Source organism: Mus musculus, chromosome 18 (assembly GCF_000001635.26).
Source record: "Mus musculus strain C57BL/6J chromosome 18, GRCm38.p6 C57BL/6J".
NCBI lineage: Eukaryota > Metazoa > Chordata > Mammalia > Rodentia > Muridae > Mus > Mus musculus.
The window spans coordinates 43,755,145-43,827,233 of NC_000084.6; the positions used below are offsets into that span (position 1 = coordinate 43,755,145).

Here is a 72,089-nt window from a genome sequence, read left to right on the forward strand (position 1 = left end):
ACTTATATACTGCTCTATTCTTTAAAAATATTCCCCACAATTAATTACAATATCTTGAAGTCTTGGCACTACAATTTACAAATGAAAGAATCCAAAGAGAGGCTGAGTATTTTACCAGCCCATGCTCACCAGAATGTCTGCTTATTTATCAAGGTCCTGGAATGAAACAATGATCCTGCTGGTACCCTCACTGTTAACTACTTGAGTACACTGTGAACATCATAAGGGCTAGAAGTGTCTGTCTTTCCTCGTCCAACAGTCTATTTGATCACCCTCCTCTCTGCACCCTTACCCCTCACTCCCACATATTAATAAATTCAATAAGAAAGCATCCAAGCTTTCTGGCAGATAGTGTCTCGTTTTGTGGGTTTATCATTGCAAAAATAGAGCAAAAACTAAAAAACCAAACCAAACACATCACAAAGAATGCAACAATCTTCCATCTCAAAATGTTCCTTTTTGGCTTTAAAATTTATAATCAATTATTTTCTCTAAATTGTAAGATAGCAACTTCATATATATAATTGATTATTTTATTTATTTACATTTCAAATGTTATTCTCCCTTCCCATCCTTCCCAGTTTCCCTCAGGAAACTGCCTATCCCATCACCCTTAACCACCAACCCCACCGACCTACTCTATTCTAGCATTCCCCTATGCTGGAGCATTGAGCCTTCACAGGACCAAGGGACTCCCCTCCTATTTATGCCAGATAGGGCAGCCCTCTGCTTCATATGCAGTTGGAGTCATAGGTCCCTCCATGTGTATTCTTTGGTTGGTTGTTTAGTCTCTCGGAGCTCTGGATGCTCTGGTTAGTTGATATTGTTCTTCCTGTGGGGTTGCAAACCCCTTAAGCTCCTTCAGTTCTTCTCCTAACTCCTCCACTGAGGTCCCTGTGCTCAGTCTGAAGGTTGCGTGTGAACATCTGTATCTGTATTGGTTAGGCTCTGGCAGAGCCTCTCAGGGGACAACCATAGCATGCTCCTGCCAGCAAGTACTTCTTGGCATCAATAATACTGTCTGGGTTTGGTGTCTGTAGATGGGATTGATCCCTAGGTGGGGTCGTCTCTGGATGGCCTTTTCTTCAGTCTCTGCTTCACTCTTTGTTCCTGTATTTTCTTTAGATGGGAACAATTCTTTGTTGATATTTTTGTGATGCATGGGTGGCCCGATCCCTCAATTGGAGGCTGTGCTTAAACTGTGGTTATGGTCTCTACAGGTTCTCTCTCCCCTTTGTTGGGTACTTCAGCTAATGTCATTTCTGTTGAGGAGTAGAGGGCAGGAAATAATCAAACCCAGGGCTGAAATCAACCAAGTAGAAGCCAAAAGAACTATACAAAGAAGCTACCATTACACCGACACATCTACCACACAAAGACCCAACAAAGAAAGAGTATTCAGATCAATTTCCCTTATGAATATTGATGCAAAAATACTCAATAAAATTCTCACAAACTGAATCCAAGAACATATCAAAATGATCATTCACCATGATCTAGTAGGCTAAATCCTAGGGATGCAGGGATGGTTCAATATATGGAAATCCATAAACACAATCCACTATATAAACAAACTCAAAGGAAAAAAAAAACACATGATCACCTCGTTAGATGCTGAAATAGAATTTGACAAAATACAACACCCCTTCATTTTAAAAGTCTTGGAAAGATCAGGAATTCAAGGCTCATACCTAAACTTAATAAAAGCAACATACAGCAAACTAATAGCCAACATGAAAATAAATAGAGAGAAACTTGAAGCAATCTCACTAAAATCAGGGACCAGACAAGGCTGCCCACTCTCTCCCTATCTTATTCAATAGAGTACTTGAAGTTCCAGCCAGAGCAATTAGACAACAAAAGGAGGTCAAAGGGATACAAATTGCAAAGGAAGTAGTCAAGATATCACTATTTGCAGATGATATGATTATATACTTAAGTCACTCCAAAAATTATAGCAGAGAACTCCTCCAGCTGATAAACAACTTCAGCAAAGTGGCTGGATATAAAATTAATTCAAACAAATCAGTAGCCTTCCTCTACTCAAAGGATAAACAGACTGAGAAAGAAACTAGAGAAATAACACTCTTCCCATTAGTCACAAGTAATATAAAATATCTTGGAGTGACTCTAACCAAGCAAGTGAAAGATGACTCGTTAATACACTTCCCTTTCCCCTCACTGTTGCACATTTTGGCTGTCACACCCGTTGAGTCCTGGGAGCCTCTCCCATCCCAAGTCACTGGTAGTTTCTAGAGGTTTCCCCATCTTCCAACACCGACTCCCTGCATCTTCGTAATCGTCATAGTCATTGTCAGCATCAGCATCAGCATCATCAGCATCAGCATCATCATCATCAGCAGCAGCAGCAGCATCAGCAGCAGCAGCAGCAGCAGCAGCAGCAGCAGCAGCAGCAGAAGAAGAAGAAGAAGAAGAAGAAGAAGAAGAAGAAGAAGAAGAAGAAGAAGAAGAAGAAGAAGAAGAAGAAGAAGAAGAATATTTCCATTCATTCTCTTGGCCCTTTGAGCTTCTCTCCTGTCTTCCCTCATAACTGATCCTGCCACCCTTTTCCACTCAATCTCCCGTCTTTCATCCAGGTTTCTCCCTCCTTCTGCCTCCTGTGATTTTTTTTTTTGTTCCCCCTTCAAAGTGGGATTGATGCGTCCTCTCATTCTTGTATAACTTCTTAGGATCTATGGAGTGTATCATAGGTATTCTGTACTTTTTGGCTAATATCCACTTTTTGGTGAGTATACACCATACATGTCCTTTTGTGTTTGGGTGACCTCACTCAGGATGATATTTTATAGTTCTATCCACTTGCCTGCAAAATTCATGATGTCCTTGTTTTAATAGTTGAATAGTATTCCATTGTGTAAATGAGCCACATTTTCTGTATCCATTCTTTGATAGAGGGAGATCTGTGTTAATTCCAATTTCTGGGTATGATGAATAAAGCTGCTATGAACATAGTAGAGCACGTGTCCTTGTGGTATGGCTGAGCATATTTTCCGTATATGCTCAGGATTGGTATAGCTGTGTTTTCAAGTAGAACTATTTCCAGGTTTGTTTGTTTGTTTGTTTGTTTTTTTTTTGGAACCACTAGATTGATTTCCAGACAGATTATACCAGTTTGTAATCCTACCAGCAATAGAGGAGTATTCCCTTTTCTCTACAAATATAATAGAGGACTGCTTTATTTGGCCTCAGTGGGAGAAGATGCCCCTAATTTTGTAAGAAGTGATGCCCCAGGAAATGTGTGTGTGTGTGTGTGTGTGTGTGTGTGTGTGTGTGTGTGTGTGTGTGTGTGTGTGTGTATGTGTTCACCCTTTCAGAGGTAAAGGGGAGAGTGGATGGGATGACAAACTCTGGAAGAGAGGACCTGCAGGGGTCAACAGTTGGGATGTAAATAAATAAAATAATTAATTAAAAAATATGCTTTGCTCTATAGACAAACTTCAGTGTAATCTCTACCTTGGCCACAAGAGAGCATATGTATACCACAATTTCAAAGTGTTTCTTAATCGGTATCAATTTCTCAAATCCTCATGATTTTTTTTTAATGACTTGTAATTTTACTTTTTTTCTCAATCCCCACTCTAAAACAACAGAACAGAACAGAACAGAACAGAACAGAACAGAACAGAACAGAACAGAACAGAACAGAACAGAACAGAACAGAACAATAAAGGTAAGGTCTCGTGTAGCCCATGTTAGCCGAAAACTCAGTTTGTAGCTGTGAACTCTTGATCTTCTTGCCTCGATCTCCTGTTGCTGAGAATACAGATACGCACTTCCAATCCTGATTTCTGTTGCACTTGGTACCTCTGTTCTTAATAATTAAGAACCAAGAATAAGGCACTTAAGCAGGAAAAGATCTCCCTCAATGTTTGACAGGCCTCAAGGAGCCAGAGAAGTATTCCACAAACATCATGCTTGCCAGGAGCCCCTGCAACTACCCCAGCACTGGACCTTGGTTATTAAAACAACATTGAGTGCAAACATTTAGGAGAAAGGAAATAAGTTCTAGCCAAGACATTAATCCCACTCCTTTACTGTGGGAAAGTGCAGTCTGAACTCTGAGGGTCACTGATTGTGGTCACATTCACTTCGACACCGATTGCGAGGGAATGCAGCTCCCATGTACAGCATAGTCCAAGGCCAAAGCTTGACAGTAAAGGGAGAAGGTGCCACTGTTAGATTTTGCCAGGTTACTATTTAAAATGCAGAAGTATAAGCCAAAGGCCCCAGCTCCCTGGCATTGATCCATGCACCAGAAAGGACCACACAAAAGAAGTTAATGAGTACAGGGTAGGTGTGGGAGCACCCTGTTGCTATGGAGCTAATTGTAGCATGCTGATCACAGGTTTGTGATGACCAATGCTCTGGACACAAGCCCTGCCTTTTTGTTTCTAAATGTGTTTCTTTTCCCATTTAAGACCTCCAGTCACGTCTTCTGAGATCAAATGTCAATCCCATTCAGTTAATCATGGTTTAGAATACAAGTGTCAGACTTCCCTGATAAGCCTTCAGATACACAGTACTTGTTTGATTGAAAGCATGCATGTGTACCATGTGTTTGATTTCTGTGCTGGGCACATGCTGTGAGATAGAATAATACAAAAAATAGAAAGTTATGAGATCTCAACCTACTCAGAGACTAGCTGTTCTCAGTCTAACAAATTACCTCAGATTGCTTTCTAAACGAGGCATCGAAAATTCTGTTTTGTCTCCTGTCTTCTTCCCCAAATCTTTAAAGTCAAGAACCATTTGAAGCTACAGAGCCTTGACTGAAAACATCCAGTCAGCTGTGACACGCTGTCTCTTTTTCTGCTGTTTCCCCAAGTTTGTTTTGGTTTTCTCTCCATTAATCAGTTATTCTCTCTGCTTCTGCCTTCCAGGCTTCCATTCCATTGGGATTTTTCTTTAAAGCGTGAAAAAACCATTGACCCAAGGTAGCATTGCGTTATCCCCCTACACAGGATTAAATCCACATGGCTGCCTTCTTACTGGTTATGCTGAGAGCCTGTGACTGCTCAGTGTGTGTGCATGATGCTGAAGAGCTGGAGGGCTCCTGAAAAGCCACGGGTCACTAGGCGATGTTGGACGGTGAAAGAACCTGGATTTTTGTGTCTGAGAAGGATAGCAATGGTGCCTCATCAGCAGGATGTCAATAATTTATAAACATCCCCGAGTCCCACCTGAGACAAGATGACAAAAATAAAAGACAATTAACCTTGGACCTCTTTGTCTTCTCTACCCCTGGAGAGGGCACTATCTCACATCCTGGGAGAGATGTCTTCCCACTTTAGTTAACACAATCAAGACAGTCCTCTAAGTGTACGCTGAGGCTTGTCTCTCAGTTGATTCCTGATTCAGTCAAACTGACTATGAAGACTAACCATCATAGTGTGTTTCACTAATGCTTAGTGGAAATATATCTGAATTACTTAAGCAATAGCAAAATTCAGGTCAGAATAGAAAGGCCTTACCTCTTGGCTGTTCATTTTAATTTTTATAATTTATTCATTGTCATAGTTTCATTGTATGTAGTATAGAGTTTCATAAAGACGGTTTCTTCCATGTATGTAACACATTTTCACTGTATTCTCTGCCTCACCTACCACTTCCCCTCTCTACCTATCTCACTGTACCTTTAGTTCACTTTTTCTTAATAGCTAAAATGAACTTTTAAAAGGACAATTCTCGACCTTTTATATTCCATCTTTTGCAAACCTAACTATTTCACTAACTCACTTATTGAATGGGTTGTTTAGTTCTGTGGTACTCAGGTTTTTCTGTTTGTTTGTTATAGTTCTTTTAAAAAAATTCTAGAAATTACTTTTCTGTCAGAATAGCTAGCCATACTTTTCTCTCATTCTATGCACTACCTAACTTGGTTTATGTATGCTTCCTGTACTATGCAGAAGGTTTTGAAATACACAGAATAAGTTCAGTTACCATACTTCCTGAAGTACTAGAGAATTCTTAAGAATGTTGTTACCTGAATATAAGGGCCATCTGGCTGCAATGTCTCTCATCCCATGGGTCAGCAGAGTTGGTTTGGATGATTTAGCTGCCTAGGCAGGTGTCCACTTTCTCCCTGACTACTCCAGGGGCATCTTTTCTGAAACTGTGTGTTCCATGGGAGAGGACCTTCCCAGAATAGAGGAGGACCAGTCTTTGGTTGAGGGCATGCAAGTAGCATACCTCTAAAGAGCTCTCAAGAAAGTCCTCACTCAACTATGTCTATCAAGTTTCCCTTTAACAAGTTTATGTTTTCAGGTCTAACATGAAAGTTTTTCATCCAGTTTGAGTTGAGGTTTGAGTAACAAAGAGGAGATAGGGTTCTAGATTCATGGTACATGTGAATGCCAAGTCTTCTCAGCACGATTTTTTGAAGAGTGTTTCTTTTCATGAGTATATGCTTCTTTGTAAAAACAAATCATGTGGGTTATAAGTCTGTATACTTACTCTATTATGTCCCATTGATATATGTTTCACTTTTGTACCAGCATCATATGGTTTTTGTTACTATGGCTCTGTAGTGTGATGTCACATCAGATATTATGTTACTTCTTTCTTTTTTTTTTTTTTTTTACTGAAGATTGCTTCAGTTATTCTGGAGTCTTTATAATTCCATACAACTTTTAGGACTGGTTTTTCCCCTTTTAAGAGTAATGTCATTGAAATTTTAATGAAATTTAATCAGTAGATCACGTTTAGCAACACAGATATTTCACTCTATTAATTCAGCTAATTGTGGGCCTAGAAAGTCAAGTGTTTTCTATTTGTCTTCAGTGATTTTGTTTGTTTGTTTGTTTGTTTGTTTGTTTTGGTTTTGATCATTTTCCTTGGAGATATCATTCACTTCCTTGATTAGCCTCATTCTTAGGTATTTAAAATTGTTTGAAGCCATTGTGAATGTAATTGATTTTGTGATTTCTTTATCTATACATTTGTTATTAGCCTATAGAAAAGCTACTCATCTTTACATGTTTAATTTGCATTTTACTACTTTACTGAAAGTGTTTATTGTTAGAATCTTTATGGGTCTCATATGTAAATTTGCAAACAAGTAGCTAGCCTTCTTCCTTTCCTATTTGTACAGTTTCTATTTCTCTTATTTTATTGATCTAGCTAAGATGTCTAAAACCACGTTAAATAAGAGTAGAGCAAGTGGAAACCCATGTCATTTCATTGATTTTAATGGAAACACAATGAGTTTTTCCTCCATCAGTGTAATGTTGGGTATAGATTTATAGGCTGCAGCTTTATTCTATGCTGGAAAAAATTTCTTCTTTTCCTCGTTATTTCAGAATGTTTAACAAGAAGGAATCCTGAAATGTGTCAAAAGTTTATATGTATGTGTACACACACACACACACACACACACACACACACACACACACATGTATATATATATTATCAAAATAATAAAAATAATTCTATCTTTAAGTGATCTTAACAACTATCCCAATACTTTTAGTTCTCTGTGTTTATTAAAGATAACTTGATAGTCATGAAGACTTATCAACTGAAGGTTTATTATAAAAATAAAATGATCACATATGGACCTGGTACTGAGACTTCTCATAACTATTAATTTTTCTGGACTCTGTATTAGGATCCAAAAGGAGGAAATAACTTCTTAAAGATACTCACAAATAAACCTTAATATGAGCATCTACAACGAGAAGAAGGGCACTAAGGATGTAAGAACAAACACACAGGAAAGAGATTGAGAAGACTCAGAATAGATTAAGTTCTATAATTATTCTTGCCAACAGATAAGGAGATGACTATCAGTGTAATTAAAGTTTGCTATCTGGTATAGGAACATGACATGGCATTGGGCCTAGGAACTCACAGGAGCAGTAAGAGACTGGGGGAGGTGGAGGAGAGAGAGAGAGAGAGAGAGAGAGAGAGAGAGAGAGAGAGAGAGAGATTTTAAAATCAAACAGCCCACAATAACCCTAATAAGAGGTTTACTGTGACAAAAGAAAGGACACAAAGCTTAGGGGAGGTGAATTCAAGGGGTTAACATAGCCACACAATGTACTGATATATGTGTTAAAATGTCTGAGAAACAGAAATAGTACACAGCAGAGAAAGCAGCATTGACTGCACAGCAGTAATCAGTAGTCTTTTCATTCAGTTGATCAGGTAGCTGAAATTAATGACAGTGCAACAGTCAAATGGTTATAGAATTTAGTAACAGATGATTTATGTAATAATTCTAATTTGGCATACATACTCCTTTGCATAATTTATCAGATCTTTAAAGCAATACCATACCTTCAGATGGAGTTAAGACTGAACTCAAATATTAAGGGACTGACAGCACACTGTCTTCTTGGAGTTTTTGCATTTTTTTAAGTGTTGGAAATTGTAAAGTATGATCAATGGGTTGTGAGGTCATTTCAGAAACCACCTGGAGTCTGTTCTCTATTTCTCCCATTGAAGATTTCCTTGTACCCTTCCTTGAATTCAATGCTCAGCTAATGCCCCCAGTGAACTCCAGTAAATGTTGTTTATAAATGTGGTCATTCTGGTGTCCCATGGCTGAGCCCTGGGTTCCAGAAGGGCAGCCTTGGAAATAGATTGGTTCTTAGAATGTTGACTGATAGAGACAATGATATAGATGACACAGACACAGACATAGTGGATAATAGATAAACACATGCTCATTTTCCCCTGGATTACTAGAGGACATTAGGAAAGGTAACAGAAATCTGGTGACCTTGTCTTCATCAATATGTGAATATTGATCCATCGGTAAGTTCTAGAGAAACGTGGCGGTTCCAGTCAGCTAAATCTTAGAAGTTCAACAAGTAATACAATTCTCCAAACGTTAAATAAACACAAAACAAAGTATAGGAAAGCATTCCTCTCAAACCCAACAGAAAGCCTTCACATCTGCTTTAGTGTTCTTCCAGGGGGAAATCCTTTGCCGTCTGTCATCATTTCTATGCTAGGGCTTGGGAAAGAACTACTTGAGACTACTTCTGTGAACAGCTTTGTTTCTCACGAGAATGTGATGAAAAGTGGAAAACCCTTCAGAATGTTTAGTTAGGAAGATTGCCCTGCATGCTCTTCTTTGCTGGGGTAAGTCAACAGGCAGTGGTTGAAATTCAGGTCTTCAGTGCATATATTAGTACCTCTGAGGAAAAGCAGCCATCAGGTGACAGCGAGCAGAACTATTGACACCGTGATTTTGTTGGGCTTTCTGACTGCATTCCAAAGTCCCGGAAAACATCACAGGCACCAGCTATGAAGCTGGTATCTATCTTTCTGCTGGTGACCATTGGTATTTGTGGTTATTCTGGTAAGTCACTATCTGGTGCATTGATAGCTCTCTCCTTTCCTGTTTCTATTGTGACACAACTAATCCTAGCATACCAGCAATAGAGTACTGTAAAAGGAGTGTCAGAGTCACAGAAAATTAGAACTGCTGGAAGAAAGTGGAGCTCCTCCATCAATCAAGCTATAACACTACTCCCAATGCACAGTAAATTAGGTGGGTTGATTGAATCGCCTGAAGTAGGTACATTCATCGGCTATAAAGACTGTTGCAAGTAAGCTTATAGTAGGATGAGCTTTCTATAGAAACTGCTGTACTACAATCTCCAGTGGGGTGCACAGGCAGCATTCAGTGGCTGTACTGGGGCGTGAAGTACTTAATTTTCAAATAAGGCACAGAACCTGGCTCCTTAGAAGGCTGAGAGAGTCCTTTGAGAGGGAGTCTCTGTAACTATCAGGATGAGATGTTTGGATCCTTGAGAAAAATCCTTGATCGTATCCATTGCTCTTCAAGGGTAAAGGGTATGATGAATGTTATCCAGAAAGATAGAGAACTCACAGAAACATTTAAGGTGAACATTATGAAGATTAACCATGAGATTTTAAGTGCTACCTGTACTCAGAATTCTGACTGAAGATGGTTGCTTTTACTAGATTCTCTTTGTTGAGAAATTTGCCAGATTTGAATATTTCATTGTCCCTTAGTGTGTAAGGAAAGTTTTTTTTTTCAGACAAAGATGACAGCAGAAAGGAGCACAGATTAAAATTACTAGCAGTCTGTGAAGAGAAAGTTTGAAGGGAAAATAAGTGACAGAAGATGAAGACAGAGCAAGCCACAGGCTCCAGTTTCATAATTTGAATCAGGAATCAGAAAACAAACAGGTTTTCAGAGAAACAATGAACCTCAGAAAAATCTTAGCTACTAAGAAACAATTTATTAGGTGAATAGTCACATGCACATATATATTTAAATATTTGCACAGGTTTTCATAAAACTATATTACACATATTTTTCTATTCTGCTTATCTTTTATGCTTATCTTTCTCTCCTTTTTAGCAGAATTTTTTAAAAAAACCTTATTTTAAGTTGTAATTATTAACTTGTCAACTGTATAAATTGATAGGCTTTGCTGTGATATATGCTTACATTCATACATGCTGAACTAACCATGTACAGCTTTTCTTCTTTTTACACCTCTCTTTTATAAGTACCTTGTTGAGCCTCTCTACACCTCTTCTGATTTATTCCTTTTTTTTGTCCCTCATCCTCCCTGACCCCTTGTGACCACTTTTCCTTAAGTCAAAGATATAAAGTGAAATTTCCCCCTGCAAAACATTGATAACTCCCTACTATCCTCGGGGAAAAGTTCTGTAATTATGGGTATGGCATTGAAGGCTTTCAAATAACTTATTTGACTGATTTTTTTCTGCATTGCCCAATTATCTAGTTATTAGCCACACCCACTGAAATTCTGCATTCTGGCCCCACTCTCTAGACAAATAGGTAGCCATTCTATATACATTCACGTTCATTTTAACGTCACAAGGATTTTCTGATCTTATATCAAATTGCATTCACTCCTCTTCTTAACCCAGAACTGTTCCTATTCTAACTGGTGACAATTATGGTGTGGCACTGAACTGAATTGATTTCATTCACTCTAATTTAGTTCATTCAGGCTTGGTCTTGACTGGCGAAGCTTTATGGCAAGTCTCCTTAGGCTGAAGGCTATCACTGTGGACAAACTATATACAAAATACTCTCTCATTCAATGCCTCTTTAGTACCTACTGAATGAATTTTCAGTACTTTCCCTTACTATATGACATAATTATTTCTGAACATCAGGCATAGCAGCAAACACAAACTCCTTACTCTTATGGATCTTCTATTCTAGGGAAAGGGTGAAACTGGTAAAAATAACACATATATAATATAGTAGATAACAATATGAAAAAACAATGAGAGAAGAGCAACGCAAGATGCTGTTTAAATGCAGTGGCTGCTACAGCCTTCTGTAAGGGATAATCTTTAAAACAAAACCAGACCACAGGAGGAAAGAAGGGCTATAGCTAACTGGAGAAAGTTCTAGGGAGATGGACTGCCATATGCCATGCCCCCAAACCATAAAATGGATGGGAAATCCAAAGGAGCACATGTAGATTGGAGATGTTGATGAATCGAGAGGGATGGGATGGAGTCTTAGACAGAGATGGGTGTACCATGTTTCACTCTTTGATCCCCTTTGCTCTGCAGCCACTGCCCTTCTCATCAACCGTCTCCCTGTTGTTGACAAATTACCTGTACCTTTGGACGACATTATTCCCTCATTTGATCCCTTGAAGATGCTTCTGAAAACCCTGGGCATTTCTGTAGAACATCTGGTGACAGGACTGAAGAAGTGTGTGGACGAGCTGGGACCAGAGGCTTCCGAGGCCGTGAAGAAGCTTCTGGTAATTATAATTTGTTCTTATTTCCCTGGGAGAAGCCTTTGCTACGTGAACAACCTCCCATCATTTGTAAGTGTATTATTTCTTCCCATGATATGTGCATATCCCAGGGACTCCAAAAAGCAAACATTTGCATTTATAGAAAGAGTGTTTGAACAGTCTAAGCTGTGATTTTATATCATTGCATAGCTTTGGGATCCTAGATAAGACACACCGAGTCTTTCCTTCAACATCAGCAAAATGTCAAGTAGGAGATTAAGAGTAAATAGTTTTGAAACATACTAATGACAGGCAAGAAGGCTTATCATGTTTATCTTTGTTTCTATTTTCTAGGAGGCTCTTTCACACCTGGTATAAAATCTTCATAAAGAGATTTAAGGAAGGAGTATGAAAAGAAGGATTTGCTCACTCTGGCTGGCTGGATCTCTCATTCTATCATTTGTAAACTGAATGTCCCAGAGTTTAAGGAGTCTAGAAAAGTATGAATAAAGCAATGAAAAGATTTGTGACTCAGCCTGTGTTCATTCTAGAATATTGCTGCAGACAGACCTCAGTCGGGTCCTTGATCTGCAGGAAAACTCAGGGTTCCAGTTACAGGTGGGCAGGAGTCGGCAAGAAAAGGATGACAAACCGACATGGACACAAGGGAGTGTGGTATCTGGATGTAATTTTGTCAAAGTTAGCATCAGTTTTATATAATACAGAAAGCAAAGAAGTAGGGTATCACAGCAGGCAAGGTACATTGAAGTTACCTGACACAAAAACCAAGGAATGCCTTCAAGGGATTGGCAGGAACCAGGCAATGTTTACAGTTGAGAATAAGAACAGCCCTACCTAGAGTCTGCTAATGACAGGGGCCAGGAGGGGATTTCACAACCTAGTCACAATTTATGCTATTCCTTTGAACCTTGAGAAAGCTTGCACCAGGGAATTCTGCTCTAGCAGACCTTCTCATGAATAATGCAGCACTGTAGTTCCTCCTTAAACCACAACCCTCCTGTTTCCTAGGCCATGGTAACTTCTTACATATGGGAGTAACTTGGCTGCTCTTTTAAGTATCTGTAGGGAATCTCCATTTGTCAGAAGAACTCACCAACTTTCTTCTAATATACAATGTAGTCTGCCATACCTGACTGTAATGAAGATTCTACATATACATTGCTAAGCTTGCCCTGAGATTTCTAACTCTTTTTCCAGTAAAATGCTGGAAGAAAGCATGCAAGACCCTCCACACTATCACAGGGACAAATCTGGGGCATTCTTGCTATGGGAATGCCAAGGTTCCAGGATACTAAGTTTCCATGAACTTTTGCCTGGGGACTGCTTCCAGATTTTTAGGCCTGTCATGCGGGTCACTACTGGAGTGGATGTAGCAGAATATAACTAGACAGTTTTTCTCCTGTGTCACACTCTGTGGAGACTATTATTGGACATATAGTCTAGCATACGAAGTAGGATGCACTCACTCTGTAAGCCAATTTTGTCCATTACCTATCATACTTCATGTACTTGTGTTTCCAGATTCCTCATCTTATTCTTCCATTAAAAATGAAAAAAATGGAAGTAACCTTCAACAATACAAAGACAATGTTAATATCATTGCAACCCCAAAATAGCAAGATAGTTAAGATAACAAAACACAGGTTGGAATTGGACCCCTGGGGCTCTCAGAGACTCAAACACCAACAAAAAATATATGTGGACTGGTCCAGGATTCCTGCCTGGCCATAGGACGCAGCCTCCCCAGGCTCCATATCCTCAATGCTGTGAGTCACAGCAGGACACCCCATTAATTCTGGGGTGCCACCCTTATCTCAGGTCTCTGTCTCTTCCTGGAGATAACCCCTACCTCCCCCTACCCCTATTGGTTGCATGTTTCCGTTCATTCTCATAGCCAGTCAACCATCCCTTTGCCCCTCCCCACACTGGACTCCCCTACTCCCCCCACTTGAGCACCTCTTCCGACCAGATCCGTCCCTCCATCTGCCTTTCACTACCATTCCATTCCCCCTTCCAAGTGGAGCTCAAGCATCCTTCCCTGTGCTTTCCTTCCTAGCCAGCCTCCTTGGGTGTGTGGAGTATAGCACTCTGTATTTTATGGCTAATATCCACTTAAAACTGAATACATTTCAGGTGTACATGTTCTTTTTGGGGCTGGGTTACCTCACTCAGGATGATATCCTCAAGATCCATCCATTTGCCTGCAAAATTCATGTCTTTGTTTTTCACAGCTGAATACTATTCCATTGTGCAGATGTAACACATTTTGTTTATCCATTCTTCAACTGAGGGACAACTAGATCATTTCCAGCTTCGTTATTATGAATAAAGCTGCTATAAATATAGTTGAGCAAGTGTCCCTGTAATATTCTGTGGCATATTTTGGGTATATGCCTAGGAGTGGTATGGCTGGGTCTTGAGGTAGAACTATCACCAGTTTTCTGAGAAACTGCCAAACTGATTTCCAAAGTGGTTTTATAAGTTTCCACTTCCACCAGCAATGAAGGAGTGTTCCTCATGCTGCACATCCTCGCCACCATGTATATCAATGGAGTTTTTTATCTTAGTTTTTGATTGGTGTAAGGTGGAATCTCAGGGTTGTTTTGTTTTACATTTCCCTGATGACTAGGGATGTTGAACATTCCTTTAAGTGTTTCTCAGCCATTTGAGATTCCTCTGTTGAGAATTCTCTGTTTAGCTCTGTGCTTCCCCCCTTTTTAAAATTGGGTTATTTAAGTTGTTGGTGTTTAACTTTATGAGTTCTTCATAAATATTTGATATTAGCCCTCTGTCAGTTGTAGGGTTGGTGAAAATCCTTTCCTAATCTGTAGGCTACCGTTTTGTCTTATTGACAGTGTCCTTTGCCTTACAGAAGTTTTGCAGTTTCATGAAGTCCCATTTACCAGTTGTTGATCTTAGAGCGTGAATTGGTGTTCTGTCAGGAAGTTGGTTCCTTTACCCATGATTTCAAGGGTATTTCCCACTTTCTCCTCTATGAAATTTATTGTATAAGGCTTTATGTTGAGGCCCTTCATCCACTTGGACATTTTTTTGTGCAGTGTGATAACTATGCATCTATTTTCATTCTTCTACATGCAAACTTTCAATTAGACCAGCATCATTTGTTGAAGACAAATGTTCTGTTGTATGGTTTTGGCTTCTTTATCAAAAATTAAGTGTTCATAGGTGTGTGGATTTATTCCTGGGTCTTTGATTCAATTCCATTGATCAACATGTCTGTTTCTTTACCAATACCAGGCAGTTTTGATCACTACTGCTTTGTAGTACAGCTTGAAGTCAGGGATGGTGATTTCTCTAGAAATTTTTTTATTGTTGAGAATTGTTTTGCTTATTGTGGGTTTATTATTTTACTTATGAAGTTGAGAATTACTGTTTCAAGGGCTATAAAAAATTGTTGGAATTTATATGGGGTTGCACTAAATCTGTAGATTGCTTTTGGTAAGATGGCCATTTTCACTATATTAACCCGACCTATCTGTTAGCATGGTAGCTCTTTTCATCTTTTGAGGTTTTCTTCAATTTTTATCTTCAGGAACTTGTTCTTGTTATACAGATCTTTCACCTGCTTGATTTGAGTTAAACCAAGATATTTTATATTAGTCATGGCTATTGTAAGGGGTATTGTTTCCCTAATTTTTTGTCAGTCCATTTATCATTTATATAAAGGATGGCTACTGATTTATTTGAGTTATGTTTGTATCGTGCCACTATCTTGAAATCGTTTATCATCTATAAGAGTTCTCTGATAAAATTTTTGGGGTTGCTTATATATACTATCATATCTGCAAATGGCAATACTTCTTTTTCAATTTCTATCCCCTTGATCTCCCTTAGTTGTCTTATTGCTCTGTCTAGGACTTCAAGTACTATATTGAATAGATAGAGAGGGGGTGGGCAGCTTTGTCTGGCCCCTGATTTTAGTGTTATTGCTTTATGTTTCTCTCCATTTAGCCTGATGTTGTCTATTAGCTTGTTGTATATTGCTTTGATTATGTTTAGGTATATGCCTTGTGTTCTTGAACTCTCTAATATATTTTAATGTGAAGGGTTGTTGAATATTCCCAAAGGCTTTTTCAGCATCTAATGAGATGATTAGTCAGTCATCAATGGGAGGAGAGGCCCTTGGTCCTGTGAAGGTTCTATGCCTCAATAAAGGGGAATGCCAGGACCAGGAAGCAAAAGTGGGTAGGTTGGGGAGCAGATGGAGGGGAAAGGGGATAGGGAATTTTTGGAAAGGAAACTAGGAAAGGAGATAACATTTGAAATGTATATAAAGAAAATATCTAATAAAAATATTAAAAATTAGATGATTGTGTGATTTTTTTCTTCCAGTTTGTTTATGTGGTGGATTACGTTGATGAATTTTTGTATAGTGAACCATCACTGCATCCCTGGAATGTAACCTACTTGATCATGGTGGATGATGTTTTTGATATGTTCCTTGTTTTAGTTTGCAAGTATTTTATTGAGTATTTTTGTATCAATATTCATAAGTGAAATTGGTCTGAAATTCTTTCTTTGTTACGACTGTTTCTATTTCTTTAGGAGTTATAGGGATCTTTAAATAGTTTACCTCATCTTGATTTAAATTTTGTAAGTGGTACCTGTCTAAAAATTGGTTCATTTCCTTGAGATTTTTCAATTTTTTGGAATATAGGCTTTTGAAGTAAGACCTGATGATTCTTTGAATTTCTTCAGTGTCTGTTGTTATGTCTCCCTTTTCATTTCTGACTTTGTTTATTTGTATACTGTCTCTCTGTCTTCTGCTTAGTTTGGCTAAGGGTTAGTCTATCTTGCTGGTTTTCTCAAAGGACCAGCTCTTGGTTTCATTGATTCTTTATATTGTTTTCTTGTTTCTAATTGATTGATTTCAGCCCTGATGCTGATTATTTTCGGCTTTCTACTCCTCTTTGGTGTGCTTGCTTTTCTTCTTCTTCTAGAGCTTTCAGGTGTACTTTTTAAGTTGCTGCTATAAGCACTTTTTAATTTCTTTATGGAAGGACTTAGAGCTATGAACTTTTTTTAAGCCTGTCAATTACATAGATATAGATATTCCTTAGTTTAAGATACTTATGTCAACGTTCATTCTTTGCAGTGCCCGTACCCAGGAGTGTAACTCAACCAAGTGTAAACTTATCTACTGAGTAGCTAAAAACTATAATTATTGGTTATTTGTTGCTTTATGTATGTATTTTATTCTATAACTGGTCATTAAATATTGATTTCAGTATTTTTAATTGATATTAAACATACAGTGACAAGTGAAACCAACATGGCCCACTCATCTTACAGAGGCCAGATTAGCCAAATAATGCTCTAGAAAGCAGTCAATGGAGTGAATATCCTCATAATGCAGAGAACTTGGCTTCTTCAAAGAAATGAGGTATATTTGTGTGTCTACAGCTGTTTGAGCAGATATAGGGAACACAAACTTGGGCTGTACAGTTAGAAGAGTAGAAGCCAAGTGTTGAGTGTCAGAATCATGGCCACTTCTTACTCTAACAACCCAGGAAATCTTTGAAGAGTTTTGTTTCTGGTGTCCTCTATCTCCCTGAATGACATCACCATACATACTGAGACATTAGTCAGCCGCCTACTATTCTTTATCAATACTTCAATCTCTCTGACAGATACTATCTGACTCATGGCCATATCTGTGTAGAGTCAGCTCCTAGTTTCATTTATTCTTCCACATCACTCCTCTGCAATGACACTAGTTTGCCTTGGTCTGTCTACCTCTTACCTCTAAGTGCTCCTGAACCAGGCTTTCAATTTCATCTGGCCTCTACATCAAGCAAGTGGAGTTTCAAAATGTAAGCCAGTGTTTGCATTGATAATTTTAGTGATCAAACATTTTTATTTAGATTTGGGAAGCATGTTTTTAGGATAACTTGTGATATCCTATAAAATTACTTTTCTCCTTGACTTCCTTGATTTTTGTTCACAACTTGTTACTTTGGCTTTCTTCTGTGGATAAACATAGCACTATTAGAACTATCACTCCCTCAACTTTAAGTGCCCCTTTTTCTGCCTTTCTCTCTCTCTCTTTTTGAGATTTTGTCACATTTAACCATTTTGCCATGTTGTTTCTTTTTCTCTGCACACATAAACACAAGTATTACTTCTTTAAAAACCTCCATGATCACTTGTACTGGCAAGATCCAATTGTAATAGGTTATAAGAGAAGCAATGTTTTTCCTTTCTGAACACTTTTTTTCTAGACAGAATTAGGCATTCATGAATGATTGATTATAATTTGTCTCTCACTTTGGAGAAGCTCAAAGAAAGGAGAGCATAGCATCTGCCAGTGTCCATGAAGCCTGATAAGCCCATGGGATTTCTGAATGCATGAGTAACATGATAAAGCCCTTTGAATGACTCACACTTTAGATAGTCTCCCAAACAATTTATTTGAAGAAATTATAGATGAATTTTTCTCAATTTTGTTTCTAATGATTTATCTTTAGGTTAATACATGTTCTACCCATGTTCCCAAGCAAATTGTATTGACAATAGGAAAAGCCAGATATATGGTTGCCTTCTCACTTTATCTGAATGTGGAGGTGGGTCATCTCGTTGGGATTGCCCAAGTTAGCCCAGGAACCATATAAGCCAACTATCCCAAGATGCTGTCAAGTGTTATGAATGAACACTTAATGCCTGAAATAGAATTGCATATATTTACTTTAAAATCAACCTTTGGACTCTAGAAAGTTCACGTCAATCTATTGTGAAAGCAAATGGGTTACCAATGGCAAGAGAAAATTTTGTGTACAATGAACATGTTCAGTATCTTATTAGATGACAGTTTTGTGGGTACACATTTACCAAAAGTCCTCAAATACATACTTAAACTTCTGTGAGTATAATGCATTAGTTATGATTCAATAAATGTATAAACTTTCTTATACACAATGAAATTCAGATCTACTCTTCCTTTTAACAGTAGTGTCAATTCTAATCAATAATGTAATTGCTTAACCTTTGAAAATGGGTACTTTACCCAGGAAACACCACCAATGTCCCTCACATACATAAGGGCCAGTCAAAGTCACATTGGAAATGGTGCTGTAATAAAATCTGAGACTTTTAAGGTAGTAGATGTAGACCCTTCATTAATACATATGTGTGGCGACTGGAAGATGCTAGTTACAAACAGGCATTCTGATTAAGAGCCGGTCCTCAGTAAGTTGCCCACAGTTACCTTGTTTGGAATTGCCACTCCTATTTTTTCCTTTGCTTTTTGTCAGTTGCTGCCTTTCAGAAGTCCTCCCACATCTCACCACAGAGCACAAGAGATGCTGTTCCATATCTCACATTGACAGGACCATCCTCATGGTTATGCATTTTGTATGTGATGTTACTAATTGATTAGACACTCAGTCATTGAGTGAAGACTCTAAGCCACATGAAAGCAACATTGGGCTTGATGTCATGTTCACTTTGACCTCATAATGCATTCCCCTTAAGTAAACTTCCCATCATTTCCATTTGCTCCTTAATATTTCCTTAAGAAATATTTACTGTTCCTCCATTGGAGGCCCTGTGTTCCATCCAATAGCTTACTGTGAGCATCCACTTCTGTGTTTGCCAGGCACCGGCATAGCTTCACAAGAGACAGCTATATCAGGGTCCTTTCAGCAAAATCTTGCTGGCACATGCAATGGTGTCTGTGTTTGGAGGAGATAGAGAAAGTACCCAAGGAGCTAAAGGGGTCTGCAACCCTATAGGTGAAACAACAATATGAACTAACAAGTACCCCCAGAGCTCGTGTCTCTAGCTGAATATGTAGCAGAAGATGGCCTAGTCGGCCATCATTGGGAGGAGAGGGCCCTTGGTCTTGCAAACTTTATATGCCTCAGTACAGGGGAACGCCAGGGCCAAGAAGTGGGAGTGGGTGGATAGGGGAGTGGAGGGGAGAGGGTATGGGGGACTTTTGGGATAGCATTTGAAATGTAAAATAAGAAAATACCTAATAAAAAGAAATATTTACTGAAGAACTAGAATCTGCATTTGCTGCTCACAACTGGGCAAGGAACTTTTAACAAAAGAGTTATGGTTCCTGTCTCATGGAATTAAATTTCTATTTTAAAAAATATTTTAAATATTTATTCTATTTATTTAAAATAAAATTTGGGTGGTGTTGGTGCACGCCTTTAATCCAAGCACTTGAAAGGCAAAAGCAGGAATGTCTCTTGTGAGTCTGAGGCCAGCCTGATGTACAGAGTGAGTTTAAGGGCAGCCAGGACTACACAGAGAAACCCTAGCTAGGAAGACAAACAACAAAGAGGTAAAAAAATATTTCTTTAATTTTTTCAGGTTATATTAGATTTACACCATTTCCCCTTCCCTTTCCTGTATCAAAACTATCTTATATGCATATTTTGCTTTTTTGTAGATTCATGGCCTCTTTTCTCATTAACTGTTATAGGCATGTATGTATGTGTATATACATGAGTGTTTATAAATGTGTAAATACAACATTCTAACGATTAAATGAAATAAATCAAGTCTAAAGATCATGGTAAGAGATGGACTTGATGGAATGGAATGGAATGAGACATCCCAATTGACATGGGAAATACTGTCCAGCAGATGTGATTTTAAACACTAGAACCTATGATGAGCCTTTTGAGAAGCTAATCTTGGAGAAATACTTTAATGAAATGAAGGCAAAGCTACATGTTGCTACTGTATGGCAATATGTTAAATAAGGGTAAAGGACTTTTAAGGGTGAAAAAGAACATTCTAGAAAGGCTTGAAGGTTCCTTCCATGTGCCTGGAGAGAAGGAGCAAAGGGCTGAGATAATGGAGAAGGGATGACAAATGGGCAGCTCTGGCAGGATTAACCCCTGTGAGACAACTGAAACATAAGCTTTTCCCAGAAAAATAAGGTGGAGATGGTGGAAGGAATTGATACAATTTGAATTCTATTTAAATAGAAGCTTTCCTTCCACCCAGCACGTCCATGAAGGGCATAATGCTGACTCCACAAGCTGTGGAGTTAAGACAGGAACTTGTGAGGTCAGAGTAACAGTGCTGCAAACCATGTCCACAGGATGCCGCGGATGCTATATTTACACTCACATCTGCCTGTATGGTGGTCACCCAGTTTCTCTCCCTGTCTTTTGCTATCCTGTACTTGATCCCTGCTGAACATGGGGAGTCTCACTATCTCTCTTCAATCACACAGTGGTTATGAAGTTTCAGTGAGACCACAAGTTCATAAAAGGAAAAAAAAAAGAGCACTATTCACATGAATAAAAACTTTGTTTTTCAAAATAAATGTATTTGCTGCCTGGATATATGGATCTTGCTGAGAGTTGGGGAAAGATAACAGCAGAGGTTGAGAAGAGAAAATGTTTTGTATAAAGTTGAGAATTACTGGAGTTCTTGAAGCGCAACTATGTAGCATCTCTCCAAATCTATTGTTGACATTGTACCCTGTTCCTATTCCATCCTGAAAGAATCAATTCAAATGGATGGCAGAAGTATGATGTTTACTACATTGACTTGTAGTAAAATCTCTACACATGCACAGATTTGTTAATTAAAGTCGAAAAGAGGCTAAGGATACGCCATAGTGGTTAAGAGTGTTTGGTGTGCAACTTGAGTTAGGACTCAGCACCCAAGTAACAAGCTATATACTATATAAGCATTATGTGCTTGCCCAGACCTGTAATCCCAGCATTATGGAGTGTGGAGACAACAGGCTTCCTTGGACTGCCAACCAGTCAACACCCTCAAATTCCTTATTCAAGAAGAAACTCCATCTCAAAGAATTAAGGCAGAATGATAGAAATAGACAAATCTGATGGATGCTCTCCTCTGGTCTTCACATGATCAGTGGTTCCAGGTGTCACACAGGTTCATGTACAAACACACACACACACCACACAAACACACACATAGACACACACACACACAGAGACAGAGAGAGAGAGAGAGAGAGAGAGAGAGAGAGAGAGAGAGAGAGAATAAAGGTTGCAACTCAGTGGGAAATACTTGCCAACATGTGAAAGTCTTTGGGATGCTTGTACCCCACAGTACTATAAACAAACACCGTCAACCCCCTCAAAAAAAAAAAACTCTGAAAAGAGATTTTAGGATCACATTTGGTAGAGAAGCATTCTAATTGTCAGATGCTGAGTTTAATACGTATTTAGGTAACTTGGTTAAGAAGGATATGATAGTTGAAACTGACATCATTGATCAAAATGCAAAGGAGAGACTATCGCACTTCACCATAAAATGCAACACTCGTCCTCATTTCATCTCATTTCATTTTCTTTTTATTTTAAATATGTTATTTTATCTTTTAGAGTCTGTTAATATGTATGTATTGTATACATGAAGAAGCCTTGACCTAGCCTTTGCACATATGCATATGCCATATATAATCCCATTTTTCCCTCATTAGAAATTGAAATACAGCATGGAAAATTCCTAGGAACAACAAAAATCTCTATGAAGTCAGGTGTGTAATTCTAAAACTCTAAGAGTATACTTATTTTCTGACTTTGCAGAAAGAGGAATGCAAAGTCAAAGAGCTCGAATGAATTCTAGTTGGCTGAAACTGGGACTCAATTCCCAGTGACTTGCTGGGAGCTGCCTTGAGGTCTTTGGATCTGCACAACTTGTGAAACAGAACTGGATGTTCAGGATCTGTCTGTCCTTGCTCTGCATGGTTACCAAACGGGTGTGCCCTTCAAAACACAAATAGAGAGAACAATTTAGCAAATACACCTAAGTCTTTCTACCTTTTCGTTAAAATGTTAATGCGTCTGCACTTTGAAGCATGAGAGAACTTGCAATAAAATCAAACACCATACAGGTTTGAGGAAATAATTAACTAAAATAACAGAAACAAAAAAGTCCCCCCCCCCCCGCCCAAATCAGGATACAAAAGCAAAGACAGCAACAGGGGTGAGACTAGAATGCATGAAGAACCAATCTTAAGAATGGTTAAGAGACACCACTTTCACTATAATTTGGATATTTGGCAGAAGGAAGAGACAAGAGACACAGAAGTCACATCCATCTCATAGTTGGAAGAGAGCAAGCTGACCTGAGGAGATGCAATAACGTGCTCAAATTTAATTCTGATCATCATTTGCACCAGAACATTCTATTTAATTCACTCATTTTTAGGTAGGACAGAGGAAATCTAAGCACAAGATGCTTTCTTAATCCAAGTAATGTGTATAGAAATCAAAATTAATAAGGAGCATTCTAATCTACTACTTCTTCTGAAGGTCTTAATTATCTAATGAGGTTTAAAAGGCTTTTTTGAGAAGTGAAAGTATAAAGACAAATGTGTCAAATGACTTAAGATCAAAAAAAAAGAAAGAAGGAAAGAAAGAAAGAGAAAAGATTGAATCGAGTTGCCTTCAACTAATGGAGGGCAACAACTGTTAAAGTGTTTGGAAACCCTAAGCCTGTTGGAAGTCACATCAGTGTTGGGGAGCTGAGGCTGAGGGGATCTTAGATGTTGAGTTTCTGGAACATCATCATTTTTCTGATCTCCATAGTGCCCTTTCTTCATCTTCTTAGACTGTGTGTTGACTTAGTACAGTTCACCTTCTTTCTAAAGACTTCATCACGCTCATCACCCCTCCTCCAGGGGCTCCTTGTTGCCCTTTTCCACAAGTCCCTACCATTGACCTGCATGTTCTTCAGGTACACTGACCCCAGAGATAGACCAGATGATGAGCTTCCCAATGACAGTAATGGTCAACACATGACTGGCATGGGTCAAATACTCATGAAAAACAGTAATAAATGGTACGAAATGGTGTTAAACACATTGCAAAGAGAAACATAGGATGTCTACTGATCACCTATCTATCAATTATCTTTAATTATGTATATTTTTAAAAGCATCATGTTATTACTTACTTATACACATGTGTAAGTCTCTCTGGGTATGTAAGCATATGTTCAGGGAGGATAGAGTTTTAGTTGCCCTGGAGCTGAAATCAGTCACTTTTGAAAGACCCTACATGGGAGCTGGAAATCAAGCACAGGACCTATGGAGAGCAGTAAGCATTCATAAATTGCTAATCTATCTCTCCAGCCCCATTAGACTATATATCGTAATTTAAGAGATAAGTAGAAATTTGGTCAAATTCCCTGAGCTGGAGAAACATACATTGCTCTGAATCACTTAAGTGTAAAGTGATGACTTACTTTTGATTAAACAAGACAATTACCATAGAACGAAAACATCTCAACTATCCATTAAGTACTACCCATAAGTGATCATGTTGTGGTCATTTTAACTGATATTCCTTATCAAAACTTATTTATTTATTTATTCACAACTCCATATTGAATTATTTCTCTTGGATCATGATAGCATCTAGAGTTCACTCAGAAATCTCTCTATTCACAACTTTTTTTTTCTTTTCAGTGTGTAGTCAAAAAAGAAACCTCACCATTACACTTAGGAACCGAGACTTTTCTCTAGTGTTTCCAATTCAAAAGAGAGAAATGAGGCTTAGCGAGACAGGGCTACCTGTTGATGGAGGTACAGACAGCAGGTGTCCACGGTATAGGTTGAACCTGTACCATCATGATTTTTTTTATTCCTCCTTTTGCTTCATCTACTTTATTCCTCCTACACTGAAGCCCAGATTGGTCCTGCAAGGATTTGGGATATGACCACAAATGACTGCAAGTGTGGAGTTGCTGCCTGAATGAAGACAAGTATTTGGGCACTTGAAACTAGGAGAAAGCTTTTCCCTGAAGAGAAGATGGAAACATGAACACACAAGTCAGTGTTTTTAGAAGCTTATCTGGATTTAAGAGCAAGGCAGGATTATGTGTCTTGGGCATATCTTGATTACAGTGCCCAAGCCTTACATCCATCCTTAAAAGCTCATGAAAGAGTAAGCTATGTTCTGGGGTAATGTAATAGTGGCTTTCTGAGCTGGACACACCCAAATTATGCAATGGAACCAGCAGATATAAGGAACTTTCCCAGCCTAGATGGCAACAGAAGTTGGGAAAGGCCACGATTCTGGAGGTGTACCTAAGAGACATCAACTAATCAAGAGGGAAGTGTTTTAGTTTAGCATGCATCAAAGCTTAATCATTAGTCTCAGCTGCTTCCTCCTAGGTCATTCTCTGCTCTCTAGTAGTGATATATGGTTTAGATATAGGACACAAAATCTTGGCATGAGGTTCAGGTTCTAGTCTTATCCTCCTTCCTTATTAATATGGTCATATCAACAACATTCCCAAGCCTTCATTTCCTCACTTATGAGACTTAAAAATAATAATGCTTGTCTCTCACAGAGACTATAAATTAGTTCTATATCCAGCATTTAAAATGGAGCAGGAACTCATTGCATGTCAGGTACTGGTACTACTTTCTCATTCCTAAAATGTTTGTTTTTATATTCCAATGTAAGTTCTTAGGACATTACTGAGTGAAAAGAATGGGTGTTCTTGGTCTTGAAACCATAAGTTGTGTGACAGAGAAATTGTTAGTATTTTCTCCATGTGTTAAGCTCAGCAAATTCCACTCTTTCTATTATACTCACTAACTGCATGATTGCCTGGTTCTTAAATTTTGTTTTAGGTGTGTGCTGCCCTCTTATCTTATAGGTGAACTTGTACAAAGCAAACTAAAGTTTGGATGTGGAATGCACTCCCAAAGGTCTAGATGTAAAAGACTTGGTTCCTAGCTTAGTGATATTTGAGATGGTTAAAAATTGAAGGGTAGGGACAGATGGAAAGTCTTCCTGCTTAAAGGTATAATTAGAAAGTGCTTATGGGATTCTAGTTTGCTCCTCTTTCTCTTCATAGACATGAGCTTAGGCGTTCATAAGCCCCTGCTGTGATGCACTGAGAGGATCACCAGCCTCTGCTATGGTGTGCTGCCTCACTATTGGTCCAAAACAATGACACCAGTGCATTGGAGATTGAAACCAAGAAAACTGAGATCCAAAATCAATGATTTCGTTTTATAACCTGATTATGTCAGGTATTTGTCAAAGGGACAGAAACCCAACAGTGGGTTCCTAGGAGAATGTAGCACAGACCAGACCTCTTCACTCCTCACACTTGGCTTCCTCCTTTATGAGCCTACTGGGATGTTGGCACAGAGAATGATAACAATGTAGGGATTTCAAACAAACTGCAATTAGAGTAAAGATGGAACTGAAACGTTACCTGTCTGGTATATTTATGCATGAGTTCCCCAAATCAAAGAATATGATTATCCAAACCTTGTTTTCTGTGTCTACGATGCTATTTTACTTGTAAAGTTTAAGTTAAAAATCACCTTAGGAGGTCACTTTTGAAGGTTGCTGTCCAGGATCGCCTTCAAGTTCCATAAAACTTCTTGAAAAAGAGAAGAGAGAAAGCAGGAGTTAGGTAGACTTACGGGAATGTTGGTATGACCTCTCCTACCACACTGTCTCAATTTTCCTTTACTTTCTTCCATTTTTTTAATTAAAATTTTTATTTTTATGGGTTTTTTGTTGTTGTTGTTTTTGAAATGGAGTCTCACTTGTTCCATACGCTGGCTTCATACTTGTGAACCTCCTGCCTCATCCTCTCAAGTAGTCTGGCTTACAGGCCTGGGCTGCTGTGCTCAACACTAAGCCTGCTAACAAGAGCTGAGGCATAATTTTCTTCTCCAGATCTTCCTACATAACAGTGAAGTAAGACCCAAGATTTTAACAATAGTTTATAGTTCTCACTCAAAATGGCTCAAGAATAAACTATATCTTATTCCCTTTAAGATGAGAGCTGCTGTTTTGCATTGACAGCACAAAGTACTATGAATTCCAAGTTGTAAAACAAAACAAAAACAAAGAAATAAACAAACCAACAAAAAACCTGGATTTTATAATTCTAAGAGTCTATAAATTCTTTCTGGAGCTTGATTCTACACTGGGTTTTAGGAAGTGATTAGGTTTGATGAATAATTAAAGAATTACGGATTTCAGACTAAACACTGTTGGCAGAGGAAGAAAAAGCTCACACAAAGGCTTTGAGGTTTCATACAAATATCATGTGTGGTTCCAGCCTAGGTGTCTAGTGGGAGAGAACGGTAGATATAACAGAAAGTACCAGTTCAGCAAGGATGGACCTTCATTATCAGGCCTAAGCATGTGCTCTTCTTGAAGGAAGCTAAGGTTTATGAAAGAATTTCAGGAATGATAATGAGTGAGCAAATTTGTGGGATTTTTTTCTTTATAATAACATGAGCAGATTTGAACACACACACACAAACACACTCATACACACATATATGTGGAATACTTGGAATTCATATATGTGTGTGTGCGTTCATCTGTTTGCATTTGAATGTATGTGGTTTTAGAACAATAGGGAAGTCAGTTCCCATTGCTTCAATAAACCTTAAAAGCAAATGGAGAGAGAAACCACATTTGTTCAGTTTCTTCAGAGGATATCTATATGTAGTACATACTATGTACCTGACACCCTATTTAGGCATCTGATATATTGGGATAAATAAAGCATATTTTCACATTGAGAATTCCCCAACAGTTCTTCTATCCCCTTTGAGTCAAACCTCACTAGGTCCTTCAAGACCTATCATATAGTTCGCATTGGCCACAAACATTTTGCTATAGGTATTAGTCCCATCGCATACTCTGGAAGTTGACTTTAATATTCACATGGAATTTATCTTGCTAGTCATTTGTAGTTGTCCCTGCATGAGCTCATGTTGTCTAACCTTAAAGACTGAAGATTTGTTGAGAAGCCATTTCTGCTCTGTACCTGGGTCTTAACAAATTTCAAGTCAATTTTTCACATAATCGAACCCTAGCAGTGCATTTTGGGAAGCTTCGTCTCGTGAAGCACCTCAGCAGCACCCATGGTCTTCCTTTGTAAATGGACTTTGCAATGTTTCACATCCTGACTCTACCCTCCTCTTGATTTATTCTCATGGACAAGGAACACTTTGCCTTTAAACAAAGACTCTTCACGTTTCCATATCCAATTTGTAATACATGGAGTTCAGGTATGATCTCTAAGATATTTACCGATTGTCTGATATCATAGGAAAGATGTTATGATAGAATATTACACTAGATAGACTTATCTGGTTTCCTTTTTTCATTAAACTACATGATTTAAAACAATTTTATAATGCTGTAAGCAATAGTACATCATCTCAAAGCAAAGTGACAGAGGGCAATGAGTAAGGAAGGAGAGGATGATAGGATAACAAGGTAACAAGAAGATGATAGGATAGTTTTCTAAGAAGGAGCTTGGAGATAAGTTACAGGGCCAAACTGTGGCCATGAGCAGTATGTAGAACATTTCAGGTATAAGGGAGAACTTAAGCAACACTAAGGCCTGACCTCATCCAAAGCTCTAGTAACACAAAGAAGGATCAGCTCTGAATATGATAAGTATATAGACAAGAAGGTAACATTTCTGAGCTTAGACCTTACAGGTTCCAAATAGAACAGATAGCAAACTTACAACAGCATAGTTTACATTTTGCATAGGGAGACTTCCCTAGTGAAAGAGAGCAAAGGAGTAATTATTCTGCCTCCTTGCTTTGGTATGTTTTCTATGTGACATTATTAGTTATTTTTCATTTTGCATTCACTGGATGTTTTCTTTATTAGTTTTCTTATTACTTTCCTTCTTGCTTCTGTTAATAATCATGAGAAGGCAACAGATGCAAATAAAACTTCCCCAAAAGGAAATATAATAATAAAATAAAATTATCTTTGATATTTAACAATGTGTGGAGAAAAATCATATGCAGAACATTATACAATGAAATGCATTGATTTAAGCATATCAAAGATTACTAGATGAACCTTTATACTTTAACTACTCCTTTATAATGGGTCTTCATTTGTTGTAAGTTGAGTATAAGAAGCCAAGGATAGTCCAGGAAAACGTGAGAATCTGTATTTAACTAAAATATGAACACAATTTTCAGGTTTCATAGAACTTTAGAGCCCAGCTACGTAGTTGAGCACCTGGTTAGGTGTGGCTTTCATATCAGAGTTACTCAGAAAGCTTTTTAAAATATCTGCACCCTTAACCTTGGTTTCTCGTACATATGCTATGGAATGTAGGAAGACTAATTCAAACAATTCTCCACTGACTTTAAAAACCAGCACCTTTCAGGGGCACAGAGTTAAAGAAGTATGAAGAATAAGGAGAAGTCATGTGAGATCCAAGCTCTGTCAAATCCAAGGAGTATTAAAAAGCAGGCTGAGAACATTAGGACTCTGGGCTGGATCATCCTTCATAGTGGCCAACACACTGATCCTGAGAGTTCTGCAGCTCAGGTCCAATGAGAGATAATCACTTACTTTATCTATTCTCTATGAGCTACTCAAACTCAAAACCAAACAGCACTCATAACATTCATCATCAGGACCAAAACTCGTCTTCCAAGTTTTGGTTCTGCATCCTTCTGCCTCCTTATTATGGCCCTGAGATTTTAAAGCATTATGGTAAAGATATCAATCAAGCACTCTCATACCAGAAAAGTTGAGGGCAATTCATTCATATATAAATTGTAACCTAAGGTAGGGGAACTTTAAAAAAAATGTAGTGAATGCATTTGCTCCATTTCCCTGGTTTTCAGTAGTGTGATCATTATCTACAATAAAGATGGCAAAACAAGGCTTGTCTCAGTGCTTACGATCCTCTGGACATGGAGCGAAGGATGAAGTCCACTGCATTTTCAATGATCTCTGAACCCAGGATGCTTAAGAATTTGGGGAAACCTGGCTCTGGATTTTTACTAGAGTCATCGGGCTTGCTGTCTGGGTTGTCATTTTCATTTGGGTTGTCATCTGTAAACAAACAAAAAAAAATAAACAGAAAAGAACGTCAGATGTGATTCTTAGCAACAAGAATGGAAAATCTATTTCTCATGTAGGAGCTCTTGAGCTCCTTGCTATCCACCCGGTACTGAGTTATGCCATCAGTTACATCTTCCAGTCTTTACAGCATTATCTCATCAAATTCTAATCTCAAAGCAGTTTCTGTTTACCAGCTAGTTCTTGGACTTGGGTGTGTACTGGCATCCAGTCAGCCTATTAGAGTCAGGTGTTAAAGAAAACTGACTTTTCTCAGAAACATCAAATGCTATGAGTTCCTCAGCCATTGTTGGGTTTAATGTCAGGCTTCACCCTTCTATGTTGAGATTTTGCTTTGCAGGGGTTGTGAAGGTCTTGTGCATGCTGTCACTACTCTTGTGAGTTCGTGTGTATCTTTCCTGGTGTGTATGAACAACAATGTTTTTTGATGTTATCAACCACTTCTAGATTTTACAATCTTTCCAACTCCTCTTCCACAAAAGTCCTTGAACCTTGGAGAACAATCATGTGATATGAATGCCCAGTTTCGGGGTGAACACTCCACTGTCTTGTTCTCTGCATGTTGATAAGTCAGAGGGTGTCTCTGTGTGAATTGCTATCTGCTACAAGTAGAAGCTTCTCTGAAGAGGATGGAGATATGTGCTTATCTGCAGGTACAACAATTAGTCTGTACAGTTAAGGAGATAACTAATGTAGCTAATGCCAGTTCCAGGCTGGAGGTACAGAAAGCATAGATGTTTGATGTAATATTAGGTCACTAGTGTTTCCATGTGGTTTTTGTGCCAGTGGTAATGGAAATAAAGAAAATAAAATCTTGATGAGTAGTTTCCCTGAGCACATATCTCTAACAGAAATTTCACATATATTGGGTTTCTTTAACATCACAATTCTATGAGGTATGAAAATTACTAAGCCAATTTAAAGTTGAAGAAAGGAAGTTAGACAGAGATTTCAAAGCTGCTTCTTTGAGGAAAAAATAGCAGGATATAACAATATAATCAAATGTCATGTTTGTCTAATATCAAAATATAGATTTTATAGTATTCTGCGATAAACTGCTCTTTGTGGGAAAATTATGCAACTTGTACTTTTTATGATAGTGAACAGAAGATAAATAATAAATAGTTTTGTCATTTTTATATCATTTATTTGGTTTACAAACAATGATTTTATAAATGCCATGTAATTTTTCTCCCTGGGTAATGATTTTTTTGTTTGTGTTTTTCAAGACAGGGTTTCTCTGTATAGCCCTGGCTTTCCTCGAACTCACTTTGTATACCAGGCTGGCCTCGAACTCAGAAATCTGCCTGCCTCTGCCTCCTGAGTGCTGGGATTAAAGGCGTGCGCCCCCAAGTCGGGCCCTATGATTTAAGGTATACAATTTTTAGCTCATTGGATGGAGAAACTGAAATGTTTAGTGACTAGAAGGGTGTTCAATATAAAGAGAAAACTGCAACCCAAAGGATGGCTATAGGACTCATTCGTCCAGTCCTTCATCAACCATGATGGAGAATGCACATGTGTCCCTTGGATGTTTATGGTGGTCATTTTCATGGGATGAAAAGGCCTTGAAGAGTGACATAAACTATAGTGCATTGCCTTCTCTCTGAATTCTGATAATAGGATTTGGTAGGACCTTTCTTTTTTCATTTTATTAACATGACTATAGTATGGCCAGACTCTACATAAAATTATTTGATGCCTTGTTCATTTTTAGTTAAATATCAAATTATTTTTAGAATAAGACTGATAAATGTGGAATAGGATGGAATTACATTAACAATAATTCATTGCTTATTTGAAAATACAAATTTATAAGAAAATCCGTGTCAATTTTTTTTTACGGAAGCACCTACAAGTGCTAGAAAAAAAAGAATGTTAGAAAAGTCCATTTAATTAGTGTTTAAAAACTGAAGAATCTATCTTGTTCCTCATTCTCAAAGTTTATAAAATTTAAAATCAATACTAAGCATCGTTTGTATAAAGAACAATTTTTAAGATACACAACAGTGTCCTGTATCTATCCTGCATGCTAACTACAAGTTTTGATTCATAAAGTCTCATCTCATTACCACTTCAGCTGTAACTTCAGTTGAAGGGTGTGTAGTCACCCCTCTGTCCAGGCTGGAAAATGATTTTTAAAAACCCCACAATGTGTAATCTGTGTTATATTCAAAAGTATAAGCTATTAGTAAAAATGTCATTAGATTTTGTAAGCATTTAAAATTTACTATGGCATAACGAAATATTTTGCAGACTGCTTATTCTGAGGATTATAACAGACAATAATCAGCTATGGATTCATCTTGCAGTTGAGTTTATCATTTAGAACACAGTTTGCTTGGGTTTGGTTTCTTTCAGAGTGGAGTACATCCAGAGCCTTTTGACTTAAGACTTAAAATAAAGATGGTGATTCTCACATAGAGGTCTGGGACCAAAGTGCTCAGAATGGGTTTAGTTTCACTGTGAGAGACAGCAGATTCCTTTTGTGGACTTTCTGACATGCAGTGCTGTGCTAGTATATCCTTATAGATTGTATCCCTTTTTTTTTTATAACGTATTTTCCTCAATTACATTTCCAATGCTATCCCAAAAGTCCCCCACACCCTCCCCCCTCACTCCCCTACCCACCCATTCCCATTTTTTGGCCCTGGTGTTCCCCTGTACTGGGGCATATAAAGTTTGCCTGTCCAATGGGCCTCTCTTTCCAGTGATGACCGACTAGGCCATCTTTTGATACATATGCAGCTAGAGTCAAGAGCTCCGGGGTACTTGTTAGTTCATAATGTTGTTGCATCTACAGGGTTGCAGATCTCTTTAGCTCCTTGGATACTTTCTCTAGCTCCTCCATTGGGGGCCCTGTAATCCATCCAATAGTTGACTGTGAGCATCCACTTTTGTGTTTGCTAGGCCCCGGCCTAGTCTCACAAGAGACAGCTATATCACGGACCTTGCAACAAACGCTTGCTAGTGTATGCAATGGTGTCATCGTTTGGAGGCTAATTATGGGATGGATCCCTGGATATGGCAGTCTCTAGATGGTCCATCCTTTTGTCTCAGCTCCAAACTTTGTCTCTGTAACTCCTTCCATGGGTGATTGTTTCCAATTCTAAGAAGGGGCAAAGTGTCCACACTTTGGTCTTCATTCTTCTTCAGTTTCATGTGTTTTGCAAATTGTACCTTATATCTCACTATACTAAGTTTCTGGGCTAATATCCACTTATCAGTGAGTACATATCATTTGAGTTCTTTTGTGTTTGTGTTACCTCACTCAGGATGATGCCCTCCAGGTCCATCCATTTGCCTAGGAATTTCATAAATTCCTAGGCAAATGGTTAGATTGTATCCTTATCCTCCTCCAAGATGGGGCCACAGTTTCCAGAGGAGAATTGAGATTCTCTGTGAAATCAAACAATTTACCTAAAGTCACTCAGGAAAAAGTGACTGAGCTAGTGCATGAATTCCATGTCACTCCAGCACACATGGTCTTCATGTTGTATTACATGACCTCCATAGGATGCTTCTCCGAGGTAACCTGTTACGTGTAAGGCAAAAAGTTCCCTCACAAAATAAGACCCCTCCCTTTCAAGACAATAACAGTTTTAGTAACTATTAATGTCATACTAAATACTAGCTTTTCAACATCCAAGGATCCAGAGCTTAGTGTATGGAAAGCTGAGGGCTAGTCTCAGTCTTTGGGCCACATGCATAGTCATCGGTGTGTGTTGTGCAACATGGTTTAAGGTTCTACAACCTTATTTTTCTTTTGTTTTCAGCAAAATAATAGTCATATACTTTTAGAAAGTATACTTAACCACTGTCTTTTAGTTTCTTTGTTGGAATGTTGTAAGGATGAAAAGTATTATATATATATATATATATATATATATATATATATATATATATATTGCTCATGTATTCATGTGTATATAGATATGTAACCATAGTATATATACCACCTCTCAGAGAATCAGACCCAAAGTAAATTAACAGCAATTTATCTATGTCACTATTAGTGCTATTATTAATTAACTTTATTATTATTAATAATAATTATATTAACTTCATTTTCCTTTAACATTTTAGAATATTATGAAAATGTCAAATGCTATTGGAATGCCCAGAAATCTCAACTCACAATGTCCATATTTAAATATTTTCTCTTTTAAAATATAATAAGGCATAGGCTTTATTTACATTTAGTATTCATTTGACTTTCTTAACTGAATGTGATTATAAAATTCTGAGCAAATACAAGAAATATATAGAATTCTACATTGTACAACGTGATTATAAAAGCATGCTCATTTTATCTGCTAACATCAATACTTATGTTTTTTTAAGATTTATTTATTTATAGGATGTATATAACTGCCCTATCTGCATGTACACCTACATGCTAGAAGAGGGTATCAGATCTAGATCACACTGGGAATTGAACTCAGGACTTCTGGAAGAGCAGACAGTGCTATTAACCACTAAGCCATCTCTCCAGCCCCTAATTGTGTTATTTTATAGGAAAGGAAATTAACATTTAAAACTGTCCTTATTTAACAGGTTTCAGAGGTTATGAGGTAAACTGAGAATTGTCTATACAACATAAATCTCACCCTTCCCATCACTCTGTTGATAACTTCAGAAGCAGAGTTGACACAGACAGTCCTGTGTGCCCCTATGCCATAATTCTTTTACATTGTTCATCTGGGTTTCATATTGGACATCTGGAGCTGTGAGTTCTACTAGCTTACATGTGAAGGTGCCTGGTGCCAAGTGGTTACACATGCTATTTTCTGCAATACCCTGAACACAGGCAAATCAAGAATTCATAGTATTCTGGAGACAAAATGTTGAATTGCTAAGTGAGAATGCTGCATGTGCTCTCAGTCCTCTGTGTGCCTCCTGGGACACAAATGAAAGATGCACTTAGTTGCAATGGAAAGAATCCAGGAACTTAGATTTCACAATTACAGACATTTCCACTTGTGCCTGCACTAAAAACGCTTGCCCTCTGCAAGCTTAGTTTACTTATCTATACCAAGCAAGGACAATGAGAAAATGGGATTCTTATTTAGTAGGATTATTATGAGAGCCTATTAAGATTATACGTGATTTCAGAATGGGAAAGAAAACCAGAAAGATTAAGGAAGTTATGGAGTTCTGGGTAAATTATATAGGGTATGGAAAGGATAAGACTTAAAACACACACACACACACACACACACACACACGCACGCGCATGTGAGTGCCAAATTTCAATATGTTGATATCTAACTTCTATTTAAGTCAATGGGGTTCTCTTATTAATCTGTTTTTTGGTATTAGTTACAATTACTGCTTTAAAATGATCATATATCACTATATCTAAAATATATAATATATTTAAAATATCATGTGTGTTTAATGAAAGTTTATATAAATTTTATGTTTTGAGTTAAGTTTTATTTAAACAGTAAACAGTAGTTAAAAATACCAAGCCAGTGTAACTGAGCTTCTGGGTGTTCAGCCACCTAATGTGAGGCTGATAATAATGTGGACAGAAAAATATAAAGTGACAATACTTTGCTACTTGCCCTGCAACGTCAACTAGTTCCCAGGGAATATCTCTGGACATGTCCTGTAGCTCTGAAGAGTCACTTGTCCTGTTGCTCAGGGAGGCCATGAGGACAAAACTGAATGTGATATAAACACTGTCTAGTCTACAAACAGGAGGATCAACACTTAAGAAAAACCCACCTTAGTGCCTCCAAATAAAGGTCAAGCAAGGCCTTTGATGTTCTATCAGAAGAGGAGATAAATGGTACAAGAAAAGCCAAAGGAGCCAAGACAGAACTTCCTCAGGATCCCAAGAGACCACTGAGGATCAGAACCTCAACTGGCCTTGATAACAAAATGAAAATGATTAATTTGGGGCGCTGGCATGGTCTTAAACACCTGACAGGAAAGTACGGCCAAAGACTAAGATGTATGTTGGTTAATTGTCCAAGGAATCACACTCATTGGTGTTAAGCTCAAGTGTATATAAAATGTTGATTAGACAGCCATTTCTCACTCATGCTTTTCGTCTTAGTAAGAAAATTGCTACACAAGATGAAGGACATCAGGTTATTGGTTCAATTTGGCACTGCACTTTTTACTTGCAGCCCAGAGAGATGGGATCATTTTATGGTCAATTGAAAATCATGTAATAGATAACTTTCTTCTTGGTCTCTCCCCTCTAGATGCCATCTGGGCAGGACCTCACAGTGTGCTTCAAAACACTCTTAACAGCTACTGAAGCACCCAAATAGTGCATCCCATCCTGAGTTCATCACTCTTGAGACCAATCTGTAGGCCAAAAGAAAAACTTAAAAGAAAAACAAGACTAATGTATGCATGCTCTTGTGGGCCCATCAAGATATTCCAGTGGGCTTTGCTGGGTATTTTTAAAGTACCCTCTCTTATGGCTTCTCCTGATTATTTGTCTAGAGCTTGTAATGCTAATATCTTGTCTTTACTTCTCTTTCACATCTATCTCAAAGCAATAGTCAAGGGCTTCCTTTCCTCCATATACCCAGCTTTTATGAAATTATTAATGCCTGTTTGGGTCTTTCTGAAAGACCCACTGAATTGGTACCCCAACTCCCATGCCCAACATAATCTTTCACTATAAGAAGTCAGATTGGTCATCGTCATACTTCCATAAAAGCATTTAACTTACTTCTTATGAAGGGTGAATAATGAGAACAGGAGGTAAAAATTGGCTAAGCAGCTTAGGGTAAAAACAAAAACAAAACAAAACAAAACAAAACCAAAAAACCCTAGGTATGCTCAGCTCTTTCTCCACTAAAAGTAAGAAATGTATTTGGATCACATAGCAACCTTGTATTTATTTGCCAGAAACCAAAGATGCCAGAGGGGTTTTGGGGGAGGGGTGTCTCTGGTACCTGACACAGTCCCTAAATGATTTTAAGGTTAGTGGAGAGTAGCAATAAAGCAATAAAAGCCCATGAATGTAAGACACCTTTTGGTGAAGAGGATATCTGGCTCGGTGAAGTTCTATCATTCCACTTGTGCCAGGTTAGTCACCTGGCTAAAGTACCACCCCTCACAAAGAAGGAAGGCGAGCTTACCTTAAGCCATGCCAAAGAGATAGGTGTAATATTATCACCTTAAAAGATTCTGTACCTTCCCCTCACAGAATTCCCACCCAGAGCACAGTAGCTTACTAGGTTGCAGCCAGGCAGCTTGGTGAGTCTGCTAGGTTGTCTGAACTACTCAGAAAGTTTAAATTTTCATCTTCTATCTCTACATTAGGCATGCACCTTCCCACATCACTTTAGATTTTTCTGATACTGTGGGCCTTCTTAATACCCTGAGTCTCCTCCCTGCCATCGGTCTGTCTGCCACCACATGTCTGATGAGTCAAATAGCATTACTTATTTTTCTGTGGCTAAGAAGCAGCTGAGATGTACAAAATGTCTTTTTTTTTTAAGCTAATAAATCTATCCTCAAACTTAAAAAAATATTGTGCATGATAACAATTGTGTTTAATATTCTTTGGTGATTATTATTAACCAGGCACTATTCTAAACTGTTGTCGCTTTAATTTCATTTTTATAAATTTGTGAAAACCATTCCCTTATTTGTTTGACATCTACAGGTATTAAATATCATGCCTTAATTTACATTTCTCTTTAATGATCTTTATCATAAATTGAACATTATTAGTTATAATCATCAAAACACCCCACAGACATTTCTCAAAGAATATAATATAATGAAATAGTGTCACTTTATCATTTAAGAATATAAGAAAGGACTCTTCAAATATCATACATTTACTGAGAATGGAGGATACAACAAAAACTAAGCTTAATAAAACTGTTTTGTGTATTAGATGTGTTTCAAACGGCCCAGCCCAGTGTTCTTTATGTGGCGCCAAAATGCCCCTCCCCTTTAGTGTTCTGGATCAGTGCCAGCTTCCACCCATCACAACTAACTATGGCCAAGTTTCTGGGCTGTGATGAGAAACGCTTACCTGCCCGGCATGTCAGGATTAGGGCACTCAGTCCCAGGACAACCATCAGGCGAAGAACTGAGACAGCCATTCCTGTTGTCTTGGGTATTGGTGCAGATAAGTTGCCAAGGTGCACCTGAAGATTTGCTCAATTTATAGGACAGTTGTGATGACATCACCTGCTGTGAAATGTAGGCAGTTGCACAAGACATCTACATGGCTTGCTCTGACATCTCTACCAATGAGCTCTGCCCTGTCTTTCAAAATCAAAGCAATTGAGTTTAATTTTTTGTTTTGGTTTGTTTTTCTCCCTCTTCTCCATTTTCTCTTGTTCTGCTTCTGATAGGCTCCTATCAATTTTCTTATCACATGTGACCTTTTTCGTTTCCTTCCACTTTCTCATTACGTTTCTTGTTCCCTCTTAGGGCTGCCTATCAAGTTTCATAGTTGATAGCACTCTCATAACTCCTCATTTACATTCATGTAAACATTAAAAGTTAAGATTTGCATATGTGAAAGAACATGCGATTTTGTCCTTCTAGACTAGAGCACCTTATTTTTTAAAAATTTTTATTGGATATTTTCTTTATTTACATTTCAAATATTATCCCCTCTCCTAGTTTCCCCTCTGAAAATCCCCTATCTCGTCCTCCCTCCCCCTGCTCCCCATTCCACCCACTCCCATTCCTGGTCCTGGCATTCCCCTATACTGGGGCATAGAACTTTCACAGGACCTAGGCCTCTCCTCCCATTGATGACCAACTAGGCCATCGTCTGCTACATATGCAGCTAGAGCCAGAGTCCCACCATGTGTATTCTTTGATTGGTTGTTTAGTCCCAAGGAGCTCTGGGGGTACTGGTTAGTTCATATTAATGTTCCTCCTATGGGGCTGCAAACCTCTTCAGCTCCTTGGATACTTTCTCTAGCTCCTTCATTGGGGACCCTGTGTAAAGCACCTTATTAATACAATATTCTCCAGCTTTTCCACACTCAAGACACCTTATAATTTCTTTTCCTTGGAGGTTAATAATATATTTTCATCTCCTAGATATCACATACAATCTTTTGAGTATATCCCAAGAAGAGTACAGCTAAGCTGTATGATAGCTCTACTTCTCATTTTGTTGAGGAACCTCCCTACTGGTTGCATTAGTTTGCACTCCCACCAACAATGGATAAGGATTCCTCTTTCTCCATAACCTTATCAGTCACTGTTGTCACTTGTTGTCCTGGTCATAGCCAAACTAATTGTGATGAGATAGAATATCAACGTGGTTTACATTTGTATTTGCCTTACGGTTGAGGATGTTGAATATTTAAAATACATGTTCATTGGTATTTGTGTTTCATCTACTCAGATCTATCAATTCATCAGCCCATGTTTTAAATGACATTTTTTGTGGTTTAGGTGTTTAATTTTTGCGATTCTTTATATATTCTAGATATCAGTTTCATGTCTGAGTTGTAGCTGGTAAATGTATCTAGCATTGTGTAGGCTGGCTGTTTGTGTTGATAGTAGTTTCTTTACTGTGCAGAAACATTTTAAACTCATGTAGTCCCATATGCTGATACTTCGAGATATTTCCTATACTATTTAAGTCTGGTTCAGAAAGTCCTTGCCTCTACTTACAACCTCAAGTGCAATTCCTACATTTTCTGCTGAAAGAATAAGCATTTTTGGTTTTCGGCTAATGCACTTGATTCATTTTCATTGCTTTTTTAATTCTGCACAGAGTGAGAGATGTGGATCTAAGTTTGTAGATACATGTTCTTATCAGCACCATTTGTTAAACAGACTTTAAAGATACAATGCAATTTTCTTCAAAATGTTTATGATCTTACTCACATAACTAGAAAAAAATGCAAGAATTAGCTGGGGAACAGAAAAGACTATGCAAAGACTCCAGATCCTCCCCCAAATCTTTGCCCATTTAACTACACATTCTTTCTCTTTCTTGAATAAATACAAATTAGCCAGCAAACAAAACAAGCATGAAGTCCAATTTTGGTTGGCTGACTGCTCCTTGGCAAGGAGGCTTGTCTAGAAGTGCAGTTGATATACCTACTGCGACTCCACTGAAGAAAACTGATTTTCCATTTCCCACTATCTATCAGTTACAAATAAGCTGAATGGATATTGCAAGAAGTATCATAATATCTGACTTGAAAACATCCTTTGGAGCTGATAAATTCAGCCTCTTCCTGGCACAAAAATAGATATATAGACCAAAGGTAGAAGACCCAGAGATAAACACAAACTTGTTTGGCTACTGAACTTGGTATTTTTTTGTTTTTTTGTTTTTTTAAAACAAAGTCACCAAGAATATACACTGTATAAAATAAAGGTTTTTCAGATAGGGAAAAAATTTCTAATGCATACTTATCTACAACTCTGAAGTACATCTTTGAGGTAAAGTTTCAATGTAAGTGTCAATCAACAGTTATTATGTACATTAGTAAGCATCAGGTAAAACACCATGCTAACAATGTGTTCTACGCACCCATTTGTGTACTAGATTCTCTCTCCATGCTTGGAGCTGACCATTCATAGGTGGGCATGCTCTCTCAGATCACGTTTCTTTGTCTCTGTTCATATTCTATCTTATTGCTGGAATAACATCCCCATCTCCTCTCCCTGGAGCATTACAATTTCTTCCTTAGGCTTGCATCCAATGCCCACATTCTGTGTAATTATTATGAAATCCACTGTACCTTACTCTAGGTGGACCTTCTTTATTCTTTAACTGCCCTTAGAACCTTTAATTTCATTGCCCAAGAGTTAATGACTTTAATTGTTCTCGCTTTATACATCCTGTGACTCTATCTATCTATCTATCTATCTATCTATCTATCTATCTATCTATCTATCTATCTATCTCTATCAACATATCTTCTGTCAAATTATCTAAAGTTATCTAAAAATTGTCAAAAAGTAAATTAACGCATACTTACAAGGTCTTTCCATCTATTCCTTTCAAAGACCAGACACTCACCCTCCTTAAAGTTGGCTCTGCAGACAGACTCTACCGTCAGGAAGCCTTCCTTAAGGTAGCCTCATGGACTTGAGATTGAAGGAAGGACCATCCAGAGACTGTCCGAACCAGGGATCCATCCCATAAACAACCACCAAATGCAGACACTATTCCATATGCCAACAAGATTTTGCTGACAGAACTTTGATATAGCTGTCTCCTGTGAGGCTATGCCAGTGCCTGGCAAATACAGAAGTGGATGCTCACAGTCATCTATTGGGTGGAACACAGGGTCCCCTATGAAGGAGCTAGAGAAAGTACCCAAGGAGCTGAAGGGGTCTGCAACTCTATAGGAACAACAATATGAACTAACCAGTAGCCTCAGAGTTCATGCCTCTAGCTGCATATGTAGCAGAGGATGGCATATTCGGCCATAAGTGGAAAGAGAGGCCCTTGGTCTTGTGAAGATTATATGCCCCACTATAGGGGAATTCCAGGGCCATGAAGTAGGAGTGGGTGGGTTGGGGAGCAGGGAGAAGGGGGAGGGCTAGGGGATTTTCAGAGTGGAAATTAGGAAAGGGGATAGCATGAAATGTAAATGAAGAAATTTTCTAATAAAAAAGGTAGCCTCATGGAATTTGCTACACTGATTATCATGGAACACTGCTTATATTGCGGATCACTGGGAAAAAATATCCCAGTGACCTTTATGAACTGTGTCATGGATTCTGCCATGTGGCTGAGTTTGCTGAGATAAAATAATATGTGACAACAACTCAGAAAGGCTTTTTAAAAAAGTACACTACAGGGAAGCAAAATCTATACACATTGTAATTATGGCAGAATTCTCTTGTCTTCTCAGGAGATCAATGAGATAGAGCTGGTAAAACTTTGAGTGAACTGCTTTCATTTGGTTAGATAGCAAGAAAGTGGCATTGCTATAAGTCGCAGATTACTAACAGCAGGTCTACATATAGAAGGTAACTAATTAATATGAACTAAATAAATAAATTAGTGAATACTTTTGAGAGGAGAAACTTAATCTGGATGCCTCAAGTAGCTCTGTCAACCAGTATCTTTGTGACAATGACTGGTACCACTCTGAGATTCAGCTGCTTTATCTGTAAAAGCAGGACATCGTATTTTCTGTCCTATGTCTCCATAGTAAATTAAATAACAATGATGAAATGTCTGATAAGCTGTAAGGAGCCTTTCATGCATGCCTGGCTAATGAACTTGATTTAGATACAGAGGAAATGAAGAAGGGTTTTACCCAAGCTGGTAAATGGAAGCAGAGATCTTTTTTCTAGAACATTTCTCCAATATGGTCAGGAAGTATGCAAATGCAAAAAGTATGTTTTAACTCCTATAAATGATAAAATATCCCTCAATTTCTCTGTGCCCATGTCTGGAAAATATATGTGAAAAAATATGTTTCTAGTGTCCAGAAAATAATAGTTATATTTCTTGGGCTTGTCTGTAGATTCAACTGGAAAATATATCTGAGCAGGTAGCAAAATGCCTTGTATACACTAAAGGGAAATAAATGGTGGGCTTATTCTTCTCTTTCCTCCCTCCCCTTCTCTTTCCTCCTCTTCTCTCCTCTTCATCCTTCTTTCTTATATTGTATCTTCCCTTCTCTTTCACTTTGCTTCATGTAATCCCATCCCACTCCTTCCCATCCAGCTAACTGGGATAGCCCCAGGAAATAAATGACACTTGACTGTGCAAGAAACATTGAGATTAAAACTACTATTCCTAATTATTCTGGCTACATGGTAAATCAGATAAAACACATAAATGAAGTTGTGTGAATCCATTACCTTCATTTTATATAATGAAATTCAAGCTGAGAAAGACTAGTTAGTTTGTCCAAGGTTATAAATACTGTGTGAGACAGAACAAGGTATTGGACCCAAAGTTGTGTGAGTCCAAAAAATCTCCTAGAAACCATGGTATTATTTTCAATGGCATACACTGAGCTGTTCTGATACAGTGCCTGGATCAAGCCATGGGTGCTGCAGTCCCCAGCCTAATTCACTAATCCACCGGAATCTGCTTTGGTCCTTGTATTAACCTCCTCATTTCATATTGGCCTCTGAAGGAAATGTTGGTCTTCTGTATTCATGTTTGCATGAATTCAGTTTGGAGGATAGGATGGGCAGCGTTCATAGTGACTCCTTAATTCTTGGCAAAAGGTGAACATCAGATAAAACTTCAGGATAAAACACTGTAGCTGATTACACTTGAAGTTCAAATGAACAATCAGAAGTACACTACAGATGTTCCATAGATTACAACTATATTAAAATTACTTGCTCTTTGAGGTAAAATTGATTTTCTTCTTTTATCCAACACTTTGATATGGAAACCTACACTTATTTTATATATTGACTCTAGTATCTGTGTTTGGTTATGCACTCATAAATGTTTTCACACATAAAAAATTATATCACAGTTATGTAGAAGACCAAAAGCAGTCAAGTGCATAGTAAAGGACTAGTACATAAGAATGAATAGTATATGAATAGCTCAAATCATAGATGATGCTCATGGTTCTCAACCTGTGGGTCATTTGACACCTTGACCCTTTCACAGGGATTGCCTGGGATCATCAGAAAACATACATATACTTACAATTCAAGACAGTAGCAAAATTATAGTTATGGGTTAGCAATAAAAAATGTATGGTTACAGGGATCACCACAACATGTGAAAATATTAAAGCATCACAGCATTAGAAGGTTGAGAGCTACTGCACTAGATGCACTTCAGTAGGAGATCTGGAATGTGTTTTCCTCTAAATCTTCCCTAAGAGAATCCTACATGGAATATGTATGCCCTTGTATTCCTCATCAAAACGTCATTAAGACCCTCTCTCATTCCAGCTAGATCTCAGCTGAGGTTTTTGGACATTCCCTGGTAGGGACATTTATAGTTCAGGTGGTGCTCCAGCTGCTAAGGAGTGGTAGTGTTCTGTCATTGTAAGGCCTTCCTGTCTGAGGGTTGTCACTTGACCAATTCTCATGACTTAGACTTTTATCAATTATTTATTCAGTGTGCCTTCTGACTTTGTACTATTTACCATCTATTCAGCTTAGCCCTGGAAAATCCAAAACACTAATCCTATCTTGCTTAAGAAGACAAACTTGTAACCAAGTAGTTCCAGTAGTCATAGAAAAAATATATGTTAATGGAAGTACAGAGTGTCCTACTGGCCATCAGCAGGGTAGGAAGGGTCATGGGGGGTCATTTGCATGCTGAAAGGTATTATATGAGTGTTAGCTATGCAATAAAGGTGTAAAAAAGACACACTTTAGGCAAGAGGAATGACACATATACAGGCAGAGGCCTCTGGAAGAACAGAGCCTGACTCTAAAAATTAACTCTCAACTTCTAAAGAGATATGTATATCTAGAGACATACTGTATATGTTAGGAAGAGATAATGGGATGCAAAAAAGCAGGGGAGATGAAATGGGAAGGCGATTGAAAAAGAAAGGGAAACGTTTCCAGGGAGGCAATAAAAAAAATCCACTAAATGTTAAAACTCTTGCCAGTACAGTGCAGCAGCTAGTAGTCTGCTGTGCTTTCTAAACAGAATTATAAAGAGCACCTTCTCATCCACACCAATAGTTAGAAATGTTAATTTTATTTAGTACTTTATCACTGAAGAAACAATTTTCTCAGCAAAGTCCTGTGGATTCTCTTTTTAGATATCCTTAAAATGGTTTTCTCCTACCCCCACAGTAAGCTTTACTTCTGTGATTTTGTCTGGTGCACTGAAAGAACAACCCAAAATCTGCATTTTGTGATAGTCTCCATTCTAGGTTGTCCTCCACATGACTGCCATTTTTCTTCACTTTTTAAAACAATGTCATATGTCCACTCCCAATACTTTCTATGGCTTCTTACTACATACTGATAAGACCTCCTATCCTTCATCCACATTTGCTGCTTGAAGCTTCCTCTCAGTCATATAGGAGAATAATTCTTAAAGCACAGGTCAGATGGACACCAATCAATTTGTGTCATCATCAGAGGGAGAATTTGCCTGGCATGTACTGGAATGTACACACTGGTTGTTTACATCAGATGCACAGGCTGGGTTGGCGTCTATATCCTACTTACTAAATCGCTTAGCATTCTCTGAGTTCCTGAGTTTTTATTTGGCAAATTGCTTATTCTCACTAACTTCAAGTATCTCATTTTTAGCATGAAGATAATCAGAACATTTGCTTCATATAAATTTCATGGATATAACTGAGATTATGCCGTGAAGATCTTAGTATTGTGTATTTCCAATAAATACTATAGCCCTTCACCACTTTCTGTTCATGCAGTGTAACCAGTTGGCTGTTTCTGGCCTCTCCCTCTATTTTCTTATCAGAAGCACTGCCCCCACATGGCTTTACATGTTCATCATGCTGTATATTCTGCTTAAAATAACCAGCACTCACCAACTCGTTCTTTCAACATTACAACCTTCAGAAAGACACTGTGATCACATCGCTGATTTAACCCATGACAAATCAATCATTTCTTCTGTCTGCTCATGCTGCACACACCTTCATGATAACATGCATTGTACTGAATCATAAGTTATTGCTTATATATCAGCCACACCAACTAAGCTACAGGTGCCTCAACAGTGAGCCATTGCTTATTTAACCTTGAATACTCTTGGCCTTGAATACTCAGTAGTGATGGCAAGTTAAGGGTGTTGGATAAATACATTGAGTGTCCAATGGGTGACTATTAAATGTGGGAATAACAACTGAGTTCAAAACTGGTTTCTGACATCCATTGGAATGAGGTTCAAGGCTTGAGACAAAGGAATGGATGTAAACAAGTAGGTGGCTAGGTGTTTAGGGCTTTTGATTTATTAGTAGTTAAAACATGACTGAGGAAAGAGGTGACATTTCAGAAGATGTGCATAGTCATACCTCACTTGATGAGGAGTAAGAGATAGTTGTACATGCATACTATCGACCTCAGACACAATAAACACTAACTCTATCAAAGAGCTACCCCCTTAGTCTCTTCTCCAAATAGTCCTCTGTCCTCTACCTGTCTGTCTGTCTGTTTGTCTCCTTCTCTCTTTATTTCTCACTTTCTCACTCTCCTTCTCCTCTCTGTCTCTCCACTGTTTCAAATAATGTGTGTGTAATTATAGGAAGTAGTTATTTCTCTTAAATATTGAAGACCAGAGCACTTGACTATCATTGTAAAAAATGTTCAATACAAAGGAAGGCAATAAGATTGTATAAACAAAAGAAAATATTAATAATGACATTAAATAGGAACAAGAAAGGCAGTAACCTTGTTTAGTAGACACGGGAATTTGCTACCAAGCATTATGACCCAAGTTCAGTCTGAACTACCCACATGATGGAATGACAGGATAACACCCATCTGGTATCTTTAGATCTCCATATAGCCTATGCCATGCATACACATATCTCCAATAAAGAAATGAACAATGATTTTTTTAAAGAATACAAAAAGATGTAACATCAAACACTATTCAAAAGAAATCTGTATTTTTTACATTAATAACAAGACACATGGTATTCAGAAGAGAGAGTATTCTGAGGTGTGGAGAGGCATAATAAAGCTATAAAGGAGTTAATTGACTAAGAAAACACTGTGTGGTGGGTTTATACAAATGGCAACATGTGTACAAAGCCTAGGAAGGAAAACTGATAGACAGTAAGAACTCAAGTTTCCCAGTGATGCAGAGAACAACATGATGCCAAAAAGAATTTAGAGGCGTTGATAGTGCAGTCGCCCTATTCCCCACAGTGGATATCCAGAACTGCCAATAGCATCCCATTCTATAATACTGTTTTATATACAAATATATCTGTGATACAGTTTAATCCAAAAATCAGACACAGTAAGTCACTTAACTCTTGATAACTAATGATATAGACAATTTATAACAAAATGATAATGTTAATGCAATATAATGATCTCATTATGTGATTTCCTTCCTTATTAAGAATTCACACTTATAGGTGACTTCTCCGTACCTCAGCTGGAGTGACAGCAGGCTTCTTTTACCCTATGAACCATTACTTAGTAAAGTGAGGGTTACTTGCACAGAGGCACTGAGACCAAGTGTCAGTTGATTTGATAATAAGGACAGCTCTTAAGCAATGGAAAGATGGGGGACATTCAGTATGGATGTGGTCTATGAAAGGATCATTCTCATCTCAGGTGGGATGTAGTAGAAGGTGAGATTTCATCATTATGCTACTCAGAATGGAATATGATATAACATTAGCAGTTGGGATTATGAGATGACTTAGCAGGTAAAGGCACCTAGTGTCCCCACCCCACATATGATGGAAGAAAGAAACTAATTCCTATGAGCTGTTCTTTGACTTACATATACACTCTGTGGCACACATATAGAACTACAAGACATACATACTGTCATGCAGACAAATGAATACGCACCAAAAATTTGTCAGTGGCTGCAGGCACCAGTTCAACCTCTCCATGTTCAGTGAGCTCTGTGGATGCTGTCCTCAGCAATTCTAGGACAACACCTTGGCAATGCTTCCTCTGGAAGCAGGTCAGAGTGGTGAAGAAACTCACAGCTAGACACTATGCAGAGAAAGGAAAAATTGGAGATCTCCATCTCTCTCCTCAAAGATGGAAAAACCCCTGGAATGGGGGAAGGAAAGATTTTAAGAGTCAGAGGGGATGGAAAACACCAGGAGAAAATGGCTCAATGAATGAACTAAGCATGGCTTACAGAGACTGAAGCAGCAAGTGTGGGACCTGCAAGAATCTGTTCTACATCTTCTGCAAATATGTTACAGCTATTAGATTGGTGTTTTTGTGGGACTCCTAACAATGGCAGCAGAAGTATTCTGATTCTTTTGCCTGATCTTGGGACTCTTTCCCTCCTATTGGGTTTCCTTGTGCACTCATGCAGTTGTACCCACACACACTTGATTAAACATTAATAAATAAAAACCTTTAAAAATCCTAAACGGTGATATATGCACTTTTACATGTGGAAAGGGGGACATTAATCAATATAGACTTCATAAGATCATGAAACGGCCATTAAAAAATTATCAGAACTGATGTAATAAAAAGATTTGCTCCTATAGTGGATTCAAACAAACTAGAAGCCAAATTATCACTTAAAATAAATGTCTCAAAATACGTGTAAATAAAATTTAAAAGTTTCACATAAGACTGGACCAAAAAAGAAGTATCAACAAACACGAGAAGATATTTTAAATAGAATAATGATATACCTGAAGAAAACTTGTGAAAGCTAATAAAAGCAGTGCACAGAGGAATGTTTATGATATTAAACACTTTCAGTAGCAGTGTATAAAATCAGTAACCTTGCTTCTGTCTTAAACTAGAAGGAAAAAGTGAATTAAGCTAAAGTAAATAGAAGAATTAAAATAATAAAGAAAAATTAGTATAGGGACCAGAGAGGTGGATCATCAGTTAAGAGAGAGTACTGCTCTTGTGGAAGACCCCAGTTCAGCTCCTAGCACCCAAAGTGGTTGCTGCACAACCATCCAGACTGAGTAAGATCTCTGTAAGAGAATATACATCTGTTTAATTGAGAAAAAAACAACCAAAGAATCAGAATCTGAGTCCAAAATATCCCTAAAACTCACAGATCAATTTTTCATGACGAGAGAGAGAGACAGGAAGGAAAGTAAAGGGGGAGAGAAAGGAAGAGCAAAGTAGAAGGGGGAGCCAAGGTAGAAAGATAGATAGATAGATAGATAGATAGATAGATAGATAGATAGATAGATACATACATACATACATACATACATACATACATACATACATACATACATGTTTCCATAGATAGACACATAGATATATAGATATAGATAGATAGATAGATAGATAGATAGATAGATAGATAGATAGATAGATAGATAGATAGGGACAGGGAGACAAGAGAGACAGAGACAAAAAGAGACACAAAGAAACAGAGAAACAGTGAAAGAGACAGAGACATACAGAGAGACAAAGTGAGGGGGAGATAAGATACTAAGAGTAGAACATAACTTAGGTCAGACAGACACTGTAGTTGAAGAAAAAAATGAATAACGATCATTGAAGAAGTAATATATCAGCTTGCCAAGCAGCTTAACAGATCCAGGTTGAGAATATATGCTTTATCTTCAGAAGCCACATAGGATGGGCATGGTGGTACAAATTAAAATCCCAGAACAAGGGAGAAAGATCCATGTGACTTATGACTTCATCAACCTAGAAATGTGGTGAGCACTAGACCAATAAGAGATCCTGTTTCAAAAGACAAGGTGGTCAGCCCCTAATGAATTATACCAGAAGCTAGCATCTGGAATGCACATACATATTCATATGAACACACACACACATGAGAGAGAGAGAGAGAGAGAGAGAGAGAGAGAGAGAGAGAGAGAGAGAGAGAGAGAGAGGGAGGGAGGGAGGGAGGGGGAGAGAGAGAGAGAAGAAGAAGAAGAAGAAGGAGGAGGAGGAGGAGGAGGAGGAGAAGGAGGAGGAGGAGAAGGAGGAGGAAGGAGGAAGAAGGGAAGAAGGAGGAAGGAGGGGAAGGGGGAGGGAGGGAGGAGGGGGGGAGGAGGGGAGGGAGGGAACCAAAAGACATAGATAACCCAGTTAGTTCTGCGTCTATTGGTCAAGTAAATTGGACACTTGGAGCTCTCAGAGACTGAGTCACTAACCAAAGAACGTACATGAGCTAGGCCTAGGTCTGCCTGCACATACGTAGTAGATGTGCAGCTTGGTTTTCATGTGGGTCCTGAACAGCCGGTGTGGGGGACTATCCCAAAAACTGTTGCCTATACATGGGATATGTTCTTCTACCTGGACTGACTTCTATCTGGCCTTGAAGACTTAATGTGTCAGAATGGAGGGATACAACTGGGGGGGGGTGTCCCCAACCACTCAGAGGCAAAGGGGGAAATAAGTGGAAGTAAGGGGTGACCAGGAGAGTGCAGTGAGTAGGATGTAAAATGAACAAGTTAAAAAAAATTAACATATACTTGAAAACGTCATGCATGATGGTTCATGCCTATAATTTCAACACTTGAAAGGCCAAGGAAGAAAGTTGGTGAATTCGAGACCAGCTTAGGTTGCCTGGCAAGTTCAAACTTATCCTGAGCTGCTTAATGGGAGCCTGTCTCAGAGAAGCTGGGGACATAGCACAAGGGTGCTTAATATGCAGGAGGACTTTCAGCAATAAAATGTGTAAACACTGAGGCAAGGAAATAATAACAGATCTACAACTCATTCACAATATGTAAGAGAACAATTTCCAAGTAATTTTCAGAGGGATTTTTTTTGAGCTATATAGTTCATAGACAACACAACTTCCTAATGTCAATTTCACTACTACAGTACATTCATAGCCCTGTTACAGGCAGTTTAAAAACATTCGTCAACACAAAAGAAAACCATACACACTGATATCTATGGCTCACCTCTGACTTTTCCCTTCCTCATCCAGTTAACCAGTAAACCACTTATGGTTTCTACAATCTGACCCTTACAAACATGAATAGCACCATATATGGCTTTGTGTCCAGCTTCATTCACACATCATGATGTTACTGCGGTTCTTGTGCATTGTTTTGTTTTGTTTTTGTTTGCATTTATAGGCCATTCCCTTTTATTTCTGAATGGTATTCAATTGCATGAGTATACTAAACTTTAATTCTCAATTGACAGGGTAATAGACATTTTGGACTATTTGAATTTTCTCTTTTCTTTTCCTTCCTTCCTTCCTTCCTTCCTTCCTTCCTTCCTTCCTTCCTTCCTTCCTTCCTTCCTTCCTTCCTTCCTCCCTCCCTCCCTCCCTCCCTCCCTCCCTCCCTCCCTCCCTCCCTCCCTCTCTCTCTCTCTCTCTCTCTCTCTCTCTCTCTCTCTCTCTCTCTCTCTCTTTCTTTTCTGAGACAGGTTTCTCTGTGTAGCTCTGGCCATCCGAGACTCTCTCTAGAGATCAGGCTGGCCTAGAGCTTGCAGAGATAACCCTGTCTCTGTTTTGCAAGGCCTAGGATTAAAGGCCTGCACCATCATTCCTGTCAAGTCTTTTCTTTTACAGGACATTCATTTTTAGATTTCATAGATATGCACACGACAATAGACTTTCCTTATGATCTCCTGACTCACTTTAGCCTTAAGCAGATTTTCAAACTCTTCAAAGCAACTGTACCGTTTTACATCCATAGAAGCATTTTATGAGAGCTACAGTTTTCTCTATGTCATAACACAATCTGCTATGATTTTTTGTTCTGACTTTTCTAACTGATGTGAAGTATCATTTTTTTAATTGAGGTCAACATTGTCTTGATACCAAAATAATCAGAAGAGATGACAATAGAATTACAGATCAATAGTTACTATATGAGCATATTTAAAAGGAAAAATGTAATTATTATAATAGTGACAAGATCATTCATTTCACAGTTTAATGTTAGTTTTGTGAATTTATAGGTAAAATATACAGTATTGCGTGTCTGTGTTTGTGTGTGTTTCTCTCTATGTATACATTGATGCATATGTGTTTATGTCTGTATGTTTGTGTGTGTGTGTGTGTGTGTGTGTGTGTGTGTGTGTGTGTTTGTGCATGTCTGGTGTCTATATGTGTTTCCCTCTGTTTGTGTTTGTATGTTTGTACTTGTGTGTATATGTGTTTGTGAGTGTGTGTGTGTGTGTGTGTGTGTGTGTGTGTGTGTGTGTGTGTGATTTCCAGTAAAATGAAACATGAAAGGAAAATCTATGAAACACCTTTGGCTGATGTGCTTAGTCATGATGACAGCCTCTCCACTAAGATCACAACTAGGTGCAGACATCCTTTCCTGCTCCTTTCTGTGCCATGTTGAAGTCTTTACCAAAGCAGTTAGTGCAGTGGAGATGTATATCAGAAAGAACTCAGAGCAGCTCTATTCAGAGAAGACACAGACTTTGCAGAGAGTATGAAAGACTCAACACAAGGGCTATCAAAACTGAATTGATGTGGAGTCATGCCAAGAGGGAGGTTTAATACATGACAATCGACTCTGTTTTTATGGACCACTTAGAAATTGAAATTTAATTGCATTATTCTCACACTGAACACAATGCCACTTAAATCTACATCTAAGACAAGTATATTGTGTATGCATAAACATATACTATTCTGTTGAAATAGTTTTAAAAGAAATTTAATGTGCTCATGTTATAAAAAAATAAGCTTCCCCAAATTTCCTACAAATTCAATATAACTCTCACAATTCTAAGGTGTTACACAGAAACTTGTAAAGTGTTTTTAGGAGTGAAATTGCCAACTCATTGAAAGTAACACAGCTAGCTTGCTATTGGGATAGAAAGATGAAGAACCATGGTCGCCAGAATATGTGTGTGTGTGTGTGTGTGTGTGTGTGTGTGTGTGTGTGTGTGTGTGTGTGTGTAATCTTAATAAAATATGAAAAATTTGAAGAGAGGGAGGCTATGCTTTATTTATGGAATAGAATAGACTCCTGGAGTATGTGGACGCTCATTTACAGTGAAGGCACACAGGTAACCCAATAGAAAAAGAACTCTCTTTTTAGCAAATGACAAATATTTGAGTATTCTCATGCAAAATGAGGAAGAAAAAATAATTTGGGTTTATATTCTGTGTTGCATAGAAATTAATTCAAACTGGGTCACATAAAAATGTTTACACTTCAGAAATAAAATTACAGTGGACAAATCTTTCAATTATAGGCTAGAAAAAATTTCTTAGATACAACCCTAAATACAAGATAAGCACACATACACCTAGGCTCTGTATAGAAAAGAAAAATATACCATCATGTCTCACATTTTTTGTAAATATTATAAGCAGTCTATATAAATTATTTTCAAAATGAAAAAAATAGAAAATTTCCAAATTTTAAAATGTGGACAAAAAGTCTGAGCAAATGTCTTATTGAAATATAACCATGAATATATAATGTATATGATGCAATGCCCTGATTCTTTTGTCTAGAATAAAACTAAAATCGAAAGAATGTATTTCCATCCATCTATCAAACTGGTTGAAATTAAAAAGAAATTCAACAAAAACAACAGGAAATTGAGAAGTAGAAAATCATATACATTGTTGGTAGAGTTAGAAACACATTCTCCACATTCTCTTATGTCCTATTTATGGCATATATATATATATACCAACATATCTTTGGCCATATTGAACCATTAAAGACTTATCTGAACTACTTTTATATGTTTTTTTGAATATTACTTTATATACCCAAGAATAGTTATAGTGACTTTATTAATAACTCCAAACTGAGATTAACCCAAATGTCCATCAGATGGCAAATGAAGAATAACCTGGGAGCGTTCCATGAGGTAGCTGCCTATGCAGCATCAAGAAAGAACTATTGATGCATGTGATAGTAAGAGTGAACTCTAAAGCATTGCTATAAATGAGAGCAGCTAAATGCAAAATTTGGTGTAAGGAATTCCATTTGTACAACTTTCTCAGAAGAAATAAAGAATTGTAGATAGAGGGCACTGTGAGGGAATAGTAGGGAGAGAGAAGGATACAGGAGCAGGGGATGGTTTTTCTGAGACACAGTGTGTCATGAGTATAAACACATTTTCTGTGTTTGAAAAACTCCAGTTGGATTTATACCTTAATAATTTAAAACTGTGTGTAAAATAGACATAAATGTTTTATTCCACTCAAATTATACTCTAACCAAATAAAAAAATAAGTTGTTAACAGCCTTTGTGATGGGTGGAAGTGCTTAGGGCAACCGAGTACTAGTGGGGTTTGTCATGTGCCATTTATGCAATTAACTTGATGAGTAAACTTGAACTCATCCTTTTTCCTGTTCTTCAGTCCAAATTTTTGCGGTTTTTCAGTGAGGAGGAGAAAAGGAATAATGACCGTCATTCTCTCTCTCTTGTCATCCTACGATGGCTAATGAAGTGATTTCTTAGGTTATTTTTATTTTCCCCAATCTCTGAGAACTGATATTTTTGCTGGAATCTGGGCTGGATTTATATCCTGGGATATTACTATACATATGAGTAGGTGTATGTTATAGATGACTAGGCTAGATTTTATATTGTCATCATCCTTTAGTGTTTAGCAAGATGTGTATGACTTAGCTGTGAACAAGAGTTGTCATCCGCAATCCAGATCCTGGGAATGAATGAAAACAAGAAGAACAAAACAAAACACGAAACAAATCTCAGGCAATTATCCTGTACATGACATGTTCTGTTTTCTCTGCTTCTCCTGATTGAATAGCTCAGATAACTTACTAAGAACAATTTCCATTCCATAGGCTCACTCCCATTGGGAACTCATGCATTCCTCACATTTATCCCACCCTGAAAGGTAGGGCAGGATGGGTGCAATTATCCTCATTTTGTAATTACTAAAAAACTTCTAATATTAATGATAGCAAAATGAATTGAGGTGTGGACATTTTAAGGCACAAGTCATCCTCAATCCTGCAAAAATGCAGAGGTTGTAGGCTTATAGTTTTTTTTTTTTTAAATCAACTTTAATAAGTGTGCTTAAATGTTTTATGCTTTCTTTTTAGCACAGATCCCAGAAGTAGTGGAAAGAAAAGGTTACTAGAGCCAAGGAGGATATGGACCTGTTTAGAAATAGTTCTTCAGGGTGAATCCAATCTGCATGTCAGGATAACAACAGTTTAGTTCAAATGAATCAGCAGTGGTAGTTTGAAGTGCTTGCAAACACTGTTCATGAATCAACAATGGCAGGCAGAAGAAGAAGCCATGAGACTCTGCCAATCTGCTGGAGTTTGTAGAAGTGACAAGAAGCTGCCAGAACACCACTAGAAGTTCTTTTGTGTATTTGTCTCTACAAAGTCACAATAAACAATGATCAGCGATGAAGGCATGGCAAACCAGTGCCACACAGTGTCGTCCACTGTCTCTTGGGTTGTATTTATACCCTTTCCAAACATCATGTGTTCTCTCAAGCATGCACTCTAGAAAAACATCACATGCCCTTTTCCCAGGCTGCTTCCAGAAAAAACAACACTTGTCTGTTCTCAGCAAAACATCCTCCCACATGCCTGCTTCATCAAAAACATCCTCTCATAAGACAGTTTCCAGAAAAAACATCATATGGCACAACTGATTCTCCAAAGAAACCAGAAGTTTCTGCTGGAGATGTAGAACTTACACTCATTGCTTTGAGTTGTTGATAAAACCAGTAAAGGAGGTCAGATAACTGCTTTCTAACTTGGATTGTACAAACTCAGTGCCTTAGGATTTCTACTGCTGTGAAGAGATGCCAGGACATGGAAGCTGACATGCAGGCAGGAAGGTACTAGAGAAGAAGACAGTGGTTCTACGTCTGAATCAGCAGGCAGCAGGATGAGAGAGAGAAAGAGAAAAAGAGAGAGGGGGGAGGGTGGGAGAGAGAAAGAGAGAGAGAGAGAGAGAGAGAGAGAGAGAGAGAGAGAGAGAGCCTAACTTGACTTTGTGAAACCTCAAAGCCTGCCCCAATGGTATACTTCCTCCAAAAGGGCCACACTTCTTCTATTTTTTTATTATTATTTTATGTATTTATATTTCGTTTCCCCTCCCGAACCCCCTATCCCATCCCCTCTTCATATGCTTCTATGAGGGTGCTCCCCATCCCACCCACCCACTCCTACCTGCACTGGGGAATAGAGTCTTCACATCACCAAGGGCCTCTCTTCCCATTGATGCCAGACAAGGCCATCCTCCTAGATATGTGGCTGGAACCATGGGTCCCTCCATGTGTATTCTTTGGTTGGTGGTTAAGTCCCTGGAGCTCTGGGGGATCTGGTTGGTTTATATTGCTTTCCTTCCTATGGTGTTGTAAACCCCTTCAACTCTTTCAGTCCTTTCTCTAATTCCTCCATTGAAGACCCTGTGCTCAGTCCAATGGTTGGCTGTGAGTATCCATCTCTACATTTGTCAAACTCTGGCAGAGCCTCTCAGGAGGCACCTATATCAGGCTCCTGTCAGGAAGCACTTCTTGGCATCAGCAATAGTGTCTGGGTTTGCTGTCTGTATATGGACAGATCCCCAGGTAGGGCAGTCTCTGGAAGGCCTTTCCTTCAGTCTCCACTCCTTCCACACTTTGTTCCCATATTTCCTTTAGACAGGAGCAATTCTGGGTTAAAAATTTGGAGATGAGTGAGTGGCCTCATTTCCCAACCAGGGTCTTGCCTAACCTCAAAATATTGTCTTTACAGGTTCTCCCTCCCTTTTATTGGTCAGTTCAGCTAATCTCATCCCATTGGGTTCTGAGAGCCCCTTGCTTTCTTGTCCTCTGGGACTTACTGGTGGCTACCCCCAGTTCCCCATCCCCCATTGCTACACACCTCTGTTGAAATTTCTGACAGCCCCATAACCCCTAAAGAAATAGAAGCAGTCATTAAAAGTATCCCAACCAAGGCCACACTTCATAATAGTGTAATTCTTCATGTGCCTACAGGAGCTATTTTCATTCAAACCACAACACCTGATTGGTATTTTAGTTAGGTAGGTGGTGTATTTCTTTCTTTCCAGATATTAACCTATAAAGTGCCAAAAGCCTTACTACACTATACTCAGGAAACATAGCAATGACCCAACCAAGCACAATTCCAGCCTTCATGGAACCTGCTGACAATGTATGCAGACAGATCAGAGAATTCTTCATTGTTCAATAGCTTTTTCCAGCCGTGTGAGAGAGGCTGAAGAAAATTCAAAGAGGGAGTCAACTGTACTAAGGTGTGAATGGTAGACCAGAGGTAGACCAAGATTTACAGGAAAGTGGATGACAGTTGCAAGGATCTCAGGATATTGTCATAGGTGGTATGTAGACTGGAGAATATTCCGGGTTCCACTTGTTCAAAATTCTGTAGGCTAATTCATATAACTGGGATTTATGCTTAGGAAAATGGGAAAGGGATTTAAATAGAGAAGTACTGTGGCCAGATTTCATCTGTCAGATTATTCATCTGTAGAAGAAGCCAATAGTGAGACAATACTGAATGCAAAGTGACTGTTCTTAAGATTTTTATGGTAATAATCACAGTCATATTAATGCTAAGGACATTATAATGTGAGGCAGAGCTGGAGCAGTGGTGATATAGATGAATAGATAGACTGAAGCCTAGGACTTTTTATAGTCTTCGAAATTTAATACTTTTATTGTTGTTGTTTATTCTTATTTTTGTTTGTTTTTGTAGTTCTTGTTATTGTTTGAGACACGATCTCATGTAGTCTAGCCTCAAACTCATTATATATAGAATGACCTTAAATGTCCAATTCCACTGCCTATCTTTCAAGTTGTACAAGGGGTAGGGTTTCAGGCATGTGCTTCTGAGCTTGGACTGCATCTCTCTCTCTCTCTCTCTCTCTCTCTCTCTCTCTCTCTCTGTAATACCAGAGCTAAAATTAGTAGATTATACATTTTAATATGTGTGATCTTTTAAAATGCACAAAATTTCATAAATATATGTTAAGAATTTCTGGGGAAGAGGTTCAGGCAGGGGATGACTGGGACAAGCGAAGGGAGGAGAGGGTATAGCCAGATATATTGCAAGGAAAAAGAAGAAAAAGTGATTATATAAAGAAAAAAGTAATAGGTAATATAGTGTTGTCAAGGGCATTCTTCAAGGCATGACCATTATCACTGAGACTCATTAGCACTGAATGACATGAGGCAGAAACCCTGGCAGTTCTCTACAGTGCCTTGGTTTGCGGTTGTGTGAGGCCAAGGAAGAAGTCAAACTTGTGTTTCTTCCCTTTCCATTGTAGGTGAAAAAGAGTTGCGCATTTCAAATACAAAACAATGAGGGTCTTCCCCAGGCTAAGGGGTAATTTGAGTGTTACATATGCTGAAATAGATGTCTTGGTGCACTGACATTGAAAACTATTACTGATTATACATTTCATATTACTTAATATTAATGTGAAGCTCAGAAGTGAGGAGTCCGCTTGAGACATGGATTTGGAATCCTTACTATGCACATGGAAGATGTGGCCTTAAGGCAGATGAGACTTTGCTGAGTACTATGTATAATTAGAAGGCAATACTTAGATAGGAATTTTTGACCACACAACATAAGTAGGCCTTAAATAAAAAACATAATAAAGATGACCTAAAGTAAGTCACTGAAAAGAAACATATTTAAATGTCATGGAAAGGAAGAACAAAATTAGGACCCATGAAGAGAAGACATGTTCTACCATATTGGGTATCACTAGCAGGTAGAGGAAGGAGGACTGGGGTGTCTTACTGGACTAGTAAAGAGCAGACTTGCTCTCATTCACATGAGTGTCAGGTAGTGTTGTGATGAAGCTCCTGTCATCAGAGTAGTGTGAAGTGTTTGTGGGTTACAAGAAGACAGACTTCATCTAAGTTACTGTCTTCTTGAAGACTAGTTTTCAAATCTGTGAAACACAGATGCTGGCAGCCATGGTCTCTTTCTGTAGTGTACGGTTTGAGAAGGACTTAATGTTAGGCAGAATGTGGAGAATTTTAAGGGTGACACAAAGAATAGAACAGAGGAAGTCTGGTTTTGGTAATTCTGCTGTTTACACACTAAATAGCCCATTGAATATGTTTCTGTTCAAAAACCACTCAGACAATCAGGCCCCATGCAATTGGGAAAGCTAAAGTGTTGATATTATAACTCCTGACTGTCGGTCCAGAGCTTCTTTCATTGCTCCCAGCAATAACTCTAGTCTTTGCACTCACAGTTCACAAAGATGTCATTCCCTGGAGGACTCGCTGAGAGACTATGGCACAGACTTGGAAGTCAGAAACGATAAAGTTTGGATGCTGCTTCAGTCCCAACGTTAGCCAAGACATGTTTGGCAAATTATTGAATCTCTCAAAGCTTTAATTTTATTGTCCATAAAACAAGAAATTAAAAGCCTGTCTCTTAGATTTTCTGAGAGAAACAGACTTGGTAATACATGTAAAATAAACAGCATAAGCTTTGGGGTGGAGTTCTAAAGGATAATTTTTGTTTTAATTTTCTGGTAGAATATTCCTTAATTATTTTAGTTTCAAGATTTCTCCTTCTATTTTCCCCAAATAGGCCATAGTTGTTGATCTCAGTTGTGAGTAATACTTATAATACTTCCTACAGAAGTTCTTCTTCTCATTCCAATGCCTAGAACTTTCATCAAAGGATGAGCATTAAGGTCCATTTATAGCACTTCTGCTCTTTTCAAATCCCTATCCATTCAAAGTGGAGATGGTTCAGATACTGACAGCTGAAGGATAGCAAAACTGTCAGTGATGTGTTCAAATATGTTGAAGAGACTATGTAAGCAAAAACTAGTGTCTGAGAGTAGATGTGTTTAAAATCTAAAGAAGACCATTTTTAGACCTCTTTTAGGAATTAATTGTATTTGTTTGTCAACAGAAATTTCTAAATATTCCTGAAGTAAATGATCTCAGAAATTTTTGTGCATTGTTACAGAAATACAATAGATATAGATATAAAGAAAAATGGAGAGAAAACGAGCAATGGTTTGTGTACACAAAATGATATTGCATTCAAATAGAGTGGTTTGGCAGAAAGAAGCCAGTGAAAGGCACTGTCAATGACTTTCCTCTTGCTAGAATATTTGGAGTGGATGTATTTGTTTATATATTTTTTATAATTATGTGCTTATTAACACTTTTAGAAAGCTTTACAAATGACAGAAAATTACCAATGAATAAGTGCATTGAGGGCTTTAACAATTTTGTATTTCGACTTCAGTTAAAAAGATGGCTAAACTTAAGTGATATGACAGCAAAGACTAGGTTCAGGTGAAAAAACTAGAAAAGGGAGACAGGAAATGGTTCTAATCAAGGAAAATGTCACTAGAGGCAAGTAGTGCTATCTAAAGTTGTGATCACTAAACACATGTAGCCACTTACATTAAAATTATTTCATGTAAATTACAAATACATTTCTTTGTCCATATTTGCCACGTTTCTGCACATAGAAGCTAGGCAAGACTACCAGCCCACTTCTGAGTACACAGCTGGTCATATAGCCCGTCCCAGAGAGTTCATCGTGCAGTGCTGTCCCAAGAGTGGTGATACAGAGAAATTGTAAAGGTTGCTTGTAGCCAGATGGTACATATACACTACAGTTTTAAAGTTTGAACTTCATTGTCTCTCTATATGAAGTAAAATGGCTTTGGAAACCAAAAATATAGGAGACTCAATTCAATCAGGCTTAGACAAGAAAAGGACATTCAAGAGTCTAAAAGCATGTATAGAAAGAGGTCCACCAGGGCTTTCATTCAGGATTTTTAAACTTTATATTTCTTTTTTTTCTTTTACTTTTATTTATTTATTTATTTATTTATTTATTTATTTTTATTATTATTTTCTTTCTTTTTTTCTTTTTTTTTTTTTTTTTTTTTTTTTTTGAGACAGGGTTTCTCTGTATAGCCCTGGCTGTACTGGAACTCACTTTGTAGACCAGGCTGGCCTTGAACTCAGAAATCCTCCTGCCTCTGCCTCCCGAGTGCTGGGATTAAAGGCGTGCACCACCACTCCCGGCTATTTTTCTTTTTATTTTATTAGATGTTTTCTTCATTTACATTTCAAATGCTATCCCCTTCCCTAGTTTCCTCTCTGAAAATTCCCTATACCCTCCCCTTTCACCCTGCTCCCCAACCCACTTACTCCCACTTCCTAGCCATAGCATTCCCCTATACTGGGGCATGGAATCTTCACAAGACCAAGGGCCTTTCCTCCCAGTGATGGCCAACTAGGCCATCCTCTGCTACATATTCATCTGGAGCCATGGGTCCTTCCATGTGTACTCTTTGGTTGGTGGTTTAGTCACTGGGAGCTCTGGGGATTCTGGTTGTTTTATATTGTTGTTTTTTCTATGGGGTTTCAAACCTCTGCAGCTCCTTCAGTCCTTACCCTAACTTGTCCATTGGGGTCCCTGTGCTTAGTCTAATTATTGGCTGTGACCATCTGCCTCTGTATTTGTCAGGCTCTGCCACAGCCTCTCAGGAGACAGCTATATCAGGCTCCTGTCAGCAAGTATTTCTTAGCATCTGCAATAGAGTCTGGTTGTGGTGTATATGAGATGGATCTTCAGGTTGGACAGTCTCTGGATGGCCTTTCCTTCAGTCTCTGCTCCTTCCACACTTTGTCTCTGTATTTCATTTAGACAAGAGCAATTCTGGGTTAAACATTTGAAGATGAGTGGGTGACCCCATCCCCCAACTGGAGACCTTGCCTTGTGATAGCTTGCTTGCTTGCTTGCTTTCTTTCTTTCTTTCTTTCTTTCTTTCTTCCTTCCTTCCTTCCCTCCCTCCCTCCCTCCCTCCCTCCCTCCCTCCCTCCCTCCCTCTCTCTCTCTCTCTCTCTCTCTCTCTCTCTCTTTCTTTCTTTCTTTCTTTCTTTCTTTCTTTCTTCCAATTTTTTATTAGGTATTTACTTCATTTACATTTCAAATGCTATCCGGAAAGTCCCCTATACCCTCCCCCACCCCCCTCCCCTACCCACCCACTCCCACTTCTTGGCCCTGGTGTTTCCCCTGTACTGGGGCATATAAAGTTTGAAAGACCAAGGGGCCTCTCAATGACGGCCGACTAGCTCATATTGTTGTTCCACCTATAGGGTTACAGACCCCTTCAGTTCCTTGGGTGCTTTCTCTTGCTCCACCATTGAGGGCCCTGTGTTCCATCCAATAGCTGACTGTGAGCATCTACTTCTGTGTTTGCCAGGCACTGGCATAGCCTCACATGAGACAGCTATATCAGGGTCCTTTCAGCAAAATCTTGCTGGCATATGCAATAGTGTCTGTGTTTGGTGGCTGACTGTCGGATGGACCCCGAGTGGGGCAGTCTCTGGATGGTCCATCCCTTCGTCTCAGCTCCAAACTCTGTGTCTGTAACTCCTTCCATGGGTGTTTTGCTCCCAATTCTAAGAAGGAGCGAGGTTCCCACACTTTAGTCTTAGTTCTTCTTGAGTTTCATGTGTTTTGCAAGTTGTATCTTGGGTATTCTAAGTTTCTGGGCTAATATCCACTTATCAGTGAGTGCATATTGTGTGAGTTCTTTTGTGATTGGGTTACCTCACTCAGGATGATACCCTTCAGATCCATCCATTTGCCTAGGAATTTCATAAATTCATTGTTTTTAATAGCTGAGTAGTGCTCCATTGTGTACAGAAAAATGACATAATTGGATTGTCTAAATAAAAATGAATTATTTGTTTTATGTATTTTATGTGTATGTGTGCTTAAGTACCAGGTGCACAAAATTTTGTGTACCACATATGTGCAAGACCCTGGAGAAGCCAGAAGATAGCATCCAATCCCCTAGAAGTGGAACTATAAGTTGTTCTGAGGTTCTAAGTGTTGGGAATCGAGTTTGAGTCCTTTGCAAGCACTGTAAACTTTCTTATTAACCACCTTCTCTCCAGCCCCCAGGGTAAGTCTTAAGTTCACAAAAGACTCAGTTCAAAGATGGCATTTTTTCCTCCCAACCATGGTAAAGAAAATTTCTGCTCTTTCCCAGACTTGCCCATTCATGTGCCTGCCCACTCCTGTTTCATGTTGCTATGGTTAAGGGAGTGCCACTTGGTGACAAGTACCTGACACATCCAGAATGGCATACAAGACAAGGAGTGCAAATAGGTTTAGGCAAGCAGGGCCAATCTCTGCACAGAGGGTGGAGCTGGTCCCATCCATCATCCATCTGGCCATCACCTAGCTTGTTTGGGAATTGAATGGGGGCACTGGAAAGTGATCTTCAATGTATTTCAAGATATGAAACTATGATTCTTATTTCAGAAAACAAAACAAGCAACAACAAAAACCGAGGTTATGGGAATTGATTCCAGTTTTTAAGATTTAAGGTATAATAAAAAAAAAAAGAGGAAAACAATTTTAAACACTAAGAAGACAACTGGAGTTATATTGGTTTTGAAATGTTATAAAGCTAATTGGTATTTCTTAAAGGTTTCATGCACACAAAAAATAAATGCAATGTTTCAATGTGTAGCTCCGGAGGAACTCCTCACATAATATATACACTGCCATATGACCACTATAAGAACTTGTGAACTGTGTGGCCAAATAGAAGAGTTAGTATTTAACTGCTGCTCTTTAAGACAAAGAAACAGAAAAAATGTGCTTACATATACTTAAAGCTCTTTCCAAGCATGCTAAAGAATACCAATTCCTTTCAACTGGAGATCTTCAGTTCAGCAGAGAAAATGATGGAATTTTCACACAAGAGAGGAAATATTTTCATTACATGCTGCAACAATTTTTATTCCATTCTGTGAAAAAATAGCTCAAACATATTCCAATTGCAACTAATCATGGGAAACCTGTGCAAAACCAGCCACTCTTTGCTGACTAATCACGACTTACTAACCAAAGACACCTAGTGCCACTTGTCCATGGCTATGGCTTGAATCCTAGTACCTACTTGGGAATCTGCAGCAGGAGGATCATAAGTTTTACTCCAGTCTAGGCTTTATGATGGGATCCTGTCTCAAACCAATCAAATGGAATTACTTATACCAGCCATGAGGTTATGGAGAAATGGTTCTAGCTTGGGTTCCTACTTGTATTCTTGCTCATAGCATTCTTTCATAAATAGAACTATTCCACTACAGAACTGAGGTTTGGAAACAGAAGGCAGAGAGACTGTTCTAGATGATGATATTCTAAAGAGAAACTGCATCAATTCTTTATTTTGCAGCTATATTATTGAAACACTGTATCTCATGATAGTGGAATTCTATCATGATCTCATACTCAGAGAATATAAAGTCAGAGAGCAGAGAGGAAAATTTTCCAGAAAGAGATTTACACCTTTCCAAACAACCTGAACAGAGAGACATTAAGAGATGGACAAGGAGCTGAACTGTACCATGGCCTAGAATACTTTGCTGAGTAGTGCTCTGGCCCTCTGCTTAAACCTTAACCTCACATGGGACCCTGAAGATGGACTTAGAAAGGTCACTGGATCCTATTGTCCCTTTATTCAACCTGGCCATATTAAAAACATGTCATGCTTTTCTGCTCCACTATTAAGAAAATAAAATTCCAATTATATTTCAATGGTGTTTTTTTCCACAATAGGATCAGTAAAAGTTTTTTTTTTTATATGTACCACATCATCATTAACTTAATAGATTAATAAAACTTATTTTTTAAAAAATACAATCATGGGACAAGGCAGCCCACTCCCATGTAGCAAGAATTGGCTGTAGACAACCAGAGTTTCATTTCTCACAACACACCATGCAGTACCAGCAAGGGAGGAAACCCAGAGGCCTGCCAGAAACATGGCCTGCCTATAGCAGAAGTGACTGCAGTGTGCAAGTATGTGGTGGACAGACAGGAGGCAAAAAGAAATCAAACCATTTGAGCATTGTGAAGAGAGGTGAAACTGGAGATGTGAGGGTGGAGAGGAATAACCTGCTGTGAGTCGCCTTCCCCACCCCCTGAGGCTATGGTGAAATCCCAGCCCATATTACCTCAATGTCTGTAGCTCATATTACCACTAAAGACAGTGTAGACATCCCTGGTCTGGCTGCCATCTTGGACCATATTGATGTCTAAGGGTTGTGCAGAGCTGGCCCCATCTTTCACCGGCTTTAGCACTAAGGAGAGTGGGCCTTACACCTTGCCTGGCCACCCCAGTATAGCTGGCCCTGGTGACGAGAGTAGGGGAGGGATTTCGGGGAGGGATGAGTTAGTCTGAGGGTATTAGCTTTTGTCAGAACCCATCGAGGGAGTGCTATGGGGAAAAGTGAGTTTCTGTCAATGGTGTTTTACATGACTTGATAGATGTGGTCTGAGACGCAGGGTCCTAAGAGACTTCATCTCAGGAATGCCTCTTGCTGCCACTATTACAGTCATATGATCCCTGGGAATCAGCTCACCTTAATGGGCAGATTCCCACAGAATTAATATGAAGATGTACTTCCACGTAGGAATGCTGTGTAGGCGAATGATGATTTAATAATTCCTGATAATGGTTTTATAGAACTCCTAAACTGATATATTACTAATCTCAAGCCCCCTATAGAATAAAAGCTGCAAATAGAGCTCTGTAAACCTTCAGGTGTCCTGGGCTAATTGCACAAGGAAAGGGAAGTGGACTTGGAACAAATTTATGTCAAGGAAAACATTCTTTCTAGGTTAGGAGTGAGGCCACTATCTGGTAACTAAAGGTCATAAACTGGAAATGGGCAATTTATTGTAGGTGGAAGGAGAGAAAAGTCAATGATGGACTAGTCTATCTATACAAGACTTCAAAATAATAAAACACAAGACATATGATTTATCTCTTGATAAAACTTGCTAAATTATGAAATAAGAATTATTGTTTTTTATTAGATTGATTTTCTAATGCTGATATAGAAATATTTGAAAAAAGAAAGAACACTGTGCCAATGCAAAGAAAAAATGAATTATTGTTTTAAATTTATAATGAACTGATGGAGCTAATAACAGATAGTGAATCTTTAGTCAGGTACTACTTTTTTTTTTTTTTTTTTTTTTTTTTTTTTTTTTTTTTTTGAGACAGGGTTTCTCTCTATAGCCCTGGCTGTTCTGGAACTCACTTTGTAGACCAGCCTGGCCTCGAACTCAGAAATCCACCTGCCTCTGCCTTCCAAGAGCTGGAATTAAAGGCGTGCACAACCACTGCCCAGCTTCAGGCACTACTCTTTTTGTTGTTGTTGCTGTTGTTTTCTTTTTCATTTCTTTTTCTTATTAGATACTTTCTTCATTTACACCCATCCACTCCAGCTTCCTGGCCCTGGCATTCCCCTGTACTGGGGCATATGATCTTCACAAGACCAAGGGCCTCTCCTTCCATTGATGGCTGACTAGGCCAGCCTCTGCTACATATGCAGCTAGAGACACAGCTCTGTGGGGAGGGGTACTGGTTAGTTCATATTGTCGTTCAGGTACTGCTCTTAATGGAAAGACTTATAAACAATTCTGCTGTAAATACTTAAGCCTTATTGACCTATGACATGAACTATTGTCTTATACTGACTATGAATTTATGGATTGTAAAAATGCTTAGAAAGAAAGAAAGAAATTATCAATTATCCCGAGGAATTATAAAAACAAAGTGGTGGTACAGCCTTCCTCAGCTTCATGTAACATGCATGTTGCTATATGTGCCTTCTCTTTCTTTCTTTCTTTCTTTTTTTCTTTCTTTCTTTCTTTCTTTCTTTCTTTCTTTCTTTCTTTCTTTCTTTCTTTCTTTCTTCCTTCCTTCCTTCCTTCCTTCCTTCCTTCCTTTCTTTCTTTCTTTCTTTCTTTCTTTCTTTCTTTCTTTCTTTCTTTCTTTTTCCTTCCATCCTTTCTTCCTTCCTTCCTTCTTTCATTCTTTCCTTCCTTTCTTCCTTTCTTTTCTTTTCTCTCTGGCTTACAAAGAGTTAAAGAAAGTTAAGCATCTCATTTTGACAGTGAGAGGCCCCAGTCAAAGAGAAAAGAAATTAAGTAACTAAGTTTCTTTTCCTGGGCTGTTGTCAGCAGTTGTTAACTGCCAGAGCCAGTAGATTTTTGACCCCAGAATAGCAAGAAAGTTAAATTGCCAAAAGTCAATAGCTTTTGAGCCATATCACTGAATGCACCACCTTTCCTCAGGGAACTGGATGCAGAGCTGGAACTCAGCAACCTTGGCAAACCTGTCCCTGTCTGCCACTCCTCTGCTGTGAGAGCTGCAACATTTGGCAGAGCAGGCTCTGCACCTCCTCTGGGCATCACAGTAGAACTGGCTTTGATGGCATGGGTGGGAGTGAGCAGGCCCCAAGGGCATGAGAGCAGGAGAGCTTACCCTGACTCTTGCCAGTTGAAACATTGGTAGAGTTAGCTGGAACAGTGTTGGAGAACTTGACCTGATGGTGGAGGAGTGGGAAAGCTAGTGGACTGACCAACTCAGCTCCACCCAAGCCTTGATCCAGGGTTTGAGTTGGCCCACCCCAACCTCTATATCATCTACAAACTGTTGGAGCATGTGAAAGGGATGGTCCTACAGTTCCAATGCTGCAGGATTTCAATGATACAGAGCAACAACAGGATATCTGAGAAGAGTCCCAGTAAGGATCCAGTATTGATGATAGAAGCAAGAGGCCTCATTCCAGACTAATGATTCATTGCAATGAACATTTGAAAGTAAGATGTATGGACCAAGGGAAATACTGTGGGATACACTGTGACATTACAGCTTCCATGACAGGACTATTTTATGCTTTGTTTTATTTTTATTTATTTACTTTTATATTATTTATTTTATTTTATGGGGAGATTGCAAGGGAAGAAAGAGGGTGTGAAACTCACAAAGAATCAACAAAACCTATATATATATATATATATATATATATATATATATATATATACTTTTTATTAGGTATTTTCCTCATTTACATTTCCAATGCTATCCCAAAAGTCTCCCATACCCTCCCTCCCAGTCCCCTACCCACCCACTCCCCCTTTTTGGCCCTGGCGTTCCCCTGTACTGGAGCATATAAAGTTTGCAAGTCCAATGGGCCTCTCTTTCCAGTGATGGCCGACTAGGCCATCTTTTGATACATATGCAGCTAGAGTCAAGAGCTCCGGGGTACTGGTTAGTTCATAATGTTCAACAAAACCTTTTTAAAATCCCATCTGCACATCATAGACATGCATAACAGATTTCCTGTGCAATGTCACATGTTACTTACTCTGCACATAAGCAATTGAAAACCAGCAGCACTGAAGAGTTTGGCTTCAAGAAATTGTGTTATTTCTTACTCTTTATTATCGTTACCATCTATTTTTCTTTTAGCCCTTAACCTCTTCTTTCCCCCTCAACTCTGGCTGGATCTTTAGTGGTCCTGTTGTCTTTCTCTTTCTTATGTGGGTGGAACACGTCATCCTTTACCTGGGTCTTGTTATCTTTGTTTCCCTCTTCATGGTCTTCCTGTTCATAGTAGACAATGAGGATTGTATCAGACACAAAAGACTTCACAGACAAAGAAACAAAGGGAGGGAAGAGACAACCTTCAGATCTGGGGTCATCTCCAAGTCCTCATCTGACAGGAGACGAATATCTAGGATATATCAGTAAAGTTAAAGATTAAACATCAAATTTTTAGATATCCCAGGTAGTAAATAGGCAAATTCATTGGAGCGTATGTAGAAATGAAAATTCAAATAGCCAATAAATGCATGAAAAAAATGCTTAACATTTTAGCTATCAGAGAAATGTGAATCAAAACTATATTAATAATCTCCCTCAATGCAGTCAAAAGGGTTACCATCAAACTATAGTATAAATAACTAAAAATATGGAAGAACACCATTGGTTGGTCAGGATATGTAAGAAAGGGATTCATACATATTGTTGGTGCCAATGTAATCTAGTGCAGCCAGAATGGAAATTGTATGACAGTTACTTAAACTAGAACAGAATATTACATAGCTACATCTGTCTTTCTGAGCATACGTACATGTGGAAAAAACAAATAGACACAAAGAAGACTTGTCTGCTCATCCATGTTTATTGTAGTTCCACTCACATCAAGCCAAGCCATTGAATCAGCATAGATGTCCATCAACAGGAGACTATCAAAGAAGCCGTGGTGTGCCATGGAAGGAGTTACAGAGACAAAGTTTGGAGCTGAGACAAAATGATGGACCATCTAGAGACTGCCATATCCAGGGATCCATCCCATAATCAGCCTCCAAATGCTGACACCATTGCATACACTAGCAAGATTTTGCTGAAAGGACCCTGATATAGCTGTCTCTTGTGAGACTATGCCAGGACCTAGCAAACACATAAGTGATGCTCACAGTCAGCTAATGGATGGATCACAGGACCCCCAATGGAGGAGCTAGAGAAATTACTCAAGGAGCTAAAGGGAACTGCAACCCTATAGGTGGAACAACATTATGAACTAACCAGTACCCCAGAGCTCTTGACTCTAGCTGCATATGTATCAAAAGATGGCCTAGTCGGCCATCACTGCAAAGAGAGGCCCATTGGACATGCAAACTTTATATGCCCCTGTACAGGGGAATGCCAGGGCCAAAAAGTGGGAGTGGGTGGGTAGGGGAATGGGGGGGAGGGTATGGGGGACTTTTGGGATAGCATTGGAAATGTAAATGAGGAAAATATCTAATAAAAATATAAAAAAAGAAGCCGTGGTGTGAACATACAACAGAGTGCTATACAATCATTAGTAAGAGAAGAAAGTGCTGTGTTCATTAAAATGGATAGATTCACAGTCAGTGTTCACTCTGTTGCTTTCCAAAGCCCTCTGTGCTCTACTCTGGAGGTTAAAATATTTATTTATTTATTTATTTATTTATTTATTTATTTTTACTAACTTTTAGGATCAGAAACCATATTGATTGTCTTAGTGGAAGCAGTCTTCCACTAAGACTGCTGAAATAGTTAGCATTTGGGCATTTCCTTGCCAGGGCTTCAGACTCAGAAATGATACTGTCATTATGACCCCCATGCTGATGTAGCTAGTTCACTCCAGTCATGCTGAGGAGCCTTGGATCTTTACAGTGATCAAAATTCCTCCAAATTTTCCTTTTATTACCAACCTTTTTAAAAATCCAGAATGTCCTGGATCACTCATACCTCTTACACTATCTCCAATTTGATAAAAAGCAAAAGAAAGAAAGGGCAGACACATATCCCATTCACCAACAGAACACCGTAGGAGAAAATCTTCAGATTAGCTGAGAGTCCAAAGTGCTGAGACCTGCCCTGGGCCTCCCCATTCTCCATGTTCCTTTCCCTTCCACACACATCTGTTCAGTCTTTCAACAATGTTTAAGTGTAATATGATCAGATTCTACTTTGGAACCTTATTCTGATGATTAGGTAGAAAAACTGGACTAGGGAAGAAATCAAGGAGCAGTGAGACAAATTAAAATTATGTTATTAGCTCAAACAAATGAGAAAAATGGAAAATAAGGGCTTCACAGTGTGTGTTAAGTCAAGCATACAGACTAATCATAATAAAGGATACAAATAATAGTGGTGTGTGCATTAGAGCACGCCAAGCTTGACTTAATCCTTCTTGGTTATCAGGACTATGACAATGACTTTGGAAAAGGAAATAGGGACGGACAAAAAAGAGGGATGAGAGAACTTTTCAGTTGATCTTTTGAGTTGAGACTAGGGTTTTCTTACACGTATTGGTATTCTTGTTTTTGGCACATGGAAGCAGAAGAATTGTGTTGATGCCAGGTCTCAAAGGAAGGGATGATTAAAGCATTAAGCAGAGAAAAAATTTGAGTGAATAACATTTTTTTAATCAATACATATCAAGAACAGGTAGTAATCAAATTGGAAAGAAATGATAAGTTCACCAGTAGGAGACACTTAACAGTTAAGAAAATCACTTATCAAAGTTCACCAGTAGTAGACACTTAACAGTTAATTCTCTGAAGGAGCAGAGTCAGGAGAGTTTGCAGGGGTCAGGGGAGGTTACATGTTGGTGCTAGAAAGACCAGTGAGTGGGGAGTTCCAAATGAAAAGTTGTGTTTCCTTTCCCCATCAGAAGTATGGTCCAGTGGTAGGTAAAATATATTGGCACTCAAAAAACAAAACACTCCCTATCCCCACTTCTTTCTAAAATCTGCCCCAGTCTAGGTCAAAGAAAAGATATAAACCAATTCGCTCTTTGCTTTAGAGGACTGAAGTCCACCTGATTTCCAGGTTGCTCATCCAGAGCTGGCTATCACCTGTAGCTATTCCATTCTGTGCGCATGGAAGCTGCCTTAGTTGGTTTTATCCATGGGTTTCCCCTCCTTCTGACTCCCTGTGGTATTCACACAGTGTGAGTGACTGGCAGTAGGGAAGTGTTATAGACTGTTTTCCCTCCTGCTGTTCCTTGTTCTGTTATTGTGTGTTGCTACATATACTCCTCCGTGGGGCCTTGTCTGTAGGAAGGCTCAATGGAATTCTGGCTTGTAGTAGCTTAGAGTGGAATTAATATATGGCAAAAGCAGAACCAATTTTAATACCAGGCTTCACAATTCTAACTTAACTGCCTAACTATGACTTTAAGACTTTTCCATTCTCCAATGCAATACTCTATAGAACAGTGTGGGGAAAAGAGGAAACACCTTCCAATAATTGCAATAAAGGCTGGTTCTTGCATCACCAAACCTGTTGAGTTGAAATATACTCTAAAAATGATACTCGGGATTGAAAATAGTAAGTTAGCCTGCAGTCATAGACTCGGCATGACTATTGGGGTCAGGTTGAATTGGGTTTATTGAGTGTGTAAACTTATCAGGTGTATAAATATATAAAGAAGCTTACAGCTTCTTCTAGATGTCAAAATCCTATCTGAAAACGACAATATCTTACTAAGGTCACCATGAAAAGTCAGGAAGATAATGTGCATCTGTATTGTCATGCAGCAATTATTCACTAATCAAACATCTTTAAAACAAACAAGCGTACCTTAGCCTGCAGTTGTCTGGGACCAGAGCTCCCACACAAGCAAAGCAAAACCCAACTCAATGTGAACCACAAAGCAAAACAGAAGCCTAAACAATCAGAAACTACCAAGTCATTTCTAAGTGGAGACTCTCCCCTGGATTATGCATGAATAAGGCAAATGCCCACCTGTATCCAACCTCATGTCTCTCTGCTCTGCCTTTGTGCTATGTGTGTGGAAGTCTGCTGCCCAGGCTGAAGAACACAGATTTTGGCAGCTCTGCTGGTTCCAAGCCCTGACTGATTCATGAGTCATTCTTTACTAAGTCAACTGTGTTAAATTTCAACCAAAGTTTTTCTTTTAAATTACAGACGCATCTACTGTGCCAGACACGTTGCAGTGCATGCCGGAGTAAAGAAGGCTGGCCCAGCTCCTGACCTTGAAATGACCAGGTTGATTTTCAGTCTCAAACTAGACTTTTAATTGCTTTGGTATTGTAGACTTGATATTAACCTCAAAAAGGACAATGTGTGGATGGCAGGCATCATTTTAAAACACATGACAAGGTACCTCAACCAAGTTACTTCAGTTCTGTGAACATGCAGGTATTCCTCAAGGCTAGTGGACTACATTAGCATTTACAGAACACTGATCTTATGAGTTTCTTTATGGAAGGAACCAGACAAAAAAGGCTATGGTCAAAAAGCTTGGCTGTGTGCTTTACTACTAGAGAGTCACAATAGCTTTTAAATCATATTAAAGGCTGCAGGAGTTATCAAATAAAACATAGTTTAGAACAGTACAGTATAGCCTGTCTGTCACTTCTTTTTTTTTAAGTTGGGTTTTTATTTCATTTGCATTTCCAATGATATCCCAAAAGTCTCCCACACGCTCCCCCACCTACTCCCCCCCCACTCCCATAACAGAATATTGCTAATGCTCTCCCTTGATTCCCTGCTTGCACTCCCTCTCCCTCTGTCCCTCTCCCTCTCTCCCTCTCTCCCTCTGTCCCTCTCCCCCTCTCCCCCTCTCTCCCTCTCTCCCTCTCCCCCTCTCTCCCTCTCCCTTTCT

The 72,089-nt window shown here is 38.6% G+C and overlaps 2 protein-coding genes across 3 annotated transcripts; one reads left to right on the forward strand and one right to left on the reverse strand.

Annotated features, from left to right (window-relative positions):
* Positions 1-9,156: 9,156 nt before the first annotated feature.
* Scgb3a2 (secretoglobin, family 3A, member 2) lies at positions 9,157-12,255 on the forward strand. 2 transcript variants are annotated; one of them, NM_001289643.1, is made up of 3 exons: positions 9,157-9,328; positions 11,560-11,822; positions 12,087-12,255. In NM_001289643.1, the coding sequence occupies exons 1-3, from the start codon at positions 9,274-9,276 to the stop codon at positions 12,108-12,110; spliced, it is 342 nt and encodes a 113-aa protein (NP_001276572.1). In that variant the 5' UTR covers positions 9,157-9,273; the 3' UTR covers positions 12,111-12,255. The 2 variants fall into 2 exon arrangements, with proteins under 2 accessions (NP_001276572.1, NP_001276573.1); NM_001289644.1 differs by having other exon boundaries at positions 11,560-11,756.
* Positions 12,256-22,051: 9,796 nt separating this feature from the next.
* Positions 22,052-37,734, reverse strand: Gm94 (predicted gene 94). The gene is made up of 4 exons (NM_001033280.2): positions 37,629-37,734; positions 29,431-29,584; positions 26,065-26,123; positions 22,052-22,480 (listed from the first exon to the last, which is right to left on the reverse strand). Exons 1-3 carry the CDS (start codon positions 37,696-37,698, stop codon positions 26,066-26,068), a joined length of 282 nt encoding a protein of 93 aa, NP_001028452.1. The 5' UTR covers positions 37,699-37,734; the 3' UTR covers positions 22,052-22,480; position 26,065.
* Positions 37,735-72,089: the final 34,355 nt, after the last annotated feature.

Bases quoted from the DNA above. Each gene is read 5' to 3' on its own strand.
- Scgb3a2 (NM_001289643.1), top strand. From the start codon at position 9,274: ATGAAGCTGGTATCTATCTTTCTGCTGGTGACCATTGGTATTTGTGGT. The intron at 9,329-11,559 runs GTAAGTCACTAT...TTTGCTCTGCAG, and splicing joins TGGTATTTGTGGTTATTCTG to CCACTGCCCTTCTCATCAAC. The intron at 11,823-12,086 runs GTAAGTGTATTA...TCTATTTTCTAG, and splicing joins TGAACAACCTCCCATCATTT to GAGGCTCTTTCACACCTGGT.
- Gm94 (NM_001033280.2), bottom strand. From the start codon at position 37,698: ATGGCTGTCTCAGTTCTTCGCCTGATGGTTGTCCTGGGACTGAGTGCC. The intron at 29,585-37,628 runs GTAAGCGTTTCT...GTTTGTTTACAG, and splicing joins AATCCTGACATGCCGGGCAG to ATGACAACCCAAATGAAAAT. The intron at 26,124-29,430 runs GTAAGCACTGAG...CTCTTTTTCAAG, and splicing joins CGCTCCATGTCCAGAGGATC to AAGTTTTATGGAACTTGAAG.